At 42.1% G+C, this 62,143-nt stretch overlaps 2 protein-coding genes across 4 annotated transcripts; one reads left to right on the top strand and one right to left on the bottom strand.

Annotated features, from left to right (window-relative positions):
* Window positions 1-15,915: 15,915 nt before the first annotated feature.
* On the bottom strand, window positions 15,916-23,421 carry EPM2AIP1 (EPM2A interacting protein 1). Its single transcript, XM_074312629.1, has 2 exons — window positions 17,494-23,421; window positions 15,916-17,094 (listed from the first exon to the last, which is right to left on the bottom strand). Exon 1 carries the CDS (start codon window positions 23,419-23,421, stop codon window positions 21,595-21,597), a length of 1,827 nt encoding a protein of 608 aa, XP_074168730.1. The 3' UTR covers window positions 15,916-17,094; window positions 17,494-21,594.
* Window positions 23,422-23,855: 434 nt separating this feature from the next.
* On the top strand, window positions 23,856-60,430 carry MLH1 (mutL homolog 1). 3 transcript variants are annotated; one of them, XM_019727652.2, is made up of 19 exons: window positions 23,856-23,989; window positions 25,776-25,866; window positions 27,933-28,031; window positions 30,015-30,088; window positions 31,657-31,729; window positions 32,836-32,927; window positions 33,726-33,768; window positions 33,905-33,993; window positions 36,000-36,112; window positions 38,384-38,477; window positions 39,388-39,541; window positions 42,337-42,707; window positions 44,405-44,553; window positions 51,607-51,715; window positions 54,054-54,117; window positions 57,597-57,761; window positions 58,278-58,370; window positions 58,654-58,767; window positions 60,116-60,430. In XM_019727652.2, exons 1-19 carry the CDS (start codon window positions 23,874-23,876, stop codon window positions 60,281-60,283), a joined length of 2,271 nt encoding a protein of 756 aa, XP_019583211.2. In that variant the 5' UTR covers window positions 23,856-23,873; the 3' UTR covers window positions 60,284-60,430. The 3 variants fall into 3 exon arrangements, with proteins under 3 accessions (XP_019583211.2, XP_074168716.1, XP_074168717.1); XM_074312615.1 differs by lacking the exons at window positions 58,278-58,370; window positions 58,654-58,767; window positions 60,116-60,430 and adding an exon at window positions 57,901-58,270; XM_074312616.1 differs by lacking the exons at window positions 58,278-58,370; window positions 58,654-58,767; window positions 60,116-60,430 and adding an exon at window positions 57,855-58,270.
* Window positions 60,431-62,143: the final 1,713 nt, after the last annotated feature.

The following is a 62,143-nucleotide window of genomic DNA, read 5'->3' as shown; positions in this document are numbered from 1 at the left end:
GGAACCACCAGTGAGGAGGCTGTGCCAGCAAGAACCACAGTGATTTTCTGGACCAGACCATTTCTCAGCAATTTGAATTGGAGGTTAGAGTAGAGAGCCAGGACAACTGGTAGTAGAAGCAAACGATGAAAGATATTGAAAAATAGCAGCCATCCAGGCCATAAGGGTCCAGGTCAGCCAAAGGCATCAGGTAGAGAAAGAGATGCATGGAGTGAAGGTAGGTAGTTGGTTTGGAAAGCAGCAGGAGTAATCAAAGCAGATGCAGGGAGACTGGGGCATCATGATATTAGATAATCAGTAAATGCTTGTTAGCAAGAATCAGTGAGAACCAAGCTATCCTGAGGAAGCATCCACACCTTGTTCCCCGACTGCAGGAGGCCTGGCTGAAAGATGGTTTCTGCGAACATGTGAGTCTTACCTCCCTTATCACTGCCTGGGACCTCATAATAGGCGCTGTTGTGGGTTGACTTGTGTCTCCCCCAGAAAAAAACGTGTTGGGAGTGCCCATACCCTGCACCTCAGAATGTGACCCTATTTGGAAATAAGGTTGTTGCAGATGTAATTGATGAGGTTATACTGGAGTAGGGTGAACCCCCTAATCCAATATGACTGATGACCTTATAAGATGGCCATATGAAGACACAGAGACACATACAGAATGCTATGTGAAGATGAAGGCAGAGATTAAAATGATGCGTTTCAAGCCAAAGAATGCCATGGATTGCCAGCTATCATCAGAAGCTAGGAGAGAGGCATGGAACAGATTCTCCCTCAGAGCCCTCAGGAAGGACCCAACCCTGTTGACACATTGATTTTGTTGGACAGCTACCCTCAAGAACTATGAGAGAATACATTTTGTTGTTTTAAGCCACTCAGTTTGTGGTACTTTGTTACAGCAGTCCTAGCAAATGAATACAGACTTCATTACCTAAGGTAACCCAAGGGCATTAACACTGCCTCTTGGCCATGAGCTTTAGAAGACTCCAGGACTCTGGCTCTTTGACCACACGCCCACTTTGAGGGCGAGGAGTCCACTGGCCCAAAGGGATGTGCCCATCCAGAGCCCATGCCTTCCATCTACACCATGATCTTGGCCATAATTCCCTGCCCAAATGGCTCCGGGCCTGCTTTCAGGGTCTGGTCAAACCGGCTTCTTGAATCTGCCCAAGAGTGGACCAAACTGCTGGTGTCTAAACCTCTAGGCCAAGGGTTAGCCATGGGGTGGCTGTTTGCTAGGAGCATGGGAAGCTGTGACAGAACTGAACTTGTGAGCTGGGTTGTCCATACACATGTACACCTCCTGCTATGGGACAGAGATGAGACAAGGAAGAGAAAGAGGGCAGGGTGTGGATCTCCATGTGTACTATTGCCCCGGCCCCCATGACAATCAGTGGTGGATCTATCACTCTCACCCTCACAGACAAGAATTAATGTCCAAGGCATTGATCCTGGGCATGTTCATTCATTACTCTCTTTGTTCATCATGTAGGTTCTAACCTCATGTATGTTCTGCCTCATTCTAGCTCACACCTGTAGATGGGGTGGGATGTCAAAGCAGAGGTCACAAATTCAGGTGCCTACAGGGACAAGACACGTATCATAACTGAGTGTATCTGGTCACGTGTAAGTACCAGGGAGAGGTAAGATGTGTAGCAAACCAAGACAACCAGGCTCCTTCTAAAGTGGCTTCAGCTGAGAGAGGATCCAAGATGGTGGAGTAGATAACCACTCTGCTTGCCTTCTCCCCTGAACACATTAAAATTATAACTAAATTATAGAACAAGCAATCTGGAGAACCATCTAAAATCTAGTTGAACAGAAGTCCTATGACTAAAAATATAAAGAAAACGCCATGTCAAGACTGGTAGGAGGGGCAGAGATGAGAACCAGGCTTGCCCCAAACCTCCGTGAGGTGGTTGAGAACCAGGAAGGAAATCTCAGCTGCAGAGGTTCCCCTCGGAGAAGCAAGGGACCCCAGCTCCAAACCAGCCTCCCCAGCCCAGAGCACTGGTGCCAGGAAGAAGAGCCTCCACAATATCTGGCTGTGATAAACAGCGGGGATTCCGACTATCCAGGTAGAACGGAAGGCTGCAGGAAATCCAGAAGTTCTCTTCATTGGCCCATGCACACACTCTCTCATTCCCTGGCACTCATCTTGGGCTCCAATGGAGGAAGAGTGACTCAGGGGGTGTCAGAGACGTGTAGAGGGCAGATTGAGGTGTGTGACTTCGCAGCGAGGGCTGGAGGACGGTTGCCATTCTCCCTATGACGGGGTCCTCCTCCCATGCAGCTGGCAGGCAGGCGCCATCTTTACTGTGTTGAACCCTCCCCGACAAGCCAAACCTGAATCTAATTGGCCTGGTGAGCTGCTCTGGGACCGCCCCATCCAACTCTCCCAACACCGGAGGCACTTTTTCCTAGAGCAGCCAGCCCTGACTGCATTGCATTTTCCTGGAAAACTATCTGAATCCACAGGCCCAAGGCAGCAGTGACTGGCCTCGGTAGCTCTGAGACTTGCTGAATAGCTCCAGGCTCAGCACTGGCATCAGACCAAAATCTACATTAACTATTGAACACAACTTTTCCCACTCTAGTGACTCCCTGAAACCCTGCTTCACTAACTTGTGTACCACATGAGGCTTTATCGGTGGCTGAACCTTAAGGAAGCTGGCAGATGGCAGCAGGCCTTGGGGTGTCCTGGCATTTTGCAGAGCTACCCAGGCCCGGTACAGGTGGCAGACATCCTTGGTTCACAGTATGGTCTCTCCCATGTACCTCCAAGGTTAGCACAGGCAGCAAACAACTGGGGATCACTTTGTAGTTTCTACCGGGTAGTCCCGGGCCGGTCACAGGCAGTGAGTGACCTGAGCCTGCACTGGAGCCCCTCCCAAGAGGCCCCAGAACCAACATACTTGGAGTTTGGCTTTAGATCACAGCAGAGCACCAATTAGCCCCACAAGTGGCACACCCAAAGGGTGGTTTCAACAGGCACCAGAGCCCTTTGGGGCAAATCCCAGTCAGTGAAATAAGGGCCCCTCACAGCCGTCTGTAAGCTGTGGACACGACCAAACCCCCCAGCCAATCAGCCTGAGGGTCAATCCCACCCAACGACATGCCAATAGCAACCAAGGCTCAACTATAACAGGAGGGCACACACAACACAGAAGGGATGGAAGGGATGGAAAAAGATGTTCATGAAAATGAAAATGAAAAAAAACAAACAAACAAAAAAACTGGGGTAGCAATACTTATACCAGACAAAATAGACTTTAGAACAAAGGCTAGAACAAGAGACAAAGAAAGACCCAGTAATCCCACTTTAGAGTATTTATCTGAAGAAACCTAAATTCTACTTTGAGGGGATGTGTGCACCCATATGTTCATTGCAGTATTGTTTACAATGGCCAAGATGTGGAGGCAGCCTGGGTGTCCGTCAATGGGAGAATGGATAAAGAGGAGGTGGTACATATATACAATGGAATATTGCTCGGCCATGGAAGGGAATGGGGTCTTGCCATCTGCAGCTGCATGGATGGACCTGGAGGGTATTGTGCTGAATGGAGTGTAAGACACAGAAAGATGGATGCAATGTGATTTCACTTATATGTGGAATCTAAAGAACAAAATTAACAAACAAAACAGAAACAAACTCATAGATGCAGAGGCCATATTGATGGTTGCCAGATATGAGGTGAGGCAGGTTGTCAGCATGACTTCAGGCAGTCAGGAATTCCCTGGTACAATAGACAAGGACAGTCATATCTTCAAGGCCGTAGCCCTGGGAAACATTAGCACAGGACAGCTGGTTTGTTGCAAAAACCTTCTCAAAAGCCTTCTCAAGGCTGAGAATTTGATAAAACTGTACCAGGAGACATCAGCTTTTCTCTTTAGATATACAAGAAAAAGTATAAAAATAGAAGTCTTTGCTTTATCTGATGGGCACCCCATCTTCAGCTACCCCCCTCCTGTTCGGGAGCTTTAACTCTTTGCTTTAATAAACTATCCTCTTCTGCAACCTCTGGCCTCTCCGGTCCAGGCCTCCATTCTTTGGTTTCACGAGACTACGATCCCGGTGCGTATACACACACATCAGAAACCCTACATCAGATGGAGGTTGGGGATGAGTGAAAAAGGTGAAGGGATTAAAAAGTACAAATTTGTAGTTACAAAATAGTCATGGGGATGTAAAGCATAGGCAATATAGTCAATAATATTGTAATAACTACGTACAGTGCCCTGTGGGTACTAGTCGGGGGATCGTTTCTTAAATTATACAAATGTCTAACCACGATGCTGTACACCTGAAATGAATATAAAATATTGAATGTTAACTCTAATTGAAAAATTTTAAAAGGGGGGGAGAAGGTTAAGGGGAATAAGAGGTCCAAATTTCCAGATATAAAACAAATTAAGTCATGGGGATGTAATATACAACATAGGGAATATAGTTAATAATATTGTGATAACGTGGTACAAGTGTCATATGGTTGCTGGACTTATCATGGTAATTACTTCTTTAGGTATAACTGTTGAATAGCTATGGCGTACACCTGAAACTAATATAACATTGTATGTTAGCTATATTTTAATAAAATTCTTTTTTTTTAAAAAGCGGCTCCTGCCACTGAGCTCCCGGATGGCTCAGTTGGTTGGAGCGCATCCTCTCAACCACAAGGTTGCCGGTTCAACTCCCACAAGGGAGGGTGGGCTGCACCCCCTGCAACTAACAACGGCAACTGGACCTGGAGTTGAACTGCACCCTCCACATCTAAGACTGAAAGAACAACTTGAAGCTGAATAGCACCCTCCACACCTAAGATTGAAAAGGACAACAACTTGGAAAAAAATCGTGGAAAATACACACTGTTCCCCAATAAAGTCCTGTTCCCCTTCCCCAATAAAATCTTTAAAAAAGAAAAGCGGCTCCAGCTGACTGTTGCCATAGGTGGGCTTGATGTCAAAAATATTTTGTTTTTTTTATAGAAACCAGAAATCTTGATTTTATTATGTGAAGTTCCTACTTAACTAATTCAAAAATTTAACACAGTGCCCAACAAATAAAACCCAGCCACAGACAGGCCAGATAGGTGAGCCAAGTTTAGTAATCAATTAGCCACAAATCGTACTAAACACCAATACCAGATCTGGCTGGCAAGCTGAGGCAAACTGGGAGCTACACCACATGTGGTTTGCCTTGGCTTCACTGAATTCCACAGTTCAAGGAAGTAATGGTGTTTTCACATGCTGTTATTTTTGCAGCCTGATACGACCTTTCCACCCTTTTCTATCTGATAAAATGCAAAAGTCCCTATATGACTCATCTCTATCATCATCTTCTGTGTGTGTAAACCTGAACTGACCCATCCGCTCAGCCCAAGATTCCCAATTTCACAACTTCCTGCTCAGCGGCCCTTATTCATGTCTCTGTTACAGCCCACATAACATTGCTTTATAACTGGTTACTTGTCATTTACCACTAGACAGCGAGCTCCTGGAAGTCTAGGATTTTATCTCGTTCATTCTGTGTTTCTGGCTCCTTGCCCTTACATGACACAATACTTGTGGAATGAATGAATAAACAATACATATCAGTAATGAGACCAATGTCACAGAACTACTGGATCTAGTTCCAAATTGGTATTCGTGACAAGTTTATTGACAATGTTTACAAGAGATTAGGAGTAGGGCAAAATCATATTCATCAGGATGACTAAGGATTTGCATTTGAACTGGAGAACTAATTCTCAGGGCGGAAGGGGAGGAGCCAAAGAAGAACCATACAGAAATGAAACTGAAGACTCAAAAGACGGAAAGCCTGTGGTGGGCTCTGACGGTGAGGGTAGTAGGAACAGGGAAACAACAAATGAAATTAAGTGATTGTGATGGAGGGTTCTTAACGGGGAACTGTGCAGAAAGCGTTGTGCAGGGATAACTGAGAAGATAAGAATGAGAAAGTGCTTCCAGCACGACGCTGACAGATACCTTGAGCAGGTTTTTGTTTCCTGTGGTATGATCCTTGTTGATTCATTTCTCCAGCATCAGTCCTAGAGGGACTTGCTACTGTGTTTCCCCGAAAACAAGACCTAGCTGGACCATCAGCTCTAACACGTCTTTTGTAGCAAAATTTAATGTAAGACCCGATATTATATTATATTATGACCCAGTCTTATATTATATTATGACCCAGTCTTATATTAAAATAAGACTTGGTCTTATATTAATTTTTGCTACAAAAGACGCATTAGAGCTGATGGTCCCGCTAGGTCTTACATTCGGGGAAACACGATACTTCCTAGAGCTGTGGCTTTCATTTCTGTATGCCGCCACCTTGAGGCAGAAGTGTGCAGTTACACGACTAGGCGACAGGTTCAGATATGACCTCCACCCAAGCGGAAACCCTGCTCAAGCCCAGCATCTTTATAGATCCAACTTACTGGCATTTAAATATCATACACAAAATTTCTTTAAATCAGCTGAGGTCAAGCAAAAGGAAGACCAGCCACTCATTTCACAACCAACATGCCGCTCCTTGATGCTCATTCCTTGTCTTGTGTTTTCCTCCTAACTGGTCTGTAAGGCTTTAGGGACAGAGGTTTATTCACCTTTGCTTCTTCCACAGGGCCTGACAAACTGCAGGTGTGTTTGCTTTATTTTTAAATCTCTGCTTAGTGCATTTACATGGAGATGATAACTTGTAGCAAGTTTGTTTAAAGCTCCAGTAACAAGCGAAATAAGCCAAAAGGACAAATACTGTATGATTCCACTTATGTGAGGTACCCAGCATACTCAAATTCATAAGGAAAGTAGAACAGTGGTTACCAGAGGCTGAATGGAAAGGGAAAGGGCACTTACTTAATGCGTAGAGAGTTTCTGTCTGGAATGATAAAAACATTCTGGAGCAAGATAGTATGGACGTTGAGAAAGAAGATACCTACCAAGAAGGGTTCCTGGTGGCTAACCAGGCTCAATTTTGAAAAATAAGAGAGCCTAACAGCCATTTGTACACAGGAGCCTCCATGCTACACTAACAGAGAAGCCTGCAGTAAGCTACCTACTTGCACTGTGTTCCTGCCATCCCAGCCAGTCCTTATAAAGGAATTCCTGGAATTACATTTCAACAATAGGACTGAGGCTTTCCCTGTCTGGTTGGAGCTGTGCAGCTATATTCCTATCAACATCTTCACTGACCAATCAAAGCAGCTCCATTCTGACCAATCAGGACAGTGCCTTTTGGACCAATCAAACTATGAGGATTTGGAGTCCTCATTTGCATGAGACAGACCGATCAGGGACCAGGGGCAGGGACTTCTGTCTCTGTAAGTCAGCTCCCCTCTGGCTTGGGGAGCACACTTTCCCTTTCCACCAAAGATTGCACTTCCCCTGAAGGATCTGAAACACTGATGATGAAACGCCAAAGACTTCTTGCCGGAGAGAAGCAGAGCAGGGCAGAGTAGAGCGTCGCTGTACAGAGAGGGACCTGGCCTCAGGGCTGCCTTTCCCAGGGCTGCGTCACAGCTGTGCTGCTTCATAAATGAATAAATGAGCTGTACTGCTATTGAGGTGTTCTACAGCAATGCTGCTCTCACAACTGTGCTGTATCACAATTGAGCTATTTGCACTGAATAAAGTTTCTTTCTTCACCATACCCCAAACTGGGGATTCCTGTGGGTGTTGAACTGGTGCTAATGACCACTGGTTGACAATAGGGGGGATTGTGAATGCACTTTATGCCAATGAATTGTACATTTTTAAATAGCTAAGAGGCAAAGTTTAATATTGTATGTATTTTCCCACAACAAAAATGCAAGAAAGCTGGTCAAGCTCTACTAATATCAGACAAAACAAAATTTAGGTCAAAAAAGCACGAGGGCCATTTCATTATTACAAAAGTTCATCTGGAAAAACGAACAATTCTAAACGTGTATGTGCCAAATAACTGCCTCCATATACGTAAAGCAAAGGTTGTCAGACCCACAAAGACAAATTCACAACGCTGGTAGGAGATTTTAACAATGTTCTATCCGTAACTGGTAGAACAACAATCAAAAATCCGACACATTCGCACCAGAAGACATGCATAAGGATGGTTACAGCAGCATTATTCGGAAGAGCCCCAAATTGGAAACAACCTAAACATTCATCAATAGAAGAGATAAACCATTGTGTTGGATTCATCCAATGGAGTACTACACAGCAATGAAAATAAACTACAGCTACATACAACAGGTATGAATTTCAAAATATAATGTTGAACAAATGAGGTCAGAAATAATACATACTGTATCATCCTACTTATATAAAGCTCAAAAATAAGCAAAACTAGACTATGTGTTTAGGGATGCATCCTTATGTGATAACATTACTTTTTAAAGCAAAAAATCTGTGTTCATAAAGCTCGGAAGTAGGGATATCTCTAAGAGGGAAGGGCAGCATTGTGATTGGAAAGGAGCATATGAGCTGGGGGGTGGAGAGTGGTGGTGTAGACCTCTAGGGTTTTGACAAAATTGTATTTTATGGCCTGAATAGTGGTTATAAGGGTATTTACTTTATGACAATTCATTAAGATACACATCTGTGTTTATCTACCTCTCTGTATATGTGGCCTATTTCACAATTAAATGTTTTTAAATGAATATATCTTCAAAGTTCTGTGGAAAAACAATTTAGAACCTAGAAATCTATATCTAGCCAAGCTAGCTATTGAGATTGAGGACAGAGTACAGCCATTTTCACACCTGTAAAGATTCAGCGTGTTTATCTACACGCTACTTACCTTTTCTGAAGGAGATAACTGAAGATGTTGGCCAGGAAATCAAGTGTGAGGAGTATGCAGAAAACAAGAAATAATAGAACTAACCTTGTTAATCTAATGAAAAGAAATCCCAAGATGATAGCTTGCAGCACGTTTTGAAAGAAATCTGTCTAAATCAAAATAGGAGGTCAATGGGTTCCAAAATGATGTCCTTAAGAACTCTAAATAGACCCTGAACTATTTTGCAATAAAAAAAGAAACTATCAGTGCTATGATGAAAAAGGCTTTTACTTTTCCCAATTTGGGCCAGGGTGGGGGGGAGGAGCAATAAAACATTCCAATAAGACAGGAAAATTATGATCCAAATTTGAAGTAAACAAAAAAGAGGTATGAATTTGGACAGCTGTGGTAGTTTAAAAAAAGATAATCCCTTTGATGATTTGCTAGGAGCATTGTCCTTTGAGGGATTTGGGCTCATGACATTATAAGTATAGGAGAAAATATAATATGTCACAGGAATTTATTATTAAATTTATACTTCTATCATCAACCTAGAGACCAAGTGTGGGGGATAGTTATGATTTCTGAACAGAATGTTATACATTTTTTCAACTTTGACAATGTAAATATAAAAGTGGAGTCCCCTAACCCTAACCCCACTGGATGGTCCAAGGGACTAAGAGGTGGAAGGAGGGATGGAGGCAAAAGCAAGGGCAGAGCCAAGAGACACAGGTGAAAATTGACAGAGGAAACACAAATAGTTTAAGAATAGAATCTAAATTGCAAAAGCAATGAATGGAACGAAAACCAATACAACTGTGAAAAAATGAGGCAAAAAGAAGGAAAGGAGAAATTGGGTGGTATGAATTCACTAAGTGCATATTTATCATGATAGAAATAAAGAGACAATGTTTAGAGTTGATAAATTGAGTTAGTGATATACAGAGAGCTATGAAACCGAAAGAATACAAGAAAAGATTACAAGTGGTTATTACCAGAGCATAGCAATGAGGGGAGGGGAGTGAGGGCACCACAGCTTTTTATTATGTCTTTGGGCATTTTCTGATTTTTCAAATAAACCATTGATAGACCTAAATATGCAGACTAAAAGGGAGTGTTTGGTGAGGAGGAGTGCTTTTTCTGTGTACACTTGCTATGGACATGTCCGTGCCTGCTTCCCGGCACCGTTCATTAAGTAAGCCTCGTTGCCAGGGAAACCAGCTTTTCACTGATACCAAAGATAATGCTGAAGCCTGCTGTTCGTTCACCAAGCAACCTTTCTCTTGAACCATGCCACCTTCCGGAATTATCTCTTGTCCCAGTGTGATGCTGTACAGCTGTAGAAAGCTTACACCTGCTATCTCTCATTTCCCTCTTTGTGGCCTGTGACACTGGCTAAGGGGTCTATACCAGTCAGCATGACCTGCTGTCCTTGTTTTATTACAAGCACACATGTTCACGAGAAATGAGCATCAGTCTTTTTTTTAAAAAAATGACATGCATCACAGCACAGAGAATAGTATAAAAAACACTTTACGTTTTCCATGCTTGCTTCACCGATCCCAAGGAGAGAGAGGGAGAGGGAGAGCAGAGAGATTACTTTTTTTAATACTAATTATGTTTACATAAATAACATATAGTGATGCACATATATTAAGTATAGTTTTATGAGTTTTGACAAATATATATACCTGTAGAACCAATACCCCAGTCAAGACATAGGATACTTCTTCCAATGCACAAAGTTCCTTCTTAGACCTTTTTAGTCAATAAACACACACACACACTACCCCCTCCTCCCTGCCCTCCCCCCCCCCCCCCAGTTTCTCACATTCACTCCCCACAGGCAACCACTACTCTGATTTCTATTACTATGGTCTCATCATAGTTTGGATTCTTCTGTTTTTGACCCTCATATAAACAGTATGTTCCCTTTTGTGTCTGTTTCTTTTGCTCAGGATAACATTTTTGACATTCATCCATGCTTTTATGTGTATCAGTAGTTTGTTCCAGATTAGAATTCCACTATATGAATAGAACACATTTTGTTTATCCAATTCCTGTTGATGGACATGGGTTTATTGCCAGTTTTTGGTTATTATGAATAAAGCTGCTCTGAACATTCTTTAACGAAGATTTTTTTTGTCACGTTTTCATGTCTTGAATAAATACCTAGGAGTGAAATTGCTGAGTCATGAGGTAGACCTATGTTAAACTTTATGATAGTTAAACTTGATTCTTTCTAAAAATTGTGGTAAAATATGCATAATGTAAAATTTGCCATCTTAACCATTTTTAAGCATACAGTTCACTGGTATTAAGTACATTCACATGGCTGTGCAACCATCACCATCATCCACTTCCAGAACTTTCATGTTGCAAAACTGAAACTCTGTACCCATTAAATAATAACCCCATTCTCCCCTTCCCCCAGCCTCTGGCCACAACCTCTCTACTTTCTATGAATTTGACATTCTAGGTATCAAGTTTGACACTCTAGTGGAATCAAACAGCATTTGTCTTTTTGTGACTGGTTTATGTCACCTAGCATAACGTCCTCAGGTTCACCTATGTTGGAGCACATGATAGGATTTTCTTCCTTTTTAAAGCTGAATATTCCACGTATACCACATTTTGTTTACCCATTAATCCACTGCTTACACTTTTTGGCTATTGTGAATAATGTTGCTATGAACTTAAATGTACAAGTATCTCTTTGAGTTCCTGTTTCTACTTCTTTGGGGTCTCTACCTAGAAGTGGAATTGCTGGATCATATGCTAATCCTATTTTTAATTTTTTGAGGAAGTGCCATACTGTTTTCCATAGTGACTGTACCATTTTACATTCCCACCAAAAGTGCACAAGAGCTCCAATTTCTCCAAATCTTTGCCTTATTTTGTTTGTTTGTTTGTAATAGCCATTCTAATGATATAAACTTGACTCCTGTTTAAAAACCTTTTTTGTTATGGAATTTTTAAATATACGCAAAAGATGGGAGACCTCTCCATGTACCCACCCACAAGCTTGAACAATTATTGACATTTGATAATAGGTAGAGAAGGACACATCTTCTCCACAGCAGCTATAAAAGCAGGCGCAAAGATCTATGTGGAATTTCCAATTAAGGAAAGTGTTTTGCAGGCTGCCTGACCAACAAGGCTGGATAACTGGTGTCCTGTTTCTGCCTGTGTTCAAGGCAGGGGCTAATAGTCAAGTATACTTGGTAAAGGATCAGCAGAGATAGGTCACAATCTATGGGTCAGAAAGGAACACTTACCATCATTCATGCCCCAGGCTGTACCCTTTACATTCCAACTAACGAATAATTTTCCTTTCATAGGAGGAGGCTAACTCATGTGTCTTGCTGACTCACGTGATGCACCAGAGGGAGACTAAACCAGATGCTGCAGGTGGTACTGAAGCTGGTAGGCTTTCCTAGTTATATGAAAACGCCAGCCAGGCACAAAAGCCAGAACTGAATTCTCCATCAAGCCACTGGCTTGACCTTGACTGACACGCCCATGCTTGAAGTAAGAGCCAGTGTCCCCTTGAATAGGAAACTCCTGAAATGAGTCCCCTGAGTATCTGCAAGCATAAGTCTGCTATTCCTGAGCTGGTACTTACCTTTCCCCTTCCAGGAAATTTATGGGATCAGGAATGGCAGGTACCCCTTGCATTAATTGTATTTTCTTATTTGCTGTATTCTTGATGCTTTGGCATTTGGGGCCTTGCTGACTCAAGGCTGACTGCCCCTCCCAGGGCTGGCTAATTCCTACACAGAGCTACATAATTCCTGCTCCCCTTGGAGCAGGCCTTTCACATACAAATCAGAGCATAAGCCGATCCAGAGCATAAGCTCTGAACCACTTCCTCCTCCACCTGGCTCTTACACTCTAGGAGGCAATATTCCTCTGGCCTAATCATCCCATGGCCAGGTACTAGGCAACTAGAGAGACAGCTCCTATCCCCAGAACTGGCGGAAATTATTCAAACTAGCCAATCCCGTTTACCTGCCTTGCCGTGCCTTTCCCATGGAAACCCACAAGACAGGCCCCTACCCATCCCTTCCCCCCATTCCTTATCGCTCCTGACGGACAGCTGTGCTTCCTGGTGGCCGTGGCCCTGCATCACGTGGCGTGCCCCCTCCTCTTGGGAACTGTGAGAAACAAACTATCTTGTCAATGGCAGTCATTTCCTGATCTGTTGGCCTCACCATACCTGAATAAAATAAAACCTGCATTTTAAAACATCCTATCTTCAGCTCAATTTCCCACCCAAAAGGCCAATGAACTGGACAAATAGTTCATTGCAAGGTAGCTCTTCCATAGGAAAAGAATATCAGTAGAAAGACCCATCCCTAGACATAGCCTAGAAAATTTTGTGAAGTATACATTTTGAAATGTAGAATTAAAAAAACTATACCATCTATGTTCACTTTTAGAAAAAGTTACTTGAAGATTTACCCTAAAGGAGAGAAGACCTTTAATTTTTCAACAATGTTTTATAGTTGGAATGTAGAGATGAGCCGGGGTCATCTTATGCAGAAATGCATGGAAGCTATCAAAGACTAAGGGTCACAGCAAAGGATACAGGAGACAGCTCAAAGAAGCTCCCAGTAGTCAAGGATGAGGCAACATGAGCATCCAAAAGAATAATGACTGCAAATTGACTGAAACTAAAAATATAAAGATCTATAGGTTTATAAATAAAAGCTTGTATTAAAATACAAAAAGTCCATAAATAAAAAAGAGGAGAGACACCAACTCCTAACTCTGAAAATCAGTAATTAAAGGGGAAGAACTGAGCATTTATTCTGAATTCAACAATTATCTAATCAAAGCCTCCTAGTGCCAGGTACTGGTCTGGGTACTGGAGATTCATCAGTAAAGCAAAATAAATTCTTACCCTTGTGGATCTGTCCCTCCTTTGCATGTCTGCTTCAAACTATATTTCAAGGCAACCCAATAGTTCTAGTTAATTAGGAAAGTTCTACTTTATGGAAGAATTTCAGCCAACAATGATCTATGGATCAAAACCATTGGGTGAAAGACTGATAGGGAACCTGACAAGAGCAGGATCAGGCTGTAGCCATCTGAACCCATTGGCCAATCTTAGCATTAAGAATTCTGGGAAACACCAGCTAATCTGTGATCCTGATGTGAGGCGGTAAGAAGCACACAGTACCACCTATTCCGGACTCTAGCCACAGTATTTAAACCTGCATCTAATCAAGCCTTTTGAACTAACTACAACACTACACAAAACATGGAAGACAGAGGAACAAATAAAACATGACAAAAAAGAAAACAGATAAATCCAGAATGTGACATTCTATACAGCTGACCTGGTTTCTTGAAAAAGACACTGGCATGAAAAAAATGGGGAGCAGGCACGTGGGGAGGCACCATTCTCATTTCATTCTTCTGGATGAAATAAGATTGCAGAAACACAACAAATATGGTTTGTGGATTTGCTTGGATCCTGATTTGAAGAAGCCAACTACCGTGTTTCCCCAAAAATAAAACCGGGACTTATATTAATTTTTTCTCCAAAAGACACATTAGGGCTTATGTTCAGGGGCTGTCATCCTGAAAAATCATGCTGGGGCTTATTTTCCAGTTAGGTCTTATTTTCGGGGAAATATGGTATAATTTTTGAGATCAATTAGAGAAATCTGAATATGAACTAGGTATTAGTTTTTTGTCAAAGAATTATTATTCAGTGTGACAATGGCATTGTAATTACATAAGAAAATGTTCTTGTTTTTTAGAGATTAAATATGAACTTCAGTGCTAAAGGAGTTATCTCGATGGTGTAGCAGTATCCACATCAGTCAAATAAGAATTCAAAGCAAAAAAAGACATAGTAAAGGCTTAGAAATTCACTTTATATTGACAATAGGTTTGGTGTACAAAGGAAACAGGTTAATTATTAAGCAAAGTATAAAACTATCCAACTCAAGGATATGGAAAAAATAAACTATCAAAAAATAAGAAAATAGGAAGAATTACAGAAAATGAAAGCTGCAATCAAGAAATTAGAAAACAACAGCACTGATGTATAAACACAGAACTAAATTCTTTGAAAAGGACAAAAAAAATAAAAGCAAAAATAAAAATTTGTAATGAGGCGAATTAAGAAAAAGAGCCCAAATACTAGGAATGAGAGAGGAAGTATAACCAGAGATACAGAGGAGAGAAAATAAAAATTCTATGAAAAATTCAATAAATTTTAAAACCTTAATTTAATGGAAAATTTCCTAGGAAAATTAAAACATTAAAATTCAATATGAAAGAGGCATAAAAGAAATTTAAAAATTGTCAAGAATTACCTAATGTGGCAGTAGTTCCTTTCAATTTTTTCAAGCCCTCTAGAAACTATTTTAATTATTTCAGAATACACATTAAAATATGAAAATTTTATAATTTTTATTAAATATCTAACGAAACAACATCTCAAAGAATTCTTAGATTCCTAAAGGGTTCCTGTGTAAGCCCTGAGAGTTCCTGTCTCAGCCATTGCTAGCCAGAACCAAATAGCAAGACAGTGAGGATTCTGGGGCCTTCTACCTGGCAAACAGGTAGTTCCTCACAAGGAATGGAGTCAAGGGGGCAATCTAGTAATGACAGCAATGGCAGAGTGGGAAACGCACTGGAAGGGGGGTGTCAGGAAACAGCTTTTGTCCTGGCTCTGCTACATGATTCAGAATAACCTTAAGCCAGTGTCATGGCTTATGTGAAAATTATCTATGCAGATTACAACCTCTTTAAGGAGAGGGTCAAATCATTTACCTTGATTTCCCAATTTACAAGCAGTGCCTAGTAGCACAGAGTGAGGGGGAACAGGGAAGGGATAAAGGCTACGATGTAAGATGGTGTAGGAAGAACAGGGTGTGTGCAGGGTACGTGTAGGTGCAGGTCCTGCAGGGCCGTGTAGACCATGACAAAAGACCTTGGATTTTATTCTGACCGGATACTAAGCCATTGGAGGATTTTGAGCAGAGGAGTGGCACGGTCTGATTTATATTTAAAATTAGAAAAAAAATAAGGACCCCTCTGGTTGCTATGTGAATATTATGTGCGAAGTATGGAAGCAGGGTATATGTACCAGAGGATACCAACAGAAATAGGTGTGTATGTTCACTGAAAGACAGATACAAAAATGTCCACAGCAACTTTATTCATAATAACCACAATTGGAAACAATAAAAATTTCCATCAATACTAGAATGGATTCATAAATCGTGATAGTCATACAAGGGAACACTACACAGAAGTAAAAAATGAACTGCTGCTACATGCAACAACAGTGTTGAACAAAAGACACAAGAGTACATATAATTATTACATTTCCATTAGGTTTTAAAACAGACAAAAGTAATCCATGGTGATAAAGTTCAGAATAGTGGTTAACTGTGGGAGGGACACAGGGTACCTACTGGGATGCTAGAGATGCTCAGTATCTTGATCTGGGTGATGGGTCCAAGGGTGTATTTATAAATCCACTGAGGTATACACTTAATATTTGCACACTTTACTGACTGTAAGTTCTATCTCAATAAAAAAGAAAAAGTATTTTGAAAGAAATTCTCTAAATGGTGAGCGATAACCATGTGTTAGTCAGTAGTGTTGTCTTCCGAGTATTTCTGGTTTTCCTCCAAGGCAGGTGGAAGGATTATGCCCCTGAGACTTTGGTGTGGCCATGTGATTTACTTTAGCCAATGATAGGGCTTTCAGGGCCTGTGAGTGATTTGCCATACTCTTCAATTTCCAAAATGAGCAGCCTCACCCTCTCTGCTATCCCCTTGGTCAGCCTAAGTCCCAGAATGAGCATAACTTAGGACAGGGATCAATTGATGTTTTCTGTAAAGGGTCACACAGCAAATACTTTAGACTTTGTGGGCCATATACTATGTCACAACTACTCAACTCTGCAATTGTAGAGAAAAGCAGACAATACACAAGTAAATGGGCAAGGCTATCTTCCAGTAAAACTTTATTTACAGAAACAAGCAGATTTGCCTGTGATCCACCCCTGACCTAGAGCAAAGTCCTTGCCCAAGTGAGAGAAAAGTTGTGTGAGACACTGAGATTTTGTGGATGTTACTGTGTGGCAACTTAACCTATCCTGATACAGAAACTGGTTCAGTTTTCAAAAAGCCTAAAATACTGAACATTGGCTTCACTGGCAGGCATTCAGGACACTGTATTGGAAGATAGAAGAAATAACTTATGGAGGGGCAATTCATGTTACAGACGGGCGAGAACTGTCGCTTGAGAGAAGCTGGAAAGCAGGTAATGTACCCTTTACTAAAGGAAAAATACTTTATGGTTGCTGTGGGCTGAATTTGACAAAATGCACAGGAAAGAGATGAACTCAATAAAAAATATAATTCATCATTTTGCAACCAGAAATGCAAGGGAAGAGTTCACAAATTCAATTACCCATTGAGTAGGATGAGGCCACTTCTCAAACATGAGAAATGCTGTAATCCAAAGTTTGGTTAAAATCCAGTGTTGCAGCAAGGATGAAATCACTGGATGACTATCATACCTACTGTTAAGATCTCTGAGTTAATGTGCTTCAGACTAAAATCCAATTAAGAGTATAATACTGGTTAATCCCTTCAATTGGACAAAATGGCTCAGGGATAAAGAGAATAAAGGTATGGCTCTCCCATGAAGGCTGAAGGTTCCAGTTACCCAGAAATTAAGTTCAGAGAGGCTTGTGGACAAGAAACCAAAGAAATATAGCAAATCAAGGAAGTACATGTTGACTAGATGTCACTTTTGGGTCCTCTTCCTTGGGGAGGAGATAAGGGGAGTCTGCAGGTCGGAAAATAAGTGAACTGAATATTGAGTGACCAGAAGGGCTGACTGAGTCATTCCTCTAACATTTTGTTAGATTTACTTACTTTTAAATCCCAGAAGAGTCAGACACCATCTGTAAATAGTATGCCATTTTCTCCTACGGTTGACGCTGACAAAAGGAAAATGGATATTAACTCTCAAGCAGCACTCTTTTTCTGATACTGAATGTAACTTTCTAATTACTTAAGTATTGTTTTAGACCACTACTTGTCCAATCTTTTTCATCCAGGTTCTTTTGGAAGTCTGTCTTTGGAAATTAAAAAATTAAGACTTCTTATCAAGGAGATAAAAACTTAATACTACATAGTGCATTTATGTGAGTATACCTGGGTTTGAATCCTGGCTTTACTATTTATGCCAAGCACTGAGTTAAATTCTGGGCCTATAAGAGATTCCTAGTCACAAAGAACTTAGTTTCATTCCTTAATTTGTAACATGGGAATAACAATTACCCAGAGAGCAATCTAAGGCAGGACCACTGTGAAGAGAAATAAGACTGTGAAAGGGCTTCAAAGAGTACAAAACACTACACGTACATTTATTCATCCAAACATTTATTGAAATGCCAGGCATCGTGCTAAGCACTAGAGATAAAACAGTGAGCAAGGCATAATACGGGCCCTGCCCTCACAAAGCTTACAGTCTAGCAGTGATTATTAAGAAGTAACATTAAAGTGTGTGAAGTGTATGGTCGGGAAAGAACAGGGTATTTGGGGAGTGTGTGGTAGAGGCACCTAGTCTAGAGGGCATCAATGGAGGCTTCCAAGAGGAAGTGGTATATAAAGTGACACCTGAAAGATAAACAGAAATTGTCTTATCCTAAGAGCAATGGTGAAAGCAGCGGAGTGACATAACCAGATACGTCTTTTGCAACAATCTGGCTGCAGTGTGGAAAGGGATCAAAATCAGAGAAAGAGAAACTAATGAGGAGGCTGATGCTATCACTTAGGCAGGTTGATGGCCTGAATTAGAACAGTAGCACTGGAGAGTTGAGAAAAGTTTAGACAGTAGACTTAACAGAAAGGTTTTTGTGAGTAGGTGTGATGGATGAAGAGGGAAAAGTCATGGATAACTCAGTTTTTGGCTTGGGCAAGGGCAACTGAATGGCTGGTAGAGCAGGTTTGGGGGCAACACCAGCGACATGCTGTGGTGCTTGAGACAGCAAAGTTAGCAATTAGATACACGAATTAGGATAGGAATAGAAAGAAGATACGAATTTGGGAGTCACTTGCATAACTGAAGCCAAGGAAGATGAAACAGCTAAGAGATGATGTGAGTAAGAAGACAGTCCAAAAAAATTTTTAAATCCCCAAAACACAGATATTTAAGGGAAAGAGGTACCTGCAAAGAAGACTAAACAAGTATACCGGGAGGTGTTATCTCCCTGAAGCCAAAGCAAACAAGTACTTCAAGGAAAGTGGTCAGTGGTATCACAGGGTAAGAATATTGACAAGGACGTCGGGAGCAGGGGAGCGTCATCTGAGTGGCGATACAGGAGACTGCAAATACAGACACATCTTTCAAAAAAACTCGTAGGAACGGGAGATATAGGGAGATAACAATATTTTAAAAATAGTACTTATTTTAACTATATTCACTGATACAACAGGACCAGTAACAACTATTTTATAAAAAATATTTAAAAAACAAGACTCCCATGCAGTTACAGAATTACTTAATACAGAAAACTGTAAAATACACACTTTCTTCTTTTTTACAAACAAGACTAGGTTATAATAAATTCTCTATTATTCGAGATGAATTTAAAATCCTTGGCTTGTATTTCCCCCACCCCCCTCAGTTAGTATACGATGCAAACTAACTTCATTGTTACCTTAAGCAAAATATATACTAGAACTTCACAAAATGTACAAGACTTCGATACTTGAGGGAACAGGGGCTAGAAAGCAGAGCAGCTTTCAGGTCTCCAATCGTTCTTTCAACAAAGCACTTGCATGGCAGAGAATACTCCAAACTATTGGGAAATTACCGGTAGCTTTTTGTTTGGTTGGTTTTTCACTATGTTGTTTTTCCAAGTATTTAAGCCTACTCCCTATTAACCAAAATCTCACCTTGACCATTCTTGATAAGTAGCATAAGTATCTTAATACTTAACACTTGCTCTTCTGCCCTCAACTAATTATCTATAAACAGAATACTCATAGAGCGTTTAATCTGTTCAATATTAATTATTGGCTTATAAATGCTATTGTGAGGTACCGGAACCTATTAAAGCCTTTATTGCACCTTACCAGCCAAACTTCGAATGTTGGAATTTGTCTTCCCCTCTCAAGCATTGTCAGTTTGCCCAACCTGAACTTTTAATTTTGTTTCTACCGGTAATTTTCTTTGTCCCTCAAAATAAAATAATATACATTGGGTGTCTACTGACACTTTGAGAGGGGTAATTCTTCATAGTGCCAGGCTGTTCTATGCATTTAAATACCAGCAGAACCTCCCAGTGAATGTTACAACCCAAGAAAGTCCCCTATGTTTTCCAACATCTTCTGGAAAGAGGGGTTACTGCCTCTGGTTGAGAACCACTGACACAATTTTTGTGCCTGGGTTCCCAATGGCATCTATTTTCATTGCTCAGGTATCAGTTCCTTCTAAATTCTTGGTTGTATCCTGGTTCCTTGAATTTGCTGGATTAGTGACCATAGAATAATGAGTTACAATAGTTAAGACAGGACTCTAGCACAAGTTTTCAGATTGTACTTAAGAGATCTAAAGTTGGGTCCTGTTTTTAAATCATTTTGCATATTTGGCTTTACTGTAAGATTTCCTTTTCATGGTTAACATTAAGTTTGAAAATTACTGTTTTAGCACAAAGCACATGATGGCTCACAAGAAATACGAAATTGCTACAAGCTGTGAATAAAACTGCTTCTCGAGAGTTAAATATTTCTACCTGTGCAGTCTTAAATACAGAATGGGGGGGGCGTTTCAAATTCTATAATAAATCCATTTCCAGCAGCTAACAAAATCTGATAATATATCACTGTAAAATAAAATGTTTCCTTTGAGCAGGATTTCCTTATAAAGCACTTATACATCCATGCAGACAGGACAAATAAGCTAAAATATCTCACACCTCCTGATCCTTGTGTGGAAAAATCTTTTTTCCTCATCCTCATTGACAAGGCCAAACTTCTGTCTACAACAGAAAAAAGAATTACTAATGGGCAATCATTAAGATTCTATACTTACCATAGTCCTTTAATAGGCAAGCTGGTAAAACAGCACCCAACTGTGAAAAATTCAGGGGAAACCTCCAAAATTGGTTACTCTGATCTCCAAATTGCAGGAAGCTTTCTAACAGCAATTTTAAAAATAATTCTGGCTCCTAAAATTTTATTTGATTACTTCCTCTATGATTACTAATAATCATTATCGCTGAGGTGGGGAGGGAGGAGGTGAAAGGGAGGTAATCTTAATATTTACCTCAGACTCAAAAGTGTTTAAAAAAAAAAAGTTTCAAACACTTTGATAGCTTGACAAAATACTTCCACTGAATGTACGCTCTTCCTTTTCAGAAACTCCTGAACTGCTATGTGAGTTTCTGCAAATTGGCTTAAGCATACATTTAAGGAGTTGGTAATTTCAGACTATGTGTATCAGAATTTTAACATTTTGTTAAAATAAGAGCTAAAATGTCTTCGAAATGCTTCTAATTCCACTCACATTACCGGCACTAAAACTCTTTAAAAACAATTATACCATAAAATCAAAAGACAATAATTTTGTCATTAAGTTCTAAAAAAGGTGTTCGCATGTTTCAGTTGCATGCTGCCTCTTGAGATGAAAAAAAAAACCACAAAACTGTGAGAAGAATTTGAATCATAATGAATTTGGCTGAATAAACTTGGGGCTTTCCCATGATCCAAATTAGTAAACTTGAAAAATCAGACAAATTTTTGCTTTTAGAACTGGATTCCTCAATGTTGTCTCAATGTTGTACTACAAAAAGCTCATGGATTCAATTGATTTCTTCCTCTCACAAGAGCATCCCAGTGCGGCTCTATATCAGTTGTGGCGATCCTGAACAGGGCGTGCAGATGCTCATCTGTCAATGGCTGACTCAACGTGTGCTGGTTTCGAGTCAAATATGAAAATGCCTTGTCGCAGATTTCGCTGCTATCAAACAAGGATGCCACTTTACAGGCAACCCCTTTGATAATTGGGTAAGATTCAGCAGGCAATCCAGCATAGAACTGTCCCAAGTCTTTGTCTCTGTATTCATTCCAAAGGTTAGTATTTGCCTGAAGTTTTGTGAGCTCCACCCTTACTGAAATAGGTGCATATTCAGGTTTAAAGTTAAATGGATTTGCAAAAAGTTCTAAGTCCTTTTTAATGAACTTGAGGTCTTTGAAATGTCTCTCAAATTCTTTTTGTAGGCGACAGATCACCACTTGATATCGATCAGGATCAAGTATTTTTTCATCTTCTTTAAGATGTTGTTTAAGCTCATCAACAACTTCTCTGAGGGCAGCAAAGTGTGTTAGATTTTTTTCCTCAATGTGTCTCTGAAGTAAATTCAGCTTAAGTTCAAAGGTACAAATATGGTCAAAGGCAGCAGCCACAAAGACTTTATTGACTCGCAATAGTTCACTGAGATCTCGAAGGTGGTTCATAATATCCACCAAGAAGCCAAAGTCACAAAGCCATTGTTTGTCTGTGAAATGGACTGTGGTTGCCCCTACTGAAACCAAGAATGCTTCTATCTCTTTCCTTAAAGAAAATATTACTTTTAAAGTTTTGCCTTTTCTAAGCCAATTGTTCAGACATCGTCCATTAACCCTTTCGCCATGCTCTGATTCAGAATCAGTTAGCAAAGCCTGAAATTCAGGTCGTCTGACGCCTCTTGTCTTAATCAAAACTATCCATTCAGATACGGTATTTATGATCTGATTAACATCTACATCATAGGAGCTCAACAGTTCCAAGTGAAGAAATCCCGAATAATGAATGACATTCCAACAGTTGGGGCTTACAGCCTTTTCTCTCATGTATGACACCAGTCCTGAGTTCTCACCAATCATCCTCAGAGTGTGGGTCGTGGTTAATCCTACCATTCGCTGCAAGCTAAGCCCTGCTGTCTGCAGGGCCTCAAGGATTGCCGCCATGAGGGCACCGACGCTGAAGTGATGAGTCAGGTTGACTATGGTCAGAAGCTCTTCTTGCACCTCCAAGTCCTGGTCCACACCGCGGACAAAAACCAGGAGGTAGTTCTCATAAGCCACAAAAGCCTGGTCGTCCAAGGCAAGGGAATAGGCTTTAAAGTCCTTGGCTCGGTTAAAAAGCTGACTGCGTAGATTCTCGTTAATGTTCAGGACCCTCTGCCGGATGATTTCTGGAGCTAAATCAATGCCACCGATGACGCTTACGTGATCCGGCAATACATCTCTCAGCATCACCTCCATGCATTGGTATACAAAGTCCCCCTCGCCCCAGCCGCGACCCTTCAAGGCCAACAGGCGGGCGAGCCCGAGGCCTGCACGGGCAGCTCTCTCCTCGGGAGTGAGCGGGGGGATCTCGGGCAAGTCGCCCTGACGCAGACGCTCCACCAGGGCCGCGCGCTCGCCCTCCTCCACATACCGCTCGTAGTAGTGATGCTCGGCCTCGTAGTGGCGCCTGACGTCGCGTTCGCAGATGGGTACGACGAGGTGGCCACAGATCAGGCACAGGGCCCCTTCGCCCTCCGGAGGCTCTACCACCAAGAAACGCTGGGTCCACTCGGGCCGGAAACCCTGAACCTCCTCGACTTCCATCTTGCTCCTCTTAGGTGTCATCCACATTCTACTGGAAGGCACAAGAGCAGGGCCAACCTCCCGGCGGCCGCAAGGAGAGGGCGGAGCAGGAGCAAGCGCCAGGCACCTCCTCCGCTCTGCGCCAGATCACCCCAGCGTCGGGACACCAACCTCCCGCTACCTCACCTCCGCTCCTATTGGCCGGAAGAGCGGACAGTGATTTCTAGCGCACAGGCGCAGATCTCTCTACCTCGTCGGCAGAAGCTGCCTGATGGCAGAACGAAGAGCCCTAGGTACCCACGGACCCGAGAAACTTGACTGGCATTCCAGCTGCCCAATCAACAGCTCCCTAGCTGGGACGCGGCGCAGCAGCTGGAAGGGGTAGGCCGACCGGCGTAAACAAAGTTGAGGTGAAGACGTGAGCACGAAGCACTGAGGTGATTGGCTGAAGGCGCTTCCGCTGAGCATCTCGACGTGACCTGGACTCCTCTGGCGCCAAAATGTCGCTCGTAGCCGGCGTTATTCGGCGGCTGGACGAGACGGTGGTGAACCGCATCGCGGCAGGGGAAGTTATCCAGCGGCCGGCTAATGCCATCAAGGAGATGATTGAGAACTGGTACGGGGGAGGCGAGCCAGGCTTCCTTAGAAACTCCGGCTTAACGGGCCGCTTCTCGGGAAGGCGCGGACACGCCTCCCTGTCCTGGGCGGAGACGTGGACGGCGCATGCCCACAGCGGCGGAGGCCTGCGGGTCGCGCTTTCTGAACTCTTACCCTTTACCGCTGCGTGGGTTTGATCGCGCTGTCGTGCGTCTTTTCTAGGATTGTGGGCGCAATTAGAGGGTACACAGTAATGTTTTAACGGTGCCATTAACTGAAGGAAATGCTTTTCAAATTATATTGCAGAAGGTGCAGAATTTTAAATGCATGAAAATTTTAGGTGGGGGAAAAATAATCTCTGCATCCTTCGGAGGGTACCTTGTCAGTTTCATGCTTATTCCAGAAATCATGCACATTCAAGAGTACAAGTCATTTTGAGTTTTATTCTAAATAAATTGTCGAGATTTTAGAACAGGCCGATGTTCTTTATCTGGGTTTAACTTGTGATTCCCCTATTGTCGAATTAGTGATCCCACTTAGTGCAGTACCTGCCCTTTACTTTGGGGCACTTCAAAGATACCTGATTTTATGGGTTATTGTGTGGATTCTGAAGTTTATCAAAGAACTATCAAAATGTGGAGGGAAGAGGTTAAAAACGTGGAAAGGTAAACCTCAAAAAAGACAAATGCTCATAACGTATCCAAAGGTAATGTCACATCCTTTGTGTTAAAATCAATTGATGCTGATAAAATCCATACATTAAAAGACAAAAATATATGCCACCGAAGAATGGTAGGTTTGTAAAGAGATATTTGTGAAAACATAAACCATTCAGGGTAATGGGACTGAAAGAACAGGGGATCGGAAAGGGCCATCTAGGGAAAGGAAGAGAATCAGGAGAGGAGATAGGCAAAAGAAGGAGCTGGGAACAGTTCCTCCTTTTGACTTTACTTACCATAAGGCTGGCTTTTGTTTGTACAATGTTAGAATTAGCTGCCAGAACACTTTGGGCCTATTATTGTACTGGGCCAGAATACTCCAACAAAACTAAGCATTAGCACAGTGGTTTATCATTAATTTCTATAAGTAGAGACCTTGTATGGAGTCCAGTTATGCTCTTTTTAATATGTAAGTCAAGATGGCTAGTACAACTTAAACTGAGAAAGTCTTTAATATTTAAGTAACTTACTGTCGTATTTCTGGATAAAGAATTTTCTGTGTATGGAGTTGATAACCTCTCTTTCCCATGCAGCACCAGGCTGAATTTGTTTTCTCTAGCAGGTGCTCACTCTATGCTCTGAGGCTACTCTTGGAAGGTATAAAAGATTTATTGGCTTCTTAAAAAACTTTCTGCATTGCCATTTTTTTTTCTGTTCCTCAACATAAATATATTTTCTTAAAGGAAAGGGAATAGTAGAGAAAAACATTTAGAATTTTTGGTTTTTTTAAAAATGACATTTTATTAGGATCGTTTAGGAACTTGAATGAAGTTCAAATAAAGTTCAAGTAACAGATGGTAGAATTAGTAGAGACGAGGGTAAGAAAAAGACATGTACTAAAAGGACTTCAAATTTCACTCTTTCCTAGAGGAAATGATGGTTATCTCCCTTTGCCCTTCTCTTCCCTCTCTCACACAGTGTGTGAACTGATAAGAATGTAGTCACAGAGCCTGTTAGACAAAGGAAAAACATATTAATTAGTCTTATATTTATCTGGAATTTGTTCTTTTTCCTTGGCTCATATTAAAATATGTGCATTAGAGTAGTTGCAGACTGATAAATTATTTTTTCTGTTTGACTTGCTAGTTTAGATGCAAAATCCACAAGTATTCAAGTGGTCGTTAAAGAGGGAGGCCTGAAGTTGATTCAGATCCAAGACAATGGCACTGGGATCAGGGTAAGTAAAACCTCAGAGGAGCAAGACGTTTGTGTGCATCTTGTGATACATACGCAGGAGGTGGCAGAACCTTTCCCTGTTCTGGAAACCCTGGGCTTCTGTGGATGGGATTATTTGAAAAATTCAGCAGTACCTATAAATATTTATTGAATACCTATTCTGTGCTGGGCACTGTTCAGGGGAACAAGGAGGTCTAGGGGTGAGTCATGAGACCCTTTAAAGGCTGAATGTTCTGAACAGACAACAGTATATACAAAAAACATGACTTGGAAGCATGCCTGACTTGTTTAAGGACCAGTAAGGAGGCCAGTGTGTCTAGAACAGGGTGAGGGGATGGAAGAGGAATAGGAAATGAGATTTCAAGGCTAAGCAGACTGATCGTGTAGCACATTGTGGGCCCTTATAAAATCTTTGGCTTTTACTCTCAATAAGGTGGGATACTGTTAGAGGGTTTTGAACAAAGAGGTGACATGGTTTGGCAAGTTTTATAAGAACTCTTGTCTACAATGTGGAAAACAGGCTGTGTAAGGGCAGGACAGCGGCAGTGAGGAAGCACTTGGAGCAGTACAGGAGAGGGGTGATGGTACTGATGGTACCTTGGACCAGTTTGGGCACAGAGAGATGTAAGAAGTAGTGAGATTCCGGGTTAATTACAAAGACAAAGCTCAAAGTTTGCTGATGTAGGGTGTGAGAGAAAGGGGGCATCAAGAATGATTTTAAAGTTCTGGCCTGTGCAAATGGAAAAAAATTGCCATTCACTGATGGGAGCAACTGTGGAAGAAGCAGGTTTGATGGAAGTTTGGGAATTCATTCGGGGGCATATTAAACTTAAGTTGCCTATTAGCTGGATACATGTGTGAGTCTGGAGTGCAAGGTAGAGATTTGAGCTGGAGGTACAAATTTTGTGCATTGCATTTTGGTGATATTAAAAGCCATGAGACTCACCTGAAAAGATGCTCAACATCACTAATCGTTAGGGAAATACAAATAAAAACCACAGTGATATACCACTTGATATCTATTATGATGGCTATTATCAAAAGTAATTAAATAAGTATTGGCAAGGATGTAGAGAAATTGGAACCCTTGTGCATTGCTGATGGAAATCTAAAATAGCGCAGCCACTGTGGAAAACGATATGATGATACCTCAGAAAAATTAAACAGAATTACCATATGATCCAGCAATCCCACTTCTGGTTGTATACCAAAAAGAACTGAAAGCAAAGTCTTGAAGAGATTTGTATACCATGTTCATAGCAACATATTCATAACAGCCAAAAGGTTGAAGCAACCCAAGTATCAACAGGTAAATGGATTAACAAAATTTGATACATACATACGATGGAATATTATTCAGTTTAAAATGGAATGAAATGTTCATACATGCTACAATATGGATGAACCTTGAAGACATTATGCTAAGTGAAACAAGGCAATCACAAAAGGACATATGATTACTCTTATATGAGTAGTGAAGTTCATAGAGGCAGAAAGTAGAATGGTGGTTACCAGGGGCTTAGGGGAGGGGGATAATGGAGAGTTTTTGTTTAACGGGTACAGTTTCAGTTTGGAAAGATGAAAGAGATCCGGACATGGATGTTGGTGATAGTTGCACAACAGTGTGAATGTACGTCATGCCACAGAACTATACATTTAATGGCTAAAATTGTAAATTTTGTTAATGTATATTTTAGTACAACTGAATGTATCTGTAGATTTTTATAAAGACGTTTTCTAATAAGTTGTATACAATCCATGAGACTGGATGAGATCATCAAGAGTGAGTGTAGGTAGAGAAGAGGTCCAAGGATGGCATACTGGGTTACTCCACAGTCAGGGGAGATGAGACGGAACCAGCAAATGAGACTGAAAAATGAGACAAGTGAGGCAGAAGGAGCACCAGGTCAGTGTGGCATTCTGGATGCCAGGTGAGGAAGTTACTGCTAATTTAAAACCTCTTCTCCTAAGAGTTTTCTTCTTGGGTTCAATCAAGAAAAGGTAAACTCAAAAAGATTTGGAAAAATGAGTACCGTAATTATTTACTTATTTTTTGGTATCTTGTAGAAAGAAGATCTGGATATTGTGTGTGAGAGGTTTACTACAAGTAAACTGCAGTCCTTTGAGGATTTAGCTAATATTTCTACCTATGGCTTTCGGGGTGAGGTAAGCTAAGGGCTAAATAAACGTGTAAAACATCCTTCTGAGATGACATTTCTGCCATTTGTCAGCATGTTTCTCAACAGGTAAATAAGATAAGATACTTTTTGCGTGGTCAGTATATTTGAATCTAAACAAACTTAAACTCAATTTGCTGAAACTGAGAATTATTCATACATACTTAATACACCATAAACTATAGCTATAGAGACCCGCAAGACATCCTGTGCCTATCAATGGAAGAATGCAACACCATCTACAAAGTTTTCTTGTCCAAAAATCAAAAGTGAATCTGATCAATACTTAGATCTAAGTACCAATACACAGAAAATATAGGGGTCAAGGGACCATGGTAAATGATACTGAGAGTTGGAAATTACATGATAAAAGACTTGTTTTTTTCAACAAATAAACTGCAAGGGAAAAACACAGAAAAGGGAGCAAGAACCTATAGATTAAAAGAGATTTAAGAGGCAGATGAACCAGATCCAATGTATAGAGAGTGAAGGTAGAGAGGGGAATGGAGCCAATTACTTTTCATTTTAGGCCTTTCTGCAGTTTTTTATGTGCATGTATTACTTTTATTTAGTTTTTAAAAATTCAGTGGCAACTGTGACCCTAGTCACTGTAATTTTCATCAAACCAGAGGGGTCTCAAACGCCCTCTGGCTCACAATGAGCCCCAAATTGCTATAGGTAGGGCTAATACCAGACTATGTATTCTGATGCCCCCTTTAAGTATGCTTCAGATGAAGCCCGAGCAAAGCACTTTCATTCTGGCTTTGCAATTTCCCGGGTCAGTTTCTAAGTCTATGACCTTTTGGAGCCTTAACCTAGTTGTAGGGTATCTTTGGGGTTGTTATTTCACTGTAATTAAAGGAGAAGATTTATTGAGGGGTTTCTCTGCACTATCATCATTCTCAGCACTTTGTATGTATTAACTCTTGATAATTCTGCTAAGTACTTTCTATTATTATCCTGTTTTACATATGAGGAAAGTGACCCTGAGAGATTAAGAAACACAGCCAGGGCACACGGCTAAAAAGTGGCAGAGTGGGGATTGAACCCTGCGAGTTTGACTCCAGAGTTTGTGCTCTTCTCTTCTTGGCTCCAGGGCCTATACAAAGGCCTCCAAACTGTAGGACCATCTGCCAGTGGTACACTCTCTTCCTGGCCTCCAGTAACATGTTAGTACTGTGTGTGTTTCATGTCCTTCCTTACACAGGTCTCAAAATCGTTTGCATTTTTAATGAGGAAAATTAGCTCAATTACATAAACCAGGGAAATCCAGCAACCATCTGATGACGTCTTAGCCTGAGCCATGTGCATTTTTAATGCACTCAGCCAGCCACAGGCTGTGTTCCTGAGATGCTGCTATCACACACACCCCAGCACAGTGCCTGGTTATACTTTTATATGCCATGATGTCCTGGTGAAAGGAGATGCCGGTTCCAAAGGGCTAGGAAACCAATCTTGGTTATAAGGGAAAAAATGGTTGTGGTGGTTTTTTTTTTTGTTTGTTTTTTTCATTTTGTCTTAATTGTATAATTTTAAATTTATATTTCTAAACATGTAATTACGGAAAACAGTTTTGACTAAAAATATACAACATTGTGTATTTGGAGTAACTCTATTACGCATTTCTGAAGGCAAGTTTTAAAACTGTTGGAAGACAAAGAATATTAAACGTGCCTGTAACGGTACACCTGGACTCATTTGCTAGTAACCCATTAATGCTTTGGTGTGTTTCCCTTTTGGACTTTTTAATATATTTTTTCCCCTTGTTCTAGTGATTCTGCTACAGATTCCATTTGATATTCTTTGTCTTTTTTTTTAACATATCATCAAAGTGAGTGAGCCAAGTGCTCATTGTTGTCGTTTGTTAATACAGAATGGAAGAGGCAATTTAGATATGCTTTCCCTTACTGACATGATGTGGGGTGACCCAGCATTGTGTTTTTCTTTCATTCCATCTCCTTTGCTTCATTAGGCTTTGGCCAGCATCAGCCATGTGGCTCATGTTACTATTACAACCAAAACAGCTGATGGAAAGTGTGCATACAGGTAAAGTGCTGTCTTCTTTCATTCATATGTATTCATCCAGAAAAGTGCTTTTTGCCTATTTCTCAAAGTAATCCTGTCTAAACACCAGTGTTATCTTTTTGTGGCCAAGCTCTTGGGTAAGTTTGCTTTCCTCCCTTTGGATTAGTTGATAATCCACAGGGATGATTATTAGGCAATACTCTTACTTCATGGATTATTAGAGGATAAAATGTGAGATACTACAAGTGCACAGCAAGGTGTCTATTACACAGGTATCCTAAGTTAGTGGTAGCCGTGGGCGTTATTCTGCCCTGTGGCCCTTCCGTAGGATGGCAGTCTGGCTGATTACAGGACTGCGGCCGGGATGCTGGAGGCTCACGGTTGTTTAGCTGGCTGGTGAGCCGCCAGCTCCCTGCCACATATGTGCCTGTGTAGGTTCGCCTTCCCGTGGGTGGCGACCCACTGTTGTGCTGGCACGGTTTTCACGCTGATGAACGGGCTTGGAACAGCACAAAAGCAGATTCAAGGAATCAAAAATCACATCTTTGTTTTTATAAGCACTGGCCATTCACTAGTGGAGGACAAGTAGGAGTACCTAATTCAGGCCCCCAAAAGAGAATTTTTTTTTATCACAGATTTTTTTGGAGTTAATATAGAAAATCACTTCAACAGGGACAGTTCTGCCTGCTTCCCAGTCTTCTTCATCAGACAAATGAGTAAAATAGTGGAAGATGGAGCTTTTCCAAGTACACAGCCCTGATGCTAGAGGAGTTTGTGATTTAGAATTACCCTGGGATCTGGGGAGGCTGATATGATTAGAATCCCTTCTCTCAAAGTGGGGAGATGTGTGAGTTAATGTCTTTCTGTACAGCCTGGGACACACTTCAGTTTCTTCACCTCTGGGATGGCGGTAGGCCCCTCTTGGGGGCCTCTGATGGCTCCCCTGCCATGGCCAGATGAATGCAGTCACTCTCACAGCAGCCGGCGCCCTCCCAGTGAGCCCTCAGTCCACCTTGCAGCCTCTTCTCGCCACACATCCCCAGCGGCCACGTATTCTAAAGCTTCTATGCTTTTGTTTCTGTTTTTCTCTTCTTGGACAGTCTTTCATGCTCTCTCCACCTGAAAGTATTGCTCCCTTGAGCCCACATGAATTGTCACCTCTTCTGTGACACTTTCACCCTACCACACTTAACCCAGGCTGAATGTTTCCTTCTCTAGATCACTTGGCCCACTGTTCCTGCCTTCATTCTAGGGCTGATGCGTGGTAGTCCTTCAATAAAAGATCACAGAATTACTGAAAAAAACTTTACTTAGACACTGGCAAAACTATTCTCTGTAGCTCAGAACTCAAGAATTAAAAAGCAACATTTGCTAGAAGAACAGAGATTTTTTTTTTTTTTTTTTTGTATCCAATTAGAATGGTATGCAAGTAGTGTAGTGGGAAAATAAAGAGGAAAATGATAATTAAGACAATATGTGACATGCATGTATTTTAACCTATTGTTGGTATAATTTTCTTTTTTACCCTTTGGATAAGTATCTATTCTGTTTCTATTTAGATATTAATATCGCTTATATTTCCTGATTAGAGCAAATTACTCCGATGGAAAGCTGAAGGCTCCTCCTAAACCATGTGCGGGCAATCAGGGGACCCAGATCACGGTAAGAATGGTACATGGGAGGGTAAATTGTTGAAAAAGAGCTTTGTATAAATACTGAAAAAAATTATCTCTGAACTTTTAAAGTAATAGTAAAATAAATCCCTACTAGTTAATAGAAGCCCTAAGGTATCACCTGCTAAGCAAGAGAAATGATTATTGGCTTTTGTGGCATGATAGGCTGTCCACTCCCTTATCTTTTTTAAAGAGGCTAGGAGATTTTTTTGGGGGGGTGGCAGAAATCACGGCAGGGTAGTTGGCATTGAAAGAACCTTAAGCGTGGCTCTAGAAGACGTGAGTTAGAATCCCAGCCTTGCCACTCAGTGGTTGTGTGTCCAGATGCAAGTTGTTTAATGTCCCGTAACCTCACTTTTCTCATCTGTCAAACAGAGTAAAGAATTCCTGCCCACTCAAAGGGTGTTTGAGGAATGTGATTGCGTCACTATTCAGGAGAAAGTCCTTTCTGCTCCCTTGTTTCTGTGGTGTTACATTTGGTCTCTTCCCATTCTGTGGTCACATAAAGTACCCCACTGTCATGTTATGCATCCCACCTTCCACCTCCAGCCCTAACTAGAGCACATTCTCCTGAAACGAAGTCCTGGGCATGACGAGGCTGGTAGGAGGCAGGAACCAACGTGTGCTTTGAAGGGCACGTTAAGAGGGCTCCTGTGCCAGGGGACCGCAGCTGATTTCCAAAAACCCCAAATGATCTCAGAAATTTTGTAATTCTTAGTTTGAAAAGTTATGTTTGAATGCCCTGAGATGTCATAATTGTAAATTTAGGTTTGCCCCACCAAGTCGTGCTGGGCAAGATTGTGCTTTATTTGTTTCCATATTTCTTGTACAAAGTGAAGAGCCTGGCATAAAGATAGCCCCCAGTACCCATTTGAGAAATCAGTGAATGGATGCGGAAGGCAGGAAAAACACCCTTTCTCTCCTTTGTTAAGGCTGCCGTATCTCTCACTCCCTCGCCCCAATTAGTGCTTAGAACCGGCTGTTGATAAATATAGTTGGATTCTCTGCATTAAGACCCAGCTTTACGTGGACAGCTTGGGTCTTTATTTCCACATACTTCTATGAAATTACAAGAAAACTCAATCTTCTGTTCAGGTGGAGGACCTTTTTTACAACATACCCACGAGGAGGAAAGCTTTAAAAAATCCAAGTGAAGAGTATGGGAAGATTTTGGAAGTCGTTGGCAGGTACAGTCCCGAATCTGGGTGTGGGTCTCTGAGATCTCTCGCCAAAGGAATGTGTCCCAGTGCGTGTGAACTGACAGTGGTTGCTGAGCTACCTGGACTCCAGCAGTGCTGGCCCACAAATTGTATCTGGTCAGGGTTTAGTCACTAATTCTGGGAGTTCACTCATGTTCCCAGGAGAGAGCAGTTGGTCTCTGTATCAGTGAGGGTTCTTCGATGACAAGCAAACCAAATTGACTCTGGTTAACTTGAGCCCAAAATAAATCTACTGGAAGGCTAGGGTGACTCACCAAAGAGAAAGAAGCATGGACAGTTGCTCCTGGGGGAGGACAAGAACCAGGGAGGCTTCAGAGATCTAATGCAGTGACCCTGCTCGAGGAAGAGTCAGGGGAGGGTCTGTATTGAGGGTCTCTAAGGGAGAATAAAAAGACTGCAGGGATTGTTACAGCGAGGTTCCCAAGATGTCCTTGAGGTAACCCAGACATTTTGAGTTTGTGAAAATAAAACTGGAGGTAGTTGTATTGAGCTATTGAGTCTAGTTAGCAATCTATAGATGCAAAGTGGAACCCTGTTTTTGGTTTGATTCAACCATATTTTAGCAATGATATCTCCCTGAAGTCTATGCTGGCTTATTTTCCTGAGGGTAAGATATGATAGATGAAGATATTTTTGTTTGCATATATCTTTGTTTATATCACTTAACTCCACCAATTTATGTAACTGAAAGGGGGCTCTGACACGTATTGTGCATTTGGCCGCTCTTTGCTTATTGTTCTGTTTTGTCTTTTTTTTCTTTGTCAGGTATTCAATACACAATTCAGGCATTAGTTTCTCAGTTAAAAAGGTAAGTTATTGATTCATAGGGGGTGGTTATGTATTATAAAAGAAGGATTTTTTATAGTTCTCTTGTGGAGATAAGGTTATGATGTTTCAATTACAACTATGAGACAGTAAGTTGTATTTTCTCTTCTATTTATCAGCAAGGTGAGACAGTAGCTGATGTTAGAACACTGCCCAATGCCACGACTATGGACAACATTCGTTCCATCTTTGGAAATGCTGTTAGCCGGTATGTTGAGAACTTAGATTAAAAAAAATCTTCCACATTCCCTCACGTTATTTTAGATCAGATAGCACCTGCCTTAAGAGTTTGCTTTAATCAAATATGCAGTCTTGTTGTCATGCTTCAGATTTGTTAATCGAGTCATTATTTCATGTCACTGATACTTCTTGGCTTTATGTTATCTCCTAGATGGTCTGGCTATAAGTCAGTGTGTTCTCTCTAGGTCTCTGTCTTCAAAATATTTGTAGTGTAGTAGAATTCTTTCATCCTCCAATGCTCCCTCTTTTCCTTACATTTCCGTTATCATCACTTTAGGATTTCATTTATTATCATTCAACATTTATTAATTGCCTCCCATATTCTAGGCTGTGTGCCAGAAGTTAAGGATGTAAAGACAAATACAGTATTTCCTGTCCCCAAAGACTTCCCTATATGGTGGCAAGCAGATTTATGAGTGTCACCCAATCTTCATTGTCAAGGAAAGCGTAAGAGGGGAAATTGCTTACATTATAGATTCTTCATGGCACTCCCTTCTGCCACTGTTTCCACTACCACCAAAACCACCATGTCTATCAGATTCCTAGGTAAATCTCAGGACTTTACAAAGCCCAAAATGCCTATGTCATCATTTGAAGGGGAGAATACTAAGACCCTTCTATATGCCCGGCAGGTACCAGGTGCTAGGGATACACAGATGATGAGATAGCTTCTGACTTCCCTTTTTCCAATAAACTTAAAAGCAGCAGCAGTAGTCCCAGAACCCAGTTTTCTACTTTGAAGGACAAATTATTATTTGAGCAAAACCAAGTGTCTAACTAGGGAACAGTCAGTCTGCTTTTAATTACCCTTTTCTTACTAATTAAGTGTTACTGAATTAATTGTTTTAAATTGTGCTCCCAGAGCAAGGAGGGAGCTCTTTTATACAGTGAAACTTTTAAGAGCTTCTTGACTAAATTATAAGACTCAGAATTAGTTGTTATGAAATTTCTAGGGACTGTAAGAGATTAGAAATCCCACAGAGCAGCATACCCAAAGCGTATTGCCAGAACACCACCCCTTGAGACATTTTGGAAAGAAAGTGTCTGCTGGTTGATGGTGTATGGGACACACTGCAAGCTGTACCCTCTGCTCAGATACTCAGAGCTCATATTACTGCATGAAAAGCTTCCACCATACATTGGCAAATGCTTACTGAGTACCTGCTGTTTGCTGGGTGCTGGGCTGTGTGGTAGAGATGCATAGTAGGGAATAAAGCAGAAATGATTCTTGCTCTCAGAGGACTCATATTCTAGTTGGAAAGACACGTGAAATAATCATGTCATTCATTGGGATTGTGCTAGGCGCCACAAAGAAAAACTACAAGGCACAATGGGAGAAACTTGGGATGGGGAGGGGTCAGTCAGAGAAGACCCTTTGCAGAAGTAATTCCTGAGGTGTGAGGGGTAAGGAGTTCATTAGCTGATACTGGGAGCTTTGCCTGCTGAGGGACCCGCACTCAGGATGGCCCACAGGCAGAAATGGGTGTGGCTTGTATGAGGATCTCCTTTCACCTGTTAAACTGATCTCTTAAACACACCTTGGGCAGCCCCGTTGCCATAGATTCGTTATAGTAAGGGATTCAGCAGAGATGAGTTTTTTGGGAATCCCATGGTTGGGATATAGTTACTAAGATACACATAAGTTTCAGCAAAATAGTTTCAGAGCTTGGACCTGTCATTATGTCCTAGCAATTAGAGAAGTGCTTGGCATATAGCATTAAGTGCTTGAAAACACTGACTAGGTGGGTAAGTGGATGGATGAATGGATGGATGGACGGACAGACAGATGGTGAGTGGTTGGACAGGGAGATGAACTAATGGGTGGGCCCAGAAGACCTCAACAAACCATCTCTGGGGCCCTCATTTGGCAGTTAGTTTATGGGAAGGAGCTCTGATTTTTCCAACTCTGATTCTTTATAACATTTGAATTTTCCAGTATATTCAAGAGCCTCAAAATTTCTCTTTTCCAACCAGAGAATTGATAGAAGTTGGGTGTGAGGATAAAACGCTAGGCTTCAGAATGAATGGCTACATATCCAATGCAAACTACTCAGTGAAGAAGTGCATCTTCTTACTGTTCATCAACCGTAAGTGAAAAAGAACCAAGTGGGGAAATCTATCCCCCAGGGATTCTGTGGGACCATGGAAAATTCCTAATGCATGCGTTTGATTACACACAGGAACACCTCATGCCAAAATGTGGTTTGATTAGGAGGCATTTATAATTTGGCCTAAGTCTGCTCAGCCCTCTGAGACGCGCTTATTGCTGGCCAACTGCTGTTGCTCTAAGGGAGCCTGCAAAGGGTGCGACAGGCCCCTGGGAGCCAGCATGTCTTTGTCGCCTGCTGGCATCAGAGCCTCTCCAAGCAGGCCCTACGCAGGCCTTCGTTCTCCCCTTAAATGAAGGTCCCATTTCAAATGACACAGCAGGACACAGGGAGAGGGGTACCTTGGGTACAGGCAATGTTATTAAAGGAAAGAAATTGAATGCTAAGCCCCTTGAGTTTTCTTTTTAATGAATGAGAGTTATTTATGATAACAAAGAATAGTACTGAAAATCAGGGAGGAAATTAACTAAATACATTCGGATTTGTCTCAGATTTCTTTCCAGTCTCTATCTCTGGACACTGCTGACATAGTGTTTACATGATTGCTGACTATTAAGCAAATACTATCGTGCGTTCTATTAATACTTCATTTTATTTAATTACATATTATACGGTTTTGAGAGACAGTAACAGGGCAACAACAAATAATCCCAACCACAGTCTGACAGTTTTTCATTATCTATGCAGAAACAAGATGCATCTCTCCATTTGTTCAGTTCTTATCATTTTTATCATATAGATCCTTTACCTTTATTATTTAAAGCAATTCATATATTTTATAATTTTTGTTTTGTTTACTTGCTGTTGGAAATGGTATAGTACCCCCCCTTCCACTTACAGTGCCAACCAACTATAAATGTCCCAAGTTATATATATTTTACAGCAGTTCAAAGCAATATGGAAACAGTGAGGAGAGAGCCAGTATTTTATAGACACACTCTGTTAAACGGATTTACATTAGCAGGGTCTTTCCCTACTTCATTAGAAGGAGTTAAGCCTGATACATAACAAAGCTTGCTTTAGTCAAGGCTCAAAATGTTTTTCATTTGTTTTTTCCTAACCGTAAAGAATAACTGCTTTGTAACACATGTGTTGGCTATAAAACAGACAAAGCAAAGATCAGTAAGTGCCATCGGAGTAGCTCACATCCCTGCTTCTGGTGGGGCTGATTACCATACAGGCTCCGCGTTAACATTAGCTAATCGGGTCCTGATGCCAAGTTTCCAGGAGCCAAGAGAGGTCAGACTCTTGTGCGTGTCGTTCAGTTATCTACACACTCTGCAGACTCACTCAGATAGCAGGGACAAAGAACACTCCTTTGGCATGTCGCAAGTTCAGAAATCTCAGCAGAGGGGCTCCAGCTGTCCTTTTGTCAGATGCCCACACCTGCTCCAGGCCTGTGTGGTCAGGACACGTGGTGTAGAATACAGTGACGTTATTGAGGGGGCTGTTGATGTAGTGAGCACTCAGAGAATAATAGTTTCCCTACTGATAAAATCACAGCCACTCTCCTCATTGGAAATAAAAAGATGTGACCTACCTTGGCTACACCGACACAGGACAGCAGATCGTCAGCAGGTCATCTGTCTGGGGAGAAAGGAAAGCTGTGTTATCTGAAAATAGATCTTCCTCTGATTTTAGTCTTACCTCTCCCAGCTTTTATTGTTTTCCACTCCCGCAAATCTGCCTCATTTCCGAAATTACCTTCAACATACATGCAGATACTTGTACTGCCTGACACGCCTGGACACCTCTTTATCCTTCTTGTCTCAGTTTGGATACCCCACAGCTGGAAGTCCCCGAGCATAGGTAGTTGGTCCTTCCTCTCAACATTTAGCACATACATCTCTCTAGTAATGCTTACCACTTGGAGTTTGAATTAGTTTATTCACCAGCCTATCCTCCCAGCACATGACACATGTGTGTATTTGCAGAATGAAGTCTGAGAGCTGATGTCATACTGCCCACTGCACAGCAAGGGCAAAGGTAGTCCACCCGGGCTGACGGGGGAAGGAAAGTGGGGAGGCAGAATTTACTGCCCAGTCTTGTTTCTGCTACGTGGGCGAGAGGAGAGAGCCCCATACCTGTAGGAAGATGCTGCAGGTAATGGGGACCCTTCCTTCCTGGTAGTCTGATGTGAGTATCACTTCAGAGGCATTCTTCCTGAGGTGATTTCATGGCACGGTACAAGTGTCACCTGTCACCTCACCCCTCAGGACAGTCTTTAACTGGTTACTTCCATTTTTTTAGATCGTCTGGTAGAGTCAACTTCCTTAAGAAAAGCCATTGAAACCGTGTATGCAGCATATTTGCCCAAAAACACACACCCGTTCCTGTACCTCAGGTAATGCAGTACCAGACTCCTCACCTAAGACTCACAAGGAACAGACATTCTATTCTGCTGCCCTTGAAAGAGATGGGCTTGCTAACAGCCTGATCGGAGTGAATCCCGTACAGCACTAGCGAAAGGATAGGTCCTGTCCCTTCTCACAGGTCAAGGGCGCAGTGTGCCTTCATTTGCTCCCTCCTGTAGCAGAATCGCACCCAGAGCCCCCATGTGGTGAAACAAAGGTGAATAACAGCTTGTCCCTGAACCAGGAAGAAACAAACCTGGTAGATAAACTCCTTCCTCCTCCCAAGTCCTCCCCGCGCCCTCTACTGACAAAGGTTCACATTACAAAGCTCTGTTATCACAGAGCAACCAAGGAAAGGTGGAGTTGGAGCTGAGGCAGTAAGTTGATAGCTGGCACAGCCTCTAAACTGACTTTTGTATTGCATTTTAACGATAGAAAGTTTTCTCACATGTATTCTTGTTTTGATCCTCATATAATACTGAAAAATAAGGGGGGGATAGATTCATGGGTACAGATGAGAAAAGTGATGTTGTGACGTTAAGTGACTTACCCTAGTCACATAATAAGAAATTCCACTAGTTCTGGAATGATAATAACAGCTGACATATAATAAATGTGGCAGTTACTTGCAGAGTGCTTTCCATGAATTTAATCCCCACTTTACAAATGAAGAAACTGAGACAAAGAAAGATGATGTAATTTATACATAGTACATAGCTACACAGCTCTTTAAGTAGCAGCAGCAGCTTTTGAATGCAGATCACTCAGGTTTGATCTTGAAGTTCTAACCACTGTGTCATTTTGGCCTCCCCAAGTCTTTTGGCCGCCACGTACAACATGTGTGAATGTTTCCCCCATCACCTGCCATCTGAGGTCATTGTTCTCTTTTTCCCCGGCCAGTTTGGAAATCAGCCCCCAGAACGTGGATGTCAATGTGCACCCCACGAAGCATGAAGTTCACTTCCTGCACGAGGACAGCATCCTGGAGCGAGTGCAGCAGCACATAGAGAGCAAGCTCCTGGGTGCCAACTCCTCCAGGATGTACTTCACCCAGGTGAGGGTGCTGTCCCCCTGCTCTTTCTCTGGTGCCTTTGCCACCTTTAAAATGTAGCCCATCAGACGTGAGAACCCAGGTGTTTGCCTGTTGCTGTAAGGCTCTTTCCAGGTATAACTTTGGTATTTCTTTGAGCACCATTTCCGTCTTTGAACCTAACTGAAGGTATTGTCATGTTATCTGTGGGCCTGGAGTCATAAGGCCTGACTGCTCCCTCTGCCTGCATCTGGGACCTTAGACCGACTTCCTAGGAAGACGAGCTCTCTGAAACACAATGGGGCGCCTCTTCCATGTGTGCTCCTCCCTCGGAGATGTACAGGACGAGGCCGGTCCTACAGGCAGTACACAGGGCACTGTGGAGGGGCTGGGCCCTGGGGACGCAGTGTGGCAGAGGACCTGCCACCCACTGCTGTCCCTGCTTCTGTGGCGTCCTCACAATACCTGCTGCCCCTGCCCACGGCAGGCCACCCCGGCCCGACTGTTTGGCCTTGGAGTCAGCTGCCTGCTCCCAGCTTGTGCCTTGCACTCTGCGGCCCCGGGCCAGTACAGCAAAAGCCCTGGTTTGCAGTGCAGCCATTTGGTATGAAATCAGGAGCCCTGGCGATGCCTGCAGTTTGTTCCAACGCAGGTATATTGGACAAGCTATTTCACTTTTCTGGGCTTTAAAATTACTGGCTGCAAAGTAGTAAATTTCTGCTTCCTAAAACCCACCTGTGGGTATTGCATAGGCAAATGAAGTAAATACATTGCAAGGGTTTTAAATTGTCCACGAGGAAAGGTTTTTTCCTTTTTGAGCAAAGTTGCTATCTTTTATTATTTAATTCTTTATTATTGAATATTTCTAAACACATAAAAGTAGATCACACAACAAATACCCACGTACCTATCACCCAGTTTTAACCATCAACATTTTACCATGTTTGTTTTTTCTCTCCCTCTCCTACTTGGGGGTGAGGAAAGGAGTGTTTTAAAGCATATTCCAGGTATTTATTTTTTACTTAGTACTTTATTATGTATTTAAAAATATTTTTTTATTGTATAACCTAATGTCCTTTTATACCTAATAAAATTAATAGTAATAATATCATTTACTATCCAGTCCACATTCAAATGTCCCAGTTGTCCAGAAACGATCCTTTTATATAGCAGCTTTGTTCAAATGTGTATCCGGTTAAGTTTCTCATTATGTGTGGTTGTTACTCATATGTCTTTTAAATCTTTTTTAAGTGTCTTTGAACTAGAAGTCACCCTACCTACCTTTTTTTGTTGTTCCCGTTGGCTTATTGTAAAGGTTTCCTGTAAAATATTACACATCTCAGATGGGCTGATTGCTTCTTCTTGGTGTCATTTAACTTATTGCAATCCTCCATGTTTTCTATAACCTGGAAATTAGATCTAGAGGCATGATGATATTCAGATTAAAAAAATGTTTTGCGAGAATTCTGGGTAGATGATGCCATGTACTTTCTATCACATCCCAGCAGGAGGTGCATATTTACTTGTTATGTCATTTTGGTGATTCAGCTGGTCACAGCCTGATTCCTTCATTGTGATGATCCCCACTGATACTTAGCTCAATGGTTTCACCATCCGTGGATAGCCATTACCTGCATCAGTCATTTCATTAAGATCGCAAGATTATGATTTTCCGATTGTATCATTTTCTTCTGTGTTAATTAATTCCTCTGTGTAGAATAACTTTTCCTCATTTGTTGGAGCTATGTGGTTTATCCTGAAATACACTTCATGGTAGAAAGTAAGAATAAATGCTGAATTCTGTCCCTTCAGTTATCCATTTGCAAAGGAATGAGTTGGTGTTCTAGCACTGTCCAGTGATGTTTAATGACATTTGCCTTTCTCTTTCTGTCTCTTCCTCACTCTTCCTCCCTCCCCATCTTTTTCTTTTTCTCATTATTTTGTCATAGCTGGTAACAAAGTAATATAATTTAACCAACTATTGTCATTTTTCTTTTTGATGCTCAAATTATCCCATCTAAACCAATGGTAGCCCCTTCAAGCTGATGGTGTTCTTGTCCTTTTGGCCCACTTCCATTAGTCTTTGGTCATTTCTTTGTTTCTGGCATGGCAAGATATTGTCGGTTCACTATGTACTTTCCCAGTCCAAGCCCCGAAATTGGCCACTTCTCCAAGGAGCTCTGATATATTGTAGTGAGGAGTGGTATTTAGAGACCATAATCTGTGACCAGAGGTTCCTCATTGCTACCGGGTGGTCCTTGCTTCTAGGCCTTTCCAGTGGACAGAGCTAAGAAGTATATATATTTAAAAACAAACAGTAGAATGGTGGTTGCCAGGAGCTGGGCAAGAGGGGAGAATGGTGAGCTACTGTTTAGTGGACACAGAGTTTCAGTTTGGGAGGATGAAAAAGTTCTGGAGATGAATGGTGGTGATGGTTGCACAACAGTGTGAATGTACTTAATGCCACAGAAATGTATACTTAAAACTAATCACATGGAAAATTTTGGGTTATGTATATTTTACTACAATAAAAAAATAAAATCCTCTTATGGCAGGAAAAAACTCCAAAAATATGAGAACTTTATGCGAATATTTCCATTTCAAACCAGTTTTAAGATTACAAAGATTTTGCTGAAGTTTTGAATTTTATATTTGTGTATCTTTAATTTTATACTTCAGATTTAGATCAGTTACATAATAATTCTATAATGATGATTTTACCAGGTTCTAGCTTCTTTCTTCAGTACTGCTCCATTTTGGGACCTGGCCTTCTGTACCTCGTATTCTGAATCTTCCCTCTGTCTTCTTTTTTGACACAGACTTTACTGCCAAGTCTTGCTGGCCCCTCTGGGGAGGTGGTTAAATCCTCAACAGGTGTGACCCTCACGTCTGCTTCTGGAAGTGGCAACAAGCTCTATGCCCACCAGATGGTCCGCACAGATTCCCGGGAACAGAAGCTCGATGCCTTTCTGCAGCCTGTGAGCCAGGCCCCATCCTGTCAGCCCCAGGCCATTGGAACAGTGGTTCCAGAGGACAGGACAGACACTTGTAGTACCAAGCAGCAAGATGAGGAAATGCTTGAACTCCCAGCTCCTGCTGAAGTGGCTGCCGAGAATCAGAGTTTGGAAGGGGAGGCGACTTCAGAAACATCAGAGAAGAGAGGGCCTCCTTCTAGCACGGACAACCCCAGGTATGGCCTTTTGGGAAAAGTGCAATTTGCATCCTTTGTTCTTTAATAAAACTGCCTCTGACTTGGACTTCTCATGAACAATTTGCATCTCCTCCCCGCCTGACTCGCCCTCTGCCTCTGATGGAACAGTGCTGTGACCTTGTCCACTCTCGAGAGTCTCGAGAGTCACCCATCACCGTGGCCTTTGCAATACCTTAAATGTCCGTAATTCCAAGCATTAGTTAAAAACACATTGGAAAAAGAATCAGAAGACTTATGCTTTATTTTTAGTAATGAATTTTGATGAAGTCTCAACAGCAGAGGTGGCTAGACAGAGAACTCAAAATATCTGGAGGGTTTTCTTTCATCCTACTTTCACTCTTTTTAGGAAACCGTACTTTCTCAATTCAAATTAGGTATGAAACGCTCTGAAGCACATGAGCTAGTGGTGAGTGAGGCTAGAAAAAGAGGGCAGAATAACAGCAATAATGACTATCATTTAATTTGGGGCATTTGCAATATACAATCTGCAGCTTCTTGAAACACATCGCACTGAATTCCGTAAGGTGGGTATTTGTTATCTCATGTGTTCGGGTGCCTGTACCTGGAGCTCAGGGTGAAGTCCTTTGCCCAAGCTGCACGTCCACCTGGTGGCTGACCTCCATCCACAACCCTGGCACTGATTGGCCATTGGAACTTGGATGATTTAACTCTAGTTTGCTCATTTCTGAGTCAGCCTAGTGAGACGACTTCTAAGGATGTTTTTCCAGAGAATTATAAAGGATGCTAACATTTATTGAGCACCTGCTATGTGCCATATGCTCTACAGACATCTCATTTCATGCTCTCAACAGCCCTGCTGGGAGGTATTACATTTCTGTTGATTGTTTGATGGACTAACACCACAAGCTATTTAACCACACATCAGTCATATCTTTTTAAACCAGAAATCAGATTGTATCACTCCTTTGCTGAAAATCAGTGGCTTCCCATTGCCCTTGGGATAAAAGCCCCGTGCCCTCCCTCCAGCCCACCACCATCCCCTCCCTCGTGGCGCTTTGTTCACACTGCTCCTGTGCGTGACCTGAGGTCACCGAGCTTCTTACCCTGCACTCTCACTGTTCCCTTGGCCTAGGAAGACTCTGGCTTCTTGTCACTGAGGTCTCAACTCAGATGTCGCCTCTTGCCAGAGGCCTTCTTTGTCCATTTGGCCGCACGTTCTGTCTCCCTTCCCCATCATTCTGTTATGTTACCTTGATTTTTTCATTGCATTTGTTGCCACTTAAAACTGTTTTTGACTTCCCCACTAGAAAGGCAGCATCGTGAGGGCAGGCAGCGTGTCTGTCTTGTTCATGGCGGTATGCTGTGGCTATTATGACAATGTCTGATGGGGAGGTAGATGGAGGACTGAAGAATGAGACGGCACAGTCAGCTCACTTGCTCACGGCCCTGCAGCTCTTTGGGGCTGAGCTGGACTCTCAAGGCCTGTGTGCAGTGGCCGGCTGCTGGGAGCTGAGGGCTGTCAGATAAGCAGTGTGCTGGAGGGCAGACTGACCTTACTGGCCTGCCACCAGCACAGGGATCCCTCCCCAGATGTGCAGAGGCAGCTGAGAGCAGCTGCTCCCTTCTCCAAAATGCAGTACACCAAATGTGGCTGACTTGAAAAAAAAAAAGGAAAAGAACAGGGATGATCTGCCAGTTCCTTATCTTCATTGCAGAAAGAGACATCGGGAAGTCTCCGACGTGGAAATGGTGGAAGATGAGTCCCGAAAGGAAATGACAGCAGCTTGTACCCCCCGTAGAAGAATCATTAACCTCACCAGTGTTCTGAGTCTCCAGGAAGAAATTAATGAGCGGGGACATGAGAGTACGTAAGTGCCGAGGCCTGTCAGGGACTCCGAGGGCCGGGACTGCTCATGTCCGGTGTTTGGCAGTGCAGAAAGTGTTCAGGTTAGGAGAGCCGCTGCAGTGTGCTGAGCAGACCTCCCTTCCCTTACTGACCCGCAGCAGCAGCAGCACTTTAAAGACAGTTTTCAACTGGTAGAGAAGGGAAAAATCGTCTCTGGTTTTAATCAGAATTAATCGGTATTCTCATTAAACCAGAGGAGTCGGTATAAAGCAGTCATTTAAATAACCCTCAGTTTGTTTCTTAGCTTAACACAGTGTACTGATCAGCAAAATTCCAATCCTTGGCCTGACTGGGGTGTGCTGTTGCTGAAAGTGCACAGGCTTTGGAGGGCCTTGGGTTCATATCCCGGCACTTCTGCTTCTACTGTGTGACCTCAGACTTGTGACTTGACCTTTCTGTACCTCCATTTGTCCTCATCTGTAAAATTAGGTGAATTTTACCCTTGAAGATTATTGTGCTGATTAGAGATAGCGTGTAAGTAAAACACTTGTTACAGAGTGAGGAATCAGTAGATAACTTTCATATCCTGAAGACAAAGTAAAAATCATTATCATCCTCAGAAACAGTTTTTCAGAGTCCCTGAATGGAGGACTCCATTTTGGTCCCCGTTTCTTCTAAACTAACTGAAAGAGCTAGTTACCTCCTGGGGATGAACTCACCCAGGGATGGGGATGTAGAACAGCCACTCGTCCCTAACAACAATCCTCACCCCACATGAGTCAGCCAGTAAGGCTCCAAGTGTGGACATCACTGCTCCAGGCCCCATAGGGCAGCTCTGCACGTGAGTCCACACAAGTTAGCAAGGGCGTCCCCACTTCTTATCTATAACACAGTTCTTGATTAAAATAAATTTCAACACTGCTATGAAATGTATCTCAAAATGTGACAGCTTGGATTAACTTTTAAAGGAAATGGGGGGCTGAGGAGCAATTTAGTACCTTTCCCACTAATCCTTACTCTTCTAAAACAGATGGTCTGACTCAGTGGCCTTCTCCATTTTCTCTGTCTCAGTCACCACTTGTTTGAACGAATTCAGGAAGGCCTCAATTTGCCTTTTCTTGTTCATTCTCTCTTTTCTTAGCACTCCGGGCCTTTGTCTGCATGTGGGGGAACATATAGGGAGTCTCTACCTTTGGGAAGGGTAGAAACTTCCTGTGGCTAAGGCCCTGCCAGTTGTGGGAGTAGCTGCCAGTTGGCTTCTGATTTTTGTTTCCATGAGGATTTGTTCCGGTTGCTCTTTCCCTCTTTCTGGCTTTCAAGCTGGGAGCTTTTAAAACCATTTAAAATAATATAAGAAAGGTGGGCTATTCCTTGATTTATTTAGCAGTCTTCCTTGCAGTAGTTTTAATGGGCAGACTCCCTCAGATTTGGAATTTACTCAGTTTTCTTTAAGGGTTTGTAGCTGTCATGCAAAGCAGGGTTTTTAAAGTGAAAATTTCAATACATTTCTGAATGGGTGCAAACTATTTTCAATGCACTATAAACTTAACCTGTGTCAAGTTTGATCAGGTTTGGCATCCATGGCTGAGACTAAGATGATGAATCTAAATGTTCTAAAATTGTATATTCATACATGTTATCTCGTTTAATTCTAGAATAGTCTGGTAAGGGAGAAAGCAGATGCTGTTAACTGTGTTTTAAAGATGAGGAAATGGAGTGGAAGATGGAGGAGAGGACAGATTAGTTGGAACATCCCAGGTACATGCCTGTTGAGGGTGGGTAGTTACTGGCATGAGCTGCACGCAGCGAGGCAGCCCAGTATTTAGATGCAAAACCACATCAGCTGGCTGTGTGGGACAGGCACGCCCTGTGACTCTGACCTGAGACTGAGGCACGCTGCCGTAGGGTCTCCAAAGGGAGTAGCTGTGTGTGACGTGTGGACTGGAGTGAGCAGTTCCTTTGGATCCAGACGAAGTCTGCTGAAGCTCCTGCCAGCTGCACCATTCCTTAGCTTGTTGGGAATTTGTTCACCTTTTTGGGGCACCATTTTCCTGCTCTGTAAAATGCTACGGTGGCAGCCTTTCCTGGGCTTTGTGATGGACACCTCAGACACCATGTGCGTGCTTTGTAAACTCCAGGCCTCCATTCCGGGGAGGGACCTCTGCCTTGGGTCCTGCCCGCTGGCATTTGGTTTCCACCCGTAGCCCGCAGCAGGGGAAGCTCTTTGTCTTTGAGTTGAATGCTGTACAGGGACTTCTCTGGAGCTCAGAAGTGGTGAGGTCGGCCCCTCACCTTGATAGACCAACAGCCTGGCTACTCCCCCATAGAGCTGTGCCGCTGGCCCAGGAAGGAAGGAAGAGACTGTCCCTGTGACATTCTTAGTCGCACTTATTTGTATTTCATCAGTGTGTTGTCTATGCAGGGATCGTGTCTGTTGAGCTCACTGCCTCGTTGGCGCCCGGCAGAGTGCCTGGCATATGGACTCCGTAGGTATTTGCTAAAAGAGTGCTGAGTAAATGACTGAGAGGAGCAGCCTGGGGGGTGAAGCCCTAGAATTTATTCTGAAGGGAAGTCCAAGTTGAACACTCAGACAACTCCTGAGTCTGGTGGGTTTGCCCATTCCTGGTGGGCACAGATTCAGTCAGCAAGTAAGGTGATTTTTTTTTCATTTTTTAATTGGGTAACAGCGTGTATTTTCCAGGACCCATCAGCTCCAAGTCAAGTCATTGTCCTTCAATCTAGTTGTGGAGGGTGCAGCTCACTGGCCTATGTGGGAATCAAACTGGCAACCTTATTAAGAGCACACGCTCTAACCAACTGAGTTAACCAGCTGCCCCAAGTGAGATGAATTTTTGGCCCAGTAGCCAGTCAAATGTTCCATGGAATTAAGCTCATCTCGGATCACGGATAACTTACTTATTGCTTCTCCCGTAATTCTGATCTGTAAATTCATGAGTGAGGACAAGAAATGTCCTAAGTTGTTTGCTGCCATTTTAATGTGAAAGTGTGCTTCGCATTTTATCCACAATTTGAATTTATTGCCTTGGTCTTTGGCAAACAGTCCTGCGTCTAAATGTTCTTACCCATACTGGCACCAAATGAATTTCTCTGGTACGTGAAATTAGTTCAGCCAACATTTGTCAAGTATCTTCTTGGTACAGAGTGTGCCCTGCCGAGCCCTGAGGCAGAGAGTGAGATGAATGACCCATGACTCCTGCCTTGAAGATAGCACAGTGTCGTGGGGACTGTTGAATAAATAACTGGCTGCAACATCAGGCAGAATAAGAGACGCTGTGTAACAGAGAGGCCACTTCAGCAGAGCCCCATGTGAGATCTGCCTGGGGGCTTCCTGACCATCTCACTGGCACCCAGGGCTTCTCTGCAGGAGGTCGCCTGGACCTAGGGGACTGGTTGCCCTTCCCTGGGGTTTGCCTTTCCTTTCTGCTTCTCCGAAAAGACTGCTGGGACCCAAGGCCTCCTTGTGAACACAGATGTGCAGTTTGGCTTTGAAGCACAGAACTTTGTCCCATTTTGCCGCTGACAGAATGGTAGGGAAAGGCCCACAAATTTCTGGTGCTGTGGGGTCTTTAGGAGAGGAATGAAATACAGGTCTGATAAGAGGTCCTGAAGAGGTCCACGTCCTCGTAGCTGGTCTTCTCTGTTGATTGGCTGCAGCTCGGGAAGCCCTGTGCCCAGGAGCAGCCGCCCCCACCCCCACTCGCCGGCTACACTTCAGTAGCTGCGGATGCCGCAAACGTTCCATGACAAATCTGTGGAAAAATCTCTGACCCTTCTTAGTGGATTACACTGCTTCTCTTTCCTCCAGTGCCTCATTATTCAAGATTATTTGATGTTCTCCAGCTTTTAAAATAATCATTTTCCGCCTACACAGAACATCCTGCTGAGACATTGAGTTTCCAGTGGGAACAGAGGGGAACACTTACTCTAAAACTGAAGAAAATAAGCTGCTTCTTATGGGGGGGAGCAGGGAGTGTTGCAGAACTTATGTAACAATGAGAATTCACTTGTGATGCCCAAGCTTTAAAAAAAGTATAATAAAAACGTGATGTGCAGGCTTGTTGCTGCCCCCACGACCCCTACCCTGTTGTCTCCAGCGCCTCGTCCCCCAGCCCCCTTAATGGTGGTAATGTTTTTACTTCTTTCATTAAGACACACACACACACACAAGTATATACGATATATCAGTAAATGAAAATCATATTTATCAAGTACATGTAGGATCTACAGAAGGAAACGAAGGACATGTGCTAAAACAGCACCATCACCTTTGAAGCTTTTAGGTCCGGTTGCCTTTCCCATCCCCTTCCCTTCTCCCTTCAGGGTAACTAGACCCTAAATTTTGTGATTATTATTTCCTTTCTTTTTGTTGTAGTTTAACCACCCATACTTGTAGCCCTAAAAAACTTGTTTAGTTTTACAAGTCTTAAATTTTACATAAATGGAATTATACTGTGTTTTTCTGAGATATATTTACCAGGGGTGCCAAAAAAATGGATACAAGTGGACACTTAGGTCAACGTTGCTCAAGCAGTAGTTCTCCGTGATCAGAAGTGTCTGGATGTTGATGGTAACCACTTTGAGCACCTCTTGCAATTGCAAAAGTCAAATGTGATTTGTATTCATCTTTTGTTAACAGTATATATTGAGTATTACAACGGTAATACAGTTTTCCTTTCTTAAAATATGTATACATTTTTTTGGCACCCTCTTTATACATTCCTAAAATGGCATCCATCTTTTCTGTGTGATAGATTCTACTTCATGACCACATTGCATGTTCATTCTGCTGTTGAGGGACATTTGGAAGACTCATGGCCTCATCCCTGCCTCTCACAGCCCATCCATTTTCCCACCTGTGACAGGATCAAGAGCTTGGCCCGCTGGCTGGGAAACTCTGCCACAGGGTACACAGTTAGGAGAGTTACTGTTGGGTCATAAAATGACAAAGCATTTTGCAAACGGTTCAGATACATGTACAGTCCCACCAACAATGTGAAGAAGTTGCATTTGCTCCACTCTTTCTCCAGTGTTTGATATGGTCAGATTTTTTACCAGTTTGGTGTTTGTGAAATGAAATCTGATGGTGGTTTTTATTTGTGTTTCTCTGGTTACGGATAAAGTTGAGTCAGTGTATTTCCTCTTCTATTAAGTACTCTTTCAGGTTTTTTGCCCATTTTTTTCTGTTGGGTTTTTGTTTTTTTTCTAACTGATTTTCAGAGTTCTTTATATATTCTGAATAGTAATCAGGTACATGGAAATATCTTCTCCCAATTTAGGGCTCATCTGGTATTTTTTTATTATTTTTTATAAACACTGGTTTTATGAACAGAAATTTTTAGATTTAATGTAGGCAGATTTTATGAATTGTTCTTTATAGACTGGCTCTTTTATCTTATTTAGGAAATTCTTCTCTCTCTAAGATAATTTAATATATGCTCTTACATTGTCTCCTAAAATGCTTGCACTTGAATCTCTGTTCCCCTGGAATTCATCTGTGGTGTGTGGCATCAGTCGCAGTTTTCATGAGAGGATCTCACCGTTCTATAAGACATTGTTCCTGGCAGGTTGTTTGGATTCAGCGAATATTATTTGCTCATACATTCTTTCCCTCTGACCTTTCATGGTCTGCCCTAAGTACATCCTTCACTGGGGATTGGGTGGCAAACTGAGTTTTGCTTTGTCATCCTTATTTTGAAAACTTTTTTGGTTGGGTTTAGTATGTCAGATTGGCAATTATTTTTTCTTGAGGTGTTATTCTATCAGTTTTCAGCTTCTACTGTTGCTATTGAAAGTTCAGCTTTCAGTCTTATAGTTTATTACCTTGTGGGTAATCTCTCTCTCGTCTCTGAGTGCTTTTAAGATCTCTTTTCTTTAGGGTCCTACAATATCTCTGTGTCAGGTGTGGATTTTGCTGGGCTTTGGAGCTGAGGCTCGGTGTCTTTTATTACCTCTCTTTTCCATCTTTGTCTCTGTGCTGCGTTCTGGATAATTTCTTTAGATCCACCTTCCAGTTAATTACCTCGCCAGCTTTGTCTAACCTGTTGTTAAGTCTGTCTTGATTTTTAATTTCAATTCTTATATTTTTCAATTTTAGAAGTTTTACTTGGTTCTTTTGGAAATCTTGATCATTTTTGATAGTCTCCTGCTACTAACTGTTTTAATACTTCTTAAACATACTGAACATACTTTATCTTCTTTGCTGATATTTCCAGTCTCTGAAACCTTTGCAGATACGGTTCTGTGCTTTCTTCTATACTCGAATTCTTGGTGCCTGGTTTCTTTGTGTGTTTTCTAATTGTTGACTGCTACTTCCTGGTACTGTATCTGTGAAGAATTATTTGAAGCCTGGATTGAAGATGAATTTCTCCAGAGAATTTGCATTTGATTCTGTCAGGGACCTGGAGGAACAGTCAGCCTGGAATCAGTTTAAACTAAAATCTGCACTTAAGGATTCCAGGCAGCCCGCTTAGTGTGAATCCTGGCTGCAGAAGCACGTGAGGACCAGCTGATGGTTACAGATTCTCAGGGGGATAATTTTTTCTTTACTCCCAGCACTAAGGCTGGAGGCTGGTGGGCACTGACCTTTGAGGGGCAGGGACGTGGGACATGTTAGTAGTTCTTTCCTTTCACACTGAGGGAGTCCTTGGGGTCTCAGCTTCATGTGCTGGGGAAGTAGTCTGTTTGACTCCCCATTTCAAACCATTTCTAGGCTTCTGTTGTTTTTTTTCTCCACACCTGAGAGCCTGCAGAAACTAAAGTTCATGATTCCTGAGGTTCCCTTAGCATCTGGATAAAGCTGGCTTCAGAGCTCTCCTTACTTCTCTGGCTTCCTGCTTTGCCTTAGATTGTGGACTTTGAGTATTCTTGACTCTTTGGTAATTCCTTGCTGAATTATGAAAGATTAGTTATGCTTTATTCCTCATTTGTTTTCCTCAAGAAGTTCGGCTCAGCACCTTTGCTTGTTTGTTGTCTCTACCTATGATGCTTGGTGCTTTGGGCTGCAGAGAGGTGTTGGTGGGATGCCATCACTTACCTGTTTTTGTTTTCCAGCTCTGCGGGAGATGCTGCATAACCACTCCTTTGTGGGCTGTGTGAATCCTCAGTGGGCCCTGGCACAGCACCAGACCAAGTTATACCTGCTCAACACCACCAAACTTAGGTAAGTCAGAGAGTGTGTGAAAACAGCAGGGCCGCCAGACAAGTGGTCTTGGAGGCACAGGCCCCAAAACCGGGGAGAACAGCCTGGTGCAGTTGGAAAGGGCCCAGGCTTCGGAGTCCAACACACGTAGTCTCAAATCCAGGTTCAGCCATTGACCATTGATGTGACCGCGGACAAGTTCCTTTCCAAAACTGCATCTCAGAATTTTCATCTGTAAATTGGGATAAATGTGCAGACTTTTGTGAGGATAAGAAATACCCTGAGAAGCCTAGTGCTTCATGTTCAGTGACTGTTGGCTGCTGTGAACCAGGTGTTGAGGGCTTAGTGCTCATAGAGCATTGTAGCATCTGCTGTGTACTGCAGGGTACGGTGGGGATGCAAGAGAAAGAGGTCCTGATGCCTCCTTGCCTCCCAGCTTTGGGAATGTGGCGAAGGCTTACTCCAGCCACCAAACAAGCCAGTGGGGTTGATGAGCACAGGAAGGGTGATCCCAGCCGTGCCATTTCTGTTGATTGTTTCCAGGGACGTTGGTGGATGACTCCTGTTGAGTCAAGAACCAGTATTAAATATGTTCTTTAGTCGGTAGTAGACGGGAGGGTGACGCCACCTTCCATCTACTTTTCCCCACTAAGCGCTTCTGTGGCCCCCACAGTGCTGCTTGGCCCTGCAAGTGGGGCAGCCGCTGTATGTTGCTTGCAGTTGGCACACGGAAGAAAAACCTGTTTGCGCTCCCTGACCTAGAAACTGCCCCGGTTCAGCAGTTTACTGTTAGCACACATGCCTCCTTGGATATTTGGAACTCATTCCTCCTGAGCTTGGAAACCCTTTTGGTGCAGCTCTGTTCAGAGTCCATTGTCTTTGAGAATCCTCAGGCTTCCACAGTGAGCTGACTCTTATTTCTTTTCCAGCATATCTAAGTGCATGATTTCCAAGCCTCTGAATCACAGCTTTGTCCAGGTTTTTTCATGTCAGATGTGAATCCAGGCCAGTCTCAGAATTTCAGCTATTAATAAATGTGAACGGTTTCCCAGTGAGAAGGTCAACACAGAGAAAGAACCAGGTTCTGAGTGCAATGTCTAGAGCCAACTCTTTCCTTTCCCACTTTACTAACTATAACTCACTGGGAGCCTCAGTTTCCCCACTGTAATGCAGGCATAGCAGATGCTTCATCTGTTCTGATAAAATGAAAAGAAGTCTTTAACAAGACCTATATGGTTCAAATTGCATTCAGAACTATGAAGTACCATTTATTTCAATTCTATATTTTTGTAAGTAGTTCATTGTATACTTCACAGCTTTTTTGTTTTGTTTTGAGGGGATGTGATTTAATCTTATTTTCAATTATAGTTGGCATTCAATATTATTTTAGATTAGTTTCAGATGTACAGCATAGTGGTTAAACATTTATATAATTTAAAAAGTCATCCCCCCCAGTACCCACCTGGCACCATAAATAATTATTACAACATTATTGACTAAATTCCTTACGCTATGCTTTATATCTCCATGACTGTTTTGTAACTACCATTTTGTACTTCTTAATCCCTTCACCTTTTCCATCCAATCCCCAACCCCTTTCCCATCTGGCAACCATCAGTTCTCTGTATCTATGAGTCCGTGTCTGTTTTGTTTGTTTATTTTGTTCTTTAGATTCCACAAATAAATAAATTTGTAATGGTATTTATCTTTCTCTGATTTTTTTACTCAGCATAATACCCTCTAGGTCCCTCCATGTTGTCACAACCTCAAAGCTGCTTTTGAAATGTTGCCAGCCAGTGCATCGTCCTAAAGCATATACCAGCATAGGCTAATTCTGCCTTATGTCCACCCCTGATTGTTTAGAAAGTCTCTGTGCTCTCCTATACATTCCATAGTATTAGGTTGTGCAAAAGTAATTGCAGTTTTTGCAATTTTTAACCTTTTAAACCGCAATTACTTTTGCACCAACCTAATATTTTTAATGGTGAGATATAAAAGAATATGATTTATAGGATTCTTTATAAGTGGGAAAAAGGCGAGCAAACAGAAACTCTGTCAGTTTCATTGCAGGTGTCAAAACCTTGCATAGCACCAGAGCGTGGGTGAGAACCAGCCGGACTCGGTCGCAGTGCTTGAGCCTGTGCGTAGAGGCCGGCCAGAGCCCTGGCTGCAGCGCATTAGAATCCTCGCTCTGTGGAGGAAAAGGAGATCTTGGTAGCCTGTTAAACAGCTTCCACAGCAAGGCAGAACCATCTGTGTCCCATCCAGTTTCAGGGGTAGTTCTCCCCTTTGTCCCTACGGTTTGGCTCTCACGCAGGGATTCAGCTTTTCCTTAAAATCATTTCATTTGTATTTTCAGTGAAGAACTGTTCTACCAGATACTCATTTATGATTTTGCCAACTTTGGTGTTCTGAGGTTATCGGTAAGTTTATTTTCTGCCTCTCGTTTCTGAAACTTCAACAACTGGTTATTTCTGAAATTAATAGCTTTACCCTGATCTCTTATTTGTAGTATATTAAATTTTTCTAAATATGCGTAGGATAGTTTCTGTATTATATGATTTACATATGGAGGTATCTTTAATTATAATAGTTTTATACAAAGCAGAACTGTCATTTGGTAGCCAACTTAAACAATGCTTTTTATTATTATGGAAATTAATTTATCTATTTAAGAAAACTGGTAGAGATAAAAATATTAATAGAAATAAATGTTCTCTAAAGCCCATGACTTAAACACAACCCCAACCAAGAATTTTAGTCCATTTTTTCCAAAACTTTTTCATTGCCTAATTTTAATTTAGAGTTAAAATCACACTACATATCTGTGTAATTTCATATCTTCTTTTTACATGGACACACTCCATAAAAAAGCCTTTTGGAATTTTTATTGGGATTGTGTTTAATCTATAGATCAATTTGGGGAGAAAAATCTGTTGTTAGATTTATCCTTTAGTGTTTCACATTATTTGATGCTATTGTAGATGACGTTTTAAAAAAAATTCCAATTGTTTATTGTAAGTATGTAGAAATACAAGTGTTTTTGTACATTGGTCATGTATCTTGCAAACTTGTTAAACTCACTCATTAGTTGTAATAAGATAAGATTCCATCAGATTTTCTACGTAGATCATAGTGTCTGAATAAAGACAGTTTTATTTCTTCCTGTCTGGGCTGGATGCCTTTTGTTTCTCTTGCCTGATTGCACTGGTTAGAATCTTAGTACAATATTGAATAGAAGAGGTGAGAACGGAAATCCTTGTCTTGTTCCTGTTGTAGGGGAAAAGCATTCAGTTGTTCCGCTGTAGGTAGTTTTGTAGATGCCCCTTATAAGGTTGAGGAAGTTCCCTTCTCTTCCTTGGTTGCTCAGAGTTTTTATTCAGGAATGATGTTGAATTTTTTCGAGTACTTTTTCTTGTATCTGTTAAGATAACTGTATAGTTTTTTTTCCCCTAGTTTGTTAATATAGGAAATTAATTACATTGATTTTCATATATTAAACCAGTCATGCATTCCTGGGATGAACCCTACTTGTAGCCAGTGTATTATCCTTGTTATTTATTATTGGAATTGATTTGCTAAAATTTTGTTTACAATTCTTACATCTGTGTTCATGAATGGTATTGGTTTGTAATTTCCTTGTAATATCTTTGTCTGGTTTTGGTGTCAGGGTAATTGGGTCTCATAGAATGAGTTGGGAAGTATCCTCTCCTTTTCCATCTTCTGAAGGACTTTGTGTACAATTGGTGTTTATTCCTTTACTGTTTGGTGGAATTCACCAGTGAAGCCATCTGGGTCTGGAGATTTCCTCAGAGGAAGGTTTTTAACTAAAAATTCAATTTATTTCATAGAGAGAGCTATTCAGATGAACTTTTTCTTCTTAAATGAGCCTTGGTACTTTGTGTTTTTTTTTCAAGGAATTTGTCCATTTAAATTTTTGAGTTTATTGGCATGAGGTTGTTCATAATATTTTTTATTATTATTTTAATGTCTGTAGATCTGTAATGACGTGACCTCCCTCATTCCTACTTTTTTTTTTTTTTTTAAGATTTTATTGGGGAAAGGGAACAGGACTTTTATTGGGGAACAGTGTGTACTTCCAGGACTTTTTTCCAAGTCAAGTTGTTGTCCTTTCAATCTTAGTTGTGGAGGGTGCCGTTCAGCTTCAAGTTGTTGTCCTGTCAGTCTTAGTTGTGGAGGGCACAGCTCAGCTCCAGGTCCAGTTGCCATTGCTAGTTGCACGGGGTGCAGCCCACCATCCCTTCCGGGAGTCATCAACCTTGTGGTTGAGAGGATGCGTTCCAACCAACTGAGCCATCCGGGAGCGGCAGCTCAGCTCAAGGTGCTGTGTTCAATCTTAGTTGCAGGGGGTAGAACCCACCATCCCTTGTGGGAGTCAAGGAATCGAACTGGCAACCTTGTGGTTGAGAGCCCACTGGGCCATGTGGGAATCGAACCGGCAGCCTTCGGAGTTAGGAGCACGGAGCTCTAACCGCCTGAGCCACCGGGCCGGCCCCCTCATTCCTACTGTTGATAATTTATATCCTCCTTTTAGGTGATCAATCTGGCTAAAGGTTTATTAATTTTATTTATCTCAAACCAACTCTGACTTTTGGTTTCATTGATTTTTCTCAATTTTTCTGTCATTGATATCTGCTCTGATTTTTTCCTTTCTTCTTATTTTAGGTTTAATTTGCTCTTCTGTTTCACATTTCTTAAGGTGGAAGCTGGGGTCACTCATTTGAGATCTTTTTTCTAAGATAGGTGTTAAGTGCTATAAATTTCCCTTAAGTACTGCTTTAGCAGCTTCCCACAAATTTTGATGTTTCTTTCATTTTCATTCAGATCAAAATACTTTCTGATTTCTCTTGATTTCTTCTTTGACCCTCAGGTTATTCAGAAGCATGTTATTTAGTTTCTACTTGGGAATTTTCCAGAGACTGATTATTTTAATTTAATTCCATTTTGGTCAGAAACCATACTTGAATCCTTTTACACTTACTGACATGTTTTATGGCCCAAAATATGGTCTATGTTGGTAAATGTTCCATGTGCACTTGAAAAGAGTTTGTATTCTGGTCTTGAGTAGAATGTTGTATAAATGGCAAGTGTATCAAGTTGATAGTGAAACTTAAATTGTCTATATCCTGGTTTTCTGTCTACTTGTTCTGTCAGTTATTGAGAAAGGGGTATTAAAACCTCCAGCTGTAATTGTGAATTTGTCTATTTCTCTTTGCAGTTCTATCTATTAGTTTTATCCTTCATGTTTTTAAAGCTCTGTTTATTGAGTGTATAAACATTTAGGATTGTTAAGTCCTTTTGATTGAGTCCTCTAGGATTATGAAAAAATAAGAACAGTGCACTGTGGGTTTAGAACATGTAAAGGGAAAATGTATGACCACAGTAACGAGATCAGAAAAGGAAAAATGGAAGAAAATTTAGCCATCTTATTTTTAACAATCGCTTTCAGTGTTCTTCCTTAGTAAGATGATTTATCTAAAATATCATTTAACTTATTCACCTTCCCCCTTGCTTTGGTTATGGTAAGGCAGTAGAAAGAAATGAATGGTCTTGATCTGCCTAGTGATTTTCTAGAAAGAAGGAAGTGGAATCTTTAAAACTACACAATAGGGAAGTGCCTCCTCACAGCCTCACCCTTCCTACCTGCTCAGCAGGCGATTTGTCTGGCACAGCCTCTGTTGAAATGGCCATTGGTGAGGAACAAGGGGTTTTGTTGTGGATTTTGTTGTTTTCTTAGGGAATGAGTGTTAGATCTGTGGGTTCTCACCTCCAATTGGGACCATGGTTTTGTGACTCTTCTAATAGTGGTTTTGAGGGAAAATGTGGGCTTCTTTGGAGGCCCTGTTAATGCTTGCTCTTTAACGTTCTTGCTCCTTCCCAGGAGCCAGCACCACTCTTTGACCTCGCCATGCTCGCTTTAGATAGTCCCGAGAGTGGCTGGACAGAGGAAGATGGTCCCAAAGAAGGACTTGCCGAATACATTGTTGAGTTTCTGAAAAAGAAGACTGAGATGCTTGCAGACTATTTCTCTTTGGAAATTGACGAGGTGTGTGACAGCCATTTTTATGCCTGTTGTATCCTTCAGAATCAAATTCTGTAGTTGGTCCAAGATCAGGAGACTCGGCATTTGCATTTCTAGGCTACCCTACAGTTTTATCATCCATCGTGCCCATTGCTGTTCCCAGGGTGAAGGACCCAGACACAAAGAACAGCTGAATGCCCCAGTCCCTGCAAGCCAGTGAATGAGTTCATGCTGCGTCCCTGGTTCTCCTGTTTCTTCCTCTTACCCCTTCACTTCGGGGCTTTCCTTCTCAGTAAGACCATTGGTTGGTGAGCAGATCAAAGAAGAGGTTGTTCTGTTACATGTCGGGACAAAAAGCTCTTGCAGGTGCTTGGCTCTTAATTGCCCCCCTTGCCCAGCCCAGCCAAGCACCTGCCCACCAGAATGATACGTACGAGGAGAAGACCTGGAGGAAGCTCTGGGGAAATGGAATTTGTTTAAACTAAACTGTAATAGTATTATTTCTTGGCCCCCTGTCCTGGCCTTTCTTCCTACAAACAGGAAGGGAACCTGATTGGCTTGCCCCTTCTGATCGACAACTACGTGCCCCCATTGGAGGGTCTGCCGATCTTCATTCTTCGACTAGCCACTGAGGCAAGTGATCAAACCCGTACTAAGTAGGTGGGTATGTGGGTGTGTGCTAGGAGGAGGGCACTGGGCCCTGCCTTCGTTTGGAGTAATAAAGATGAAAAGGGTAAAATAGCTAAAGGCCCTCTTGTACCCCCATCTACCCCAGTGATACTCAGCGGTTCCAATTTACAGCTTTAATGCCTAAAAGGTCACATTTAGGTTTAAAGTCATCTGTGATCTCCATTTAGAAATCAGGTGTGTTTAAAGCACATGCTTGTGTTGAGGTATTGAATTCTCTTTGGACCAGGTGAACTGGGATGAAGAAAAGGAATGTTTTGAAAGCCTCAGTAAAGAATGTGCTATGTTTTACTCCATCCGGAAGCAGTATGTATCTGAGGAGTCGACCCTTTCAGGCCAGCAGGTACTGTGGTGATGCACGCTGGCACCCCAGGACTGGGATGGGCCCTCACACAACCATTAGGAGATGAAACATGCTCATCTCTAAATTCCTAGGATTTCATTGTCCATAAGGGTTAAATGCAATGGTCAGCTTTTATTCATGATTTTTATTTTCTTCTACTGGAGGGACCTCCAGAGTGATCTCATTGTCAAATGTAAAAACACAGCCATCACAGTGAGAGGTGGGAGGCTGAGTTCAGACTGTCCAGGGCCAAGGGGTCCGTATCTCCCAGTGTTAGTCCTAAGTGTAGCCACAGTCTTCAGATTCTGGGCCAGCCTCCCCAGGCTCTTTCAGCTTTTGCCATAGTCTACATTTGACCACTGCTTTGCCAGGAAAACAAGGCTGTACTGAGAGATCCCCAGCTCTTCTTAAGGAAGGTCCACTTGACACAAAAAGGGCCTAGGTTCCTCAGGTTTCCATGTCACTTTTTCCGATTAGATGACAGTGCTTTTCAATCAACAACTATTTTGGATGGTTTCGTTGGGTGGAGGCATTGGGGATTGAAATAGTCTAAGAATCAAAGGGTGGCACCTTGCCATGCATAAGTAACCTTGGTGATTACTTACAGTCATCCTCTGAGGTGAAGTGATAAGCTCCAGTTTCATAGGTGACGAAACTAAGGGACAGTTGGTATACTCAGGGGTCCCCAGAGCCTGTAGGTGTTGGAGCAGATTCAGTCCCAGGTCCTACTGGCCAAAGCCCCTAGGGAATATCTCATTCCAGGGGAGGATGTAAGGTAGCACACTCAAACTGTGCTGAGTACCTCATTTGATTGGAACAATTTACTTCAAGGAAAGGATGAATGAGAAAGAACATCTTTTTGTACATGAGACAGAGAAGGCTCAACTGTAGGAGAGGAAGGGTGAATCACAACAATCCTCGTTATTTTTATTTTCATTTCTTACCTGTGGCGCTTTTTGGAAAACAGCTATATTAAGATCCCCAAATTTTGCAATGAATTAGAAATTTACTTCCTATTATTGCTGTCCAAACATTATAGTCAAGATCAGACACAGTAAACACATAGTTAGATCCTGCCACAATAAACACATTCTCCCTGAATGGAAACACAGGTTCCAGGGAAGAAAGTATCATGAGAGCTGTGGCTTCTTTGCCCCCATCTCTTCTCGTGTCCAGGCCTACAGGATCCCTGTGAGGCTGGCCCAGAAAGGATGCTTCACAAGCATTAGGTAACACAGCCCATTATAAGCTACTGAGACTTTCCCGGCCCAGTGCATGTCAGCCAGGAAGCCAGTGTACGTCGGGATGCAAACGGGGAGGCTTATGACATGAAACATGTCTTTTCCAGAGTGAAGTGCCTGGCCCCACTCCAAGCCCCTGGAAGTGGACTGTGGAACACATTATCTACAAAGCCTTCCGCTCACACCTTCTGCCTCCTAAACATTTCACAGAAGATGGAAATATCCTGCAGCTTGCTAACCTGCCCGATCTATACAAAGTCTTTGAGAGGTGTTAAATATGGTCATTTATGGACTCGGGGGTGTTGTTCTTCCTTTGTATCCTGATGTTGGTAGGTCTTAAGGTTGAAGACTTTTCCTTCTAACTAGTAGCACTCCGTGTGCATGGTTGATTGACTATAAATAAATTGTCAGATGTGTCCTAACATGAATTCTTATTAATTTCATTACACTTGAAACTTTTTCTAGATCGATTTTCACCTAGTATATACCTGATTGTGAAGAATCCCAAGGTACTTTGAAAGCCCCCTGGGCATCTAAGTCATCTGAGATTTCATAGATCATGCTCTAATTTAAATCTTTGTGTATTCTGGTAAATGTCTAATATCAGGTGATAGACATAGTTCAAGTATCTTTTAAAAGAGGTTCTGAACATATAAGAGGCTCTGATGACACAGCCTATGGAGAAAGCTGAATTGATAATCTATGAGTACGTTCAGTAACCCAAGAGTAAGTAATTTGCTCTTTATTTAAAAAAAGACTCAAGAAGACAATAGTCCTTATTCAGTCTATAACTAGTGTGAGTTTTTAAGGTAGCCCACTTTTGTTAATGGCTGTGACTATTACCAGCTTAAGATAAAGAAAGTTCTGGGTATTCTTGTTTGAATGATGATTTAAAAAATACAAAATTAAACTATAAGTGCCATAAAATCAGCTGCTTTAGTATTAATCAGCATTAAAAGAAATGTACAGTCAGCACGGGAGGAAGAATACCTATAGTTTGGAGGTCAAATGCAGATTATAAGACTCAATGAAGAAAATTCCGTTGGCAGGAACAGAAAACTATCTGATGAAGAAGTGAAGCCATTCCATATGGAAAAGGCTGGGACAACAGATACACATATTTCTTATGCCACAAAAGGGGCAAGATCAGGTTCTAACACTTAGAACTTCCAAAAAGTAGAGATCCAAGATGGTGGAGTAGATAAACACTGCCTGCATCCTTCAGTGAACATATTAACACGTTGCATACGGATCACGAGAATCTTCACGAGGGATTTAAACCCCGCCGTACGCAACGTGTTAAAATTACAATCAAATTACAGAACAGTCATCCTGAAGAACCATCTGAAGTCTACCGTGTTTCCCCGAAAATAAGACCTAGCCGGACCATCAGCTGTAACACGTTTTTTGGAGCAAAAATTAATGTAAGACCCGATTTTATTTTACTATAAGACGAGGTCTTGTCTAACATAATGTAAGACCAAGTCTTATATTAATTTTTGCTCCAAAAGATACATTAGAGCTGATGGTCTGGCTAGGTCTTATTTTCGGGGAAACACGGTAGTAGAACAGAAGTCCTATAACTAAAAATATAAAGAAGCCACGTGGAGACTGGTAGGAAGGGCAGAGAAATGGAACGGGCCCTAAACCTCCATTTGGTGGTTGAGAATCAGGAGAGAGATACCAGCTGTGGAGGTTACCCCTGGAGGAGCCCCCTACACCAGGCTCCCCAGCCCGGAGTACTGGGGCCAGGAAGAGGAGCCCCCACAATATCTGGCTGTGAAAAACAGTGGGGATTCCGACCGTTCAGGTGGGATGGAAGGCTGCAGGAAACCCAGACGTCCTCTTATTAAACGACCTGTGCACAGACTCGCAGGCACTCACCTTGAGCTCCAGCGGAGACAGTGACTGGGGTGAGGGGCCTCATACAGGGGACAGACTGAGGTGTATGGCTTCAGGTGGACTAGAGGACAGTCGGCAATTTTGTGGTGAGGGGTCCTCTGGTGCAGCCAGCAGGTGGGCACCATCTTTCCTATGTTAAGCCCACCCCGTTTCCGGCCAAATCTGAACCTGATTGGCCTGGTGAGCTCTGCTGCTCTGCCCTGCTGACCCAGCTGGGACCCTGCCCCTCAACT

The sequence above is a fragment of the Rhinolophus sinicus genome, linkage group LG10 (assembly GCF_036562045.2).
Source record: "Rhinolophus sinicus isolate RSC01 linkage group LG10, ASM3656204v1, whole genome shotgun sequence".
Taxonomy (NCBI): domain Eukaryota; kingdom Metazoa; phylum Chordata; class Mammalia; order Chiroptera; family Rhinolophidae; genus Rhinolophus; species Rhinolophus sinicus.
The sequence above is the reverse complement of the archived record's forward strand: the minus strand, read 5'-3'. Positions and strand labels throughout refer to the sequence as shown.

What these genes read in the sequence shown, in the direction of transcription:
- MLH1 (XM_019727652.2), top strand. Translation starts at nt 23,874, where the DNA reads ATGTCGCTCGTAGCCGGCGTTATTCGGCGGCTGGACGAGACGGTGGTG. An exon ending in CCTATGGCTTTCGGGGTGAG is followed by an intron (nt 28,032 to 30,014) that starts GTAAGCTAAGGG and finishes TTGCTTCATTAG; the next exon opens with GCTTTGGCCAGCATCAGCCA. An exon ending in TTCTTCGACTAGCCACTGAG is followed by an intron (nt 58,371 to 58,653) that starts GCAAGTGATCAA and finishes TCTTTGGACCAG; the next exon opens with GTGAACTGGGATGAAGAAAA.
- EPM2AIP1 (XM_074312629.1), bottom strand. Translation starts at nt 23,421, where the DNA reads ATGTGGATGACACCTAAGAGGAGCAAGATGGAAGTCGAGGAGGTTCAG.